Below are 70,345 nucleotides of genomic sequence, written 5' to 3' on the forward strand. Positions count from 1 at the left end.
TTTTAATGTAAGGAATATTCTTCTGGGTTCAGTTCTAAGTGGGAAAAAGACCTTGGATTCATAGAAGTTGTTTGGAAAGAAGGAGCACATGGCATGAAGATGGATTACATGCTTCCAGATGTTGGGTGAAGAGAAAAGGGCAATTGCTGAGAGTCCGAGTTTTTATAACAAAGATGGGTGTGGGACAGTGATGGGCTACCAATTTTTTTTAACTACCACTCTGGGGTAGAGTTCCAAAATTTGCTACCAGAACTGCGTTCCTGACCGTACCCGTAGGAGCCCATCACTGGTGTGGGAGATGAGTGAGCTGAACCATTCCTTGATGGCACATTGACAAAGGTGGGGGCTACTAAGGAGAGTCTTTTTTCTGCCTAAAAGCATGTTTCTGGGGATGTTCTATATAATATTCTGCCTTCTAAATATTTCCTAGGATATTTCATTTTTTCTAGGAGAGGGGCGGGTGCTAACTTCCTACAACAGTAAGAGAGCAGCTTTCTCTGAAAAAACTTTGTGCTTACTAACTTCTACTTTTCTAAGCAAGAAGAAATAGACAGTAATGCTTCAAACTTTGGCTATAACTTTGCTTGCTTTTAGATGTTCACAGATCTGTAGATCATCTTTCCCAGGATGTTCCCAAGTACTGACATCATAGTGATTGGTCTGTAGTTTCCTAGATCTGTCTCCCCCCCCCCTTTTTTTTTTTGTGGAAAATGGTAGCCACATAACTATTCACCAACCTTTTGTTTGGCTCTTCTTGTATTCCAGCGCCCAAATACAAAAACTGTGGGGTTTAAAAGGAAAGGGGGATGGTGCCTTTGTAATCAGGCGATTGGCTGGCTGCAGAGGACGGCGTGGGAAGGGATTATTTAATCTGACGTCACAAGCCTACAAGTAGGGGAACGGGTTATTTACAGAGGCGGAGAGCAGCTGCGCAGACGCCCGGTGAGCCTGGGGGCAGGTTCCGAAGGTCGGAGTGGGTAACGCCGGCAGTCAAAACCGAGTCTTGATTTAACAAATTCATAGCTTCCGGGTGTTGCTTTAGCATCCTGCCTGACTCTGCGGGACCGCCTTGCTTTCGCGTTCAAAAATCCCGCGTCTACTCGGCCAATGGCGAGACAGCGCAGCCAAACCCTCTTTTCCGTCGGCTGCTGATCACGTTTTGCTTTCTATTCCCGCTTTAGGGCGTCTACTGGTCGTCGGATGTTAGGTTCAGATTTGAGTAGGCTTCAAGTCGCCGCCCATCTCGAAGTGTAGCTTTGTAGAGCTGCTATTCCCAATACCTCCCCCTCGCGTCCTGGGTAATTTCTGAGTACATTTTATCCGAATTATAAAAAAGAGTCTGCTTAGTTTCCTACATGCGCTTCTGCCTTTTGAGCGCAGCGTACCTGAAAGTCTAAAATGTGTATGTATGATTTCGTGGATCCGTTCGTGTCTTCGGTTGTATGTTTTATTTTATTGATTGGTTGATTTTGTCCAATAGACAATGAGGGTTTTAGTGGGTATACACATAGTAAAATACATGATGAACGTTATAGAGGATATACTCATAGTAAAATATATCTAAGAAAGAATAGAAGAGAAATTATAGGAATAGAACATATCAATGAAAGAATGGAAGAAGAGATATAGGAATATAAGAAAGGTATAGGACAGTGTTTCCCAACCTTGGCAACTTGGAGATATTTGGACTTCAACTCCCAGCTGGGGAATTTTGGGAGTTGAAGTCCAAATATCTTAAAGTTGCCAAGGTTGGGAAACACTGGTATAGGAGATATAGGAGAGCAATAGGATGGGACGGACGGCACGGTAGTTGGCCTAAATGGGCTAAAAAGAGAGAAAAAAAAGTCTAAATGCAGCTTTGATGAAAGATCCTGTATGTGTTTGTTTTTTGACTGAGGACAAAAGCTGAGTGTCGGGAGCAAGATTAAAAACGTGGCGGGCATTGTCCTTGCAGCTGCGGGGATGGTTGTTTTCCCCGTCTGGGAGGTTGCATGCAATGGGAACGGCGACAATTGCAGGAATGGGGATATGCTCCATAATGTGAAGGCGATTATAGTTTAATTACAGGAAGCTTCCTTTCGAATACATTCAGTGGCACCTTCTTTCCCAAGTAAAATCCATTTAAGATTTATGCTGTAAGGTGGAGTGGTGCTTAAAGATGGAAGGGGAGAGAAGAAACAATTGGAAGGCAGGGGCACTACGGGAGTTTATGTACCAGTGTCTCTTTTCTGTTCCATTTTCATCCACGATGCAGCTTAGTATTTGTTGGTCCTTCTGAATTTGGGGTCCGTCTCTTCAGGTTCTTAGGAGCAGTAGAAGCAGTGATGGGCTCCTACGGGAACGGGGTCAGGAATGCAGTTCCGGTAGCAAAATTTGGAGCTCCACCCCAGAGCACCCAATTTGCACTGAAAGATGTTGAAACAAAATGCATAAGCCATGCCCACAAATTTTGGTAGCTCATCACTGAGTAGAAGCATGTTTTTTGAGGTGATCATGATATCCTAATCACATAATTAAGAAGAGCCTGATCAGTCACTGATGTTGGCAGTGATGTTGAACCTTCCTCAGGGATGGCTGGTTCTATTTCTACCTCTATTTCCTCATCATCTTGAGGCTGGGCCTCTTCGCTACATGCATACAACTCTTGCCACTTGCTCTTTGGTCAAACACTTCTCTTGCTTGTTTTTAATGAGGCCTGTAACAGCAATAAATGGTGTTTGCATCTTTTTGACTTGCATAAATGCATTCCTGAGATTGATCCTTCACGTACAGGTGGTCCTCAGCACGATCACAATTGAACCCACAATTTGCGTTGCCTAGTGAGAAATTAGTTAAGTGAGTTTTGCCCCATTTTACAACTTTTCTCACCACATTTTTAAGTGAATTACTGCAATTCTTAAATTAGTAACACAGTTGTTAAGTGACTCTGGTTTCCCCATTGATTTTATTTATTTATTGGATTTCTATGCAGCCTCTCTCCGAGGACTCGGGGAAGCTCATAACATCTAAATATACAATACACAATATCTTAATCTTTTGCTTGTCAGAAGGTCATGAAAGGGGATCGCATAATTCTGGAACACTACAAAACTGTTGTAAATATGAGTCAATCGTCAAGTTCCAAATGTAAACCATATGATCATGGAGATTTTGCAGTGAGTGGTCATAAGTGTTAAAAGTGCTAATAAGTCGCTTTTTTCAATACCGTTGTAACTTTGAATGGTCACTAAATGAACTGTTATAAGTTGAGGACTACCTATAGCAGTGTTTCCCAACCTTGGCCACTTGAAGGTATCTGGACTTCAACTCCCAGATTTCCCCAGCCAGCATTTGCTGACTGGGGAATTCTGGGAGTTGAAGTCAAAATATCTTCAAGTGGCCAAGGTTGGGAAACACTGACCTATAGCCCAATAAATTTCATTCTCCGTCCTTCCTGCCTTCTGGAAAGCTGCATTCAGTCTTGCTTCTTTCCGTTTGCCAAGGTGTCTTGGCTGTTTTTCTTTGCTCAGCTATTTTGCTGGTCTCATCTGCAAGTCACTCGCACTTTTCCTCTGGCTTCTTGTATGGTACATGTTCTGCAATTCCAATAATGGTTGATTGAATTTCTTGCCATCAGGTGTCCTCTCAGCAGTGTCAAATAGTTCAAACCTGTTTTTCACCCCAATTGTACATGTGAGGTGAAAGCAGAAATAGGGTCTGGCTAAGTTCGCTGCCATTTTCTAAGAACGCAGCGTGTACTTCTACAGCTGCGTGGCTTTCTGTGTTTGGAGAGGTGAAGTGATACTTTAAACCGATTCCAGTGTCCTGGACCAGGATTTGGGTTGTCATATGTATTTGGGATGGACATTGGAAAAGCAAGGGCAAATAGGACGACCAGAGAGGGGGAGTTATGAAATTTCTGCTCCATTCAATGTGGCAATGTTTTTGTTTTGTCCCTAGCAACATAAAGCGAAATTGAAATCGCAATCATTTCTAAAAAGATGTCAAATGCTGACTGCGTTGAGAATTATGTTGAGACTTATGTCATAAAAGTGCGGGGATTACCCTGGTCTTGCTCTGCAGATGAAGTACAAAGATTTTTCTGTGGTAAGTTTTCTGTCTTGTCCTTCTGGCTAAACAGTACAATAAAGCTTTCCTCTTATATGGACTTTTCCGTTTTAGATGTTATAAAGTGTGAAGTATTCCCTTTTCCATTTTTAAATTGCATTATGTTGGATGTCTTGTAGAGTAGACATTCTTAGTCATCTAGGTCATGGTGGCCCCAAAGGTGCTTTTTCAGGCACTACTGAAAGGGCCACTTCAGCACTATCCGGTGACCCTGTGGACACAAAAAAACCTCCAAGTGTTCCAATAACGCTCTAAAAGGATGCAAATTACCAGCAAGGAATACAAACCATTCAATTCCCCACTATCCTGTCAGATCTGAAGAAGATTTTTGGATGAGAAATGAAACATTTTCAAAAGAAAAAACAAAGTCCATTTGCCTCCTGAAAAAGCACCTTTGGGATATGTTGGGCAACATTATTTTAGTGAAGTAATAAAGTGTGGTGGTTCTGAGTATACCTCCCGTCTTGAGAAGGGTATTTGTGTTTTGAGAACTTAATCTTACTGATAGCAATGTACTTTGTGATTAATGGATTATGCCTAATACCTTGTTAACTAGAATCTCCTTCCCTGTCTTAGATTCTTAGTTAATTTCTGTTCTGTATGTAGTCTGTAATATATACTGTAAGTGGTATCTTTGCTTCTTCCTATTCCAGAATTACTTGCAATTATTAATTTTTTCCTTGTTTTCTATCTTTATGGTTTGGATAATAGCCTTAAGCACGGTTGTATACATTTGACTTTTGCTAGAAGTCGTCTTGGGTGTTCATCATCTCACTTTTTCTTAGAGTGCAAAATATTAAATGGACATTCAGGGATCCATTTTATCTACACAAAACGAGGAAGACCAAGTGGAGAAGCATTTGTTGAATTGGAAACCGAAGAAGATCTGAAATTGGCATTGAAGAAAGACAGAGAAATAATGGGACACAGATATGTTGAAGGTTTGAATTAAGTTGGCATAGTAACTGATCAGTTTATTTTGGGTGGATTTTAGATGCATGTATTTTTTATGTGTTTATAAATGTGATCCTGATGTCCATATGATAGTTGTGCATTAACATTTTTGTGAAAGATTCCATAATTCATTAATTCTAAATGTCTCTTGCAGTATACAGGTCAAACAACGTTGAAATGGATTGGAATCTGAAGCAAACCAGTCCTAACAGCCCTAATACTGCCAATGATGAGTTTGGTCATTGTAGAGGGCTTCCGTTTAGTTGTAGCAAGGAAGAAATTGTTCAGTTTTCCTCAGGTATGTGGAGTATTAAGTTCTAGTATGGGTAAAGATTAGAATTCTACTTGCTCTGAAATAATGCTAAGTAATATTTACTAATAAAATCAGCCATGGCCATGCTTAAAATTGTAATATTAAACTGTTTCTCCTATTAAATGTTCCAAAAGGTTAAATGTTGTACTAGGACTGGTTTCATGTTTTGAAATGTCCATATAATTGTTCTATAAAATAGACTTAAAATAGAATGCAGTTCATACATTCAATATGTTGCAAAAATTAGAGTTAAAAAATATAAAATTATGCTTTACAGTTTTGAGTGTACACAGTAGTCCAAAGAATCTTAAATGTATTTCTGAACTATAGATCAACTTGCATTAACTTGATTTTATTGAAAAATGTCTATCCCAATGTCTTGCCAGAAACCTTAAAAAGTGTTTACATAGTTAGTTGAAATAATGATATAAATCATTGCCATTTTAAAAATATGAGATATTTCAGAGATACCTTTGAAATATGTATTTTGATTTATAGAATTATTCTTGCTGTGTTTTTTAACTGAAAAATTACATTTGTTTATATAAAATGGATTATATATTGCTTTTCTTAGGATATCCTGTGTTGAGAGTATTGTTATTAGAGCTGCAGAAATGTGGCTATTATATTTGCTGCATTTATATTGACATATTTCTGTTACAGAGTTAATACAATGATATACTGATTCTAAATATATTGATTGGGCTCTTGATTTTAATATTACCCCCTACCGGGGCTAATTTGTCCTCAGGTTGAAGGGTTGGAAATCATGCCAAATGAGATAACATTGCTGGTGGACGTCCAGGAGAGGAGTACAGGGGAGACCTTCTTGCAGTTTGTTTCACAAGAAATAGTTGAAAAGGCTCTAAAGCAGTGGTTCCCAACCTTTTTTTTGGCCATGCTCCACTTAAGCATCTCTAAATCCCTGCCCCATGACATATAATTTTTATTATTCAAAAAGTGAACTATTCACATGGAGGAAGCCTAAAAGGCCATTAACTAGGTTTAAACAAGGTTCCAATTGGCCCCATTAAAAATGAAATTGCCCCCCTGTAGGGCGTAAGCGCCATGTTGGGAATCGTGGCTCTAAAGAAAACATGGAAAGAATAGGGCATGGGTGGGGAATGATGGTTGGTTAAATATGTCGCTCTTCTTGCGATAAACGTTAAATCCATATTCTCTCTCATTTAAGTGCTCGCTTTACAATACAGTATATACTTTCATACTCTGTTTTCATAAAAATTATCTTCTTTTAATTCATGTGCAGACTGATTGAAGTGCTCCAGATGCTCTTTCCTATTTCACATTACCTTGCTAATTCAGATTTAGTTTAAAGTTATTTACAGAAGTTGAGAGATTATGGCTTTACATTTTTAATAGCATCAACCATGCCTCTAATTCTAAATGCACATAGCCTTTTGTTACCATAAAAATGTGATTACTAAACTTGTTCTATACAAAATTATTCTGTAATTTTTCACATAAAAGGATTAACTTTCAAAACTATCACAATATGGTCATCCGTTTGCTAGGCTGAACAAAGCAAAATTTGTCTTCCGTAACGATGAATGGTAAAATGAGAGTATTCCTCAACAGATGTCTTTATTCCATTTATTTCCTTCTCCAGAGAAGCAATCCCAAAACAAGGACCTGAAGAAAGCAAACAAAGCCTTAATGGAAGAGAATGATTACTTGAAGCTACAGCTTGAGCTGTTTATGGACATGGTGGCGGAGAATAAAGCACGACTACACTTAGTAGAAAAAGCCCTGGATACCACTGCTTTGCATTCAAATGTGAAAGAGTCAAATAATAAGGTGCTCATGCTTTGATAAACAACTTAGATATAAAACCTGATTGTGTTTCTGAAGTACTGACATTTAGACATTTAATACAACCTAGCAATGTAATGTCTTTTACTGTGCTTAGTGTGTTTTGACTCCCTGAGGTATTGGGCAGTGAGGAAACCTTCCCTTTAAATGTTCAGTTCTGCTGATGGCTGTATTCACAATCAGCAATTGCTTCTTGGACAGTCTTTGCTTCTGATGTGAGCACCTGTCCCAGAAACAACTCCCCACAGTCTGCACTGCAGCTTGCTAGTTACCTGCTTGTGCATAGATAACTTGATCAGACCAAATTACAGTCTCCATTTGTTCGTGGAAACTGGCATTGTACACCCTAATGGCCACTGGTTTCCCAGGTTCTTTGGCAGAAAAACTATCTTGTTTATTAACTGTGACCTCATTTCTTTTAATTCAGAGTGGTAGTGATTAAACCTGAGGCACAACATCAATATCATGCATTGATAATGTACTGTAATTAAGCATACTGATATATATACAGTGGTATCTCTACCTAATTTTTTTTGCCTCTTCTTAAGAACCATTTTTTACTTAAGAACCTGAGCCCAGAAAAATTTCCCAGGAAATTTGAGAGCAGCACGAAGGCCCGGACAGCGGCACGAAGGCCCGGACAGTTTCCTACCATTCTCCCGCCCCCGCAGAGGGGTGGCATACAAATCTAATAAACTAAACTAAATCTAATAAACTAATCCCGGCCATCTCGGGTTTTTCTGGGCTGCAGAGGAGCCTTTGGTGGCGCTTAAGGAGGCTTTGCAAGTCCAGAGCAAACAAAGCATTTTCCTTTCTCTGGACGCTTGGAGAGTGAATAAACCTCTGCCAGTGCCCAGGGAAAAGAAACACTCCCTTCGCTCTGGGCAGCCCAGAGCGAACAGAGCGTTTTCCTTTCTCTGGGTACTTGAAGAGGGAATAAACCATTTCTCTGTGGTGACTCCCTCGCGCTGCCTCCCATACACCCGGCGCAAGGTTGCCTCCCAGAGCATCTGGACATGGAAAGGCAAAAGGGGGCGCTTCTCCCTGGCCGGATCAACTCAGCTTCAGCCAAACTGAGGAGTCACCAAAGTGAAGGAAAGGCACCGGCTACAAAGCAAGTGAGCGAGAGGGGAGCCCTTCAGCATGGGAAGGAAGAGGAAGCAGGTACTTTCGGTCAAAGGAGGGGGAGGTTCCCCCCTCTTGCCTGCCTGCGTTTCTTTCTGTGGCGCAGTGTATGGGAGGCAGCCTTGCGCCGGGTGTATGGGAGGCGCATACTCCTCACCGCCTCAGAGTCCCTCTTTTTTTAAAACCTTTTTAAAAAAAAAATGTTTTTATTGATTTTTAACAATTTTTATCACACAACATAAAACAGTGCATAGTGAATTGTGCCCACCACCCCGACACACACACATTCCCCACCACCAAATTGGGGGTGTTTCTTGTATAGTCCACTTAACCCAAGAGCAATATATCTGTTTACATATTATAGAGTGATTCCAATTTATTTCTTGTAGCTTGGTCTCGGATTCTGCTCGTCATATATCGTCTTACCTTATCCCACCGTCCCATCAGCTGTCCCAACTCAGTTTCATTATCCGAATTTATCCTTTTTTCCATAATTTCAAATTGAATATGGTCCACCATGTACCTATACCAATTTTGCATTGTCCATTTTGTCGCATCCTTCCAACCCAAAACTATTACTGCCTGAGCGCTTTCTATTGCTGCTTTTTTTATTTCTCTAAATTCTCCCATCGCATTGCTTTTTACTAGTACTGCCATTTCCTTCGTGATTGACCATTGTATATTTAGCATTCTATTGATATCCTCTTTCACTTTTTGCCAAAATTCCTGCACTATCGGGCATTCCCAAAACATATGCATAAACACTCCTTTGTCTTGACACCCATGCCAACAATTCCCCTTGACATTCTGCTGAAAGTGTGCAAATTGAACGGGAGTAAAATACCACTTACGTAATATTTTCCTTCTCATTTCCCTGATTCTTGTATTTTTAATTTTCCTTATATTTTCTACTATATTTTCCATCTCTTGTACCTCTACTTGTATCTCATTTTGCCACCATTTAGTCAATCCATCAATCGTATCCCCTTCTGACTGCACTAGCAATTTATATATATTGGTTGCTTGCGCCTTTATCCCCTCACGTTTTTCTCTTATTATTTTCTCTAACCCTGTCTCCTCCCTCCATAGTAATTCTTTATTCTCCCTTTCATTTAGATATTTACATATTGCATTTATTTGTAGCCACCTTCCCTTACCTAACCACCATTCTATACGATTTCTACTTGGCCTGCCATCTTTCTCATATAACTGTTCTATCTTAGTTATCCCTCTTCCCTTCAACTCTCCTATAACCCTATTTAAGTTCGTTTCATTTTCTCTATTTATTACATAAAGTGATGACAGTTTAGATTTATATAATCCTATTTTCCCCTGCCATTTTTTCCAAATTTCCATAGTCCCTTTCATTGGGCCTATTAATTTACCTAAGTCGCTCCTGTTCCACTTTCTAAAGATTAATTCTCTATTCTTCATCCCGTTTATCTGTTTTTCCAATTTCACCCATTTATTTTCACATAATTGCAACTCCATTAACCTTTCCATTTGAAAAGCTTCCCTACACAGCTCCAAACATGGAACTCCCCATCCCCCCTCTTTTTCATTCGCAATTAACCACTTTTTCCTTATTCTTGGTCTCTTATCTTTTTCAATCCAATAATTTAGTTTTTTGTCCCACTCTTTAACCTTACATGCCGATAGCCCCCCCCCCCCCCCACCGACAGCACCTGAAATAGGTACATCATTTTGGGAGCTATCATCATTTTTAAAGCTCTTATTTTAGAGAGTCTCCTTAGCTTTTTCTCTTTCCAGCTCCTCATCTGTTTCAACATTTTCCTCCATATTAATCTATAATTCATCTCTTCAATTTTCACTGGGTTTTTCAATAACCAATTTCCCAAATATTTTATTTTTTAAGCCCTAATTTCAACCCTGATTCTTTCCTGATTTCTATCTGTTCTCTCAGATCTGTATTTAAACACATAATCTCTGATTTTTCCATATTAACCGACAGTCCCGATTCCTGTTTAAACTCTTGTAAAATGTTTATTATACCTTTAATCATCTCCATTGGGGTCTGGGTCAATATAATTGCATCGTCTGCTGTTGTAATCATAGGTTTATAAGCACTGGAATTAGGAAATAAAATATTACTGGAGAGTGATATTCTAGGTCCAAATTATGTGCTGAATAAGACCTTTATTCTTCCTCTATGGAAAGGCAGGCACCAAAGTCCAGGCTGAGCAAGCATCCTGCAGAATCATGATAAAGAAATATATGCCTTGCACATTCCTTTGTTAATTACCGGTAAAAACACATTCCAGGAAAGGAGAAAAGTTTGTAGCTTCCGTTAATTATCTATAGGAAAGCCACAAGAGAAGTTTGCTTTATATGTATGTGACGTTCGCAAATTGGTTATTCTGTACCACATGTCAGAACTGTGAAAATACTATAAAAAGGAGAAGTCTTGATGCATTAAAGGTCGTCCTCCCAAAAACTTTCTCTCTGTCGCTTCATTCTGATGTGACCATTATGGCATGCTGTGCCTTCCCCGAGGGCGACCCACCAGGGGAGGGCGGAAGGCTTTCAGTCTGCAAATAAATTTATTTTCATTTCTAATTCCCCTATTCTATATCCTGCCTAAGTGTTATCTTGTCTTATCTTATTAGCTAAGATCTCTATTGCTATTACAAATAATTTTGGAGATAAAGGGCATTCCTGCTTGGTACCGTTTAATATTTTAATACTCTGCGTTCTTTGTCCATTCACTCTTATATACGCTTCATTTCCTTTATAAATCTTTTATAGTTTCACAAAATTTCCCCCCCATATTTAGTTCATTACTTCTTTTTTTTAAACCTTAAAGTTTTGGATTTTTTTTATTTCCCTCACCGCATCTTCTTTCGGCAGCATCTGTCCTCCTCCTCTTCTTCCTCCTCAGCCTCCCACCCAAATTCTGAGGTTTTATTTCTTTCCTAGTGGGATTACACACATTGTTTGCTTTTACATTGATTCCTATGGGAAAAATTGCTTCTACTTACAAACTTTTCTACTTAAGAACCTGGTCACGGAACGAATTAAGTTCTTAAGTAGAGGTACCAGTGTACAAATGAAGATATTTCTTCAGCTGAACTCCATGCGTGTGTGTTTGTGTATGTATACACACACTATATACTGTATAATCTTGTTTTCTGCATTAACAAGATTTGTATTATATATACAGTGATCCCCCGAGTTTCGCGATCCCGATCATTGTGAAAGGCTATATCGCGATTTTTCCACCCGATGACGTCACTCCCTTCCTTTCTCATCTTTCTTTCTCTCTCTCTTTCTCTATCTTGCTTCTTCCTCTCTCACACTCTCTTCCTCCCTCTCTCATCTCTTTCTTTCCTTCTCTCTCTTTCTCTATCTCTCCCCCTCTTGCTCTCGAGCGGCAAGCGAGCAGCCGGGCGGGCGGGCGAACGGGGAAGCGAGCAGGCGGGCGGGCGAACGGGCAAGCGGCAAGCGAGCGGCCGGGCGAGCGGCTGACGGGCAAGTGGCAAGCGATCTTGGGGTTTCCCCTTTGCCTGGGCGGCGGGAAGACCCAGGGAAGGTTCCTTTGGCCGCCCAACAGCTGATCTGCTCCGCAGCGCGGCAGCAGCGAGGAGCCGAAGATGGGGTTTCCCCGTTGCCTGGTCAACGGGGAAACCCCATCTTCGGCTCCTCGCTGCTGCCGCGCTGCGGAGCAGATCAGCTGTTGGGCGGCCGAAGGAACCTTCCCCGGTCTTCCCCGCCGCTCACACGCAAACTCCACCATCTGCGCATGTGCGGCCATGGAAAAAGGGGCGCGCATGCGCAGATGGTGTTTTTCCTTCTGCACCACTACATCCCGAAATATCGATTATTGCGAGGGGTCTTGGAACGGAACCCTCGCGATAATCGGGGGATCACTGTATATTTATATTTATTAGATTTGTATGCCACCCTTTTCTGAAGATTGCTCTAACATATGCAAGGATTTAATGCTATACCCAGTTTGCTATAAACTTGATTCTAGCAGTTATGTGGTGTTATATGCACAGGAAGATTCAAAGGTAGAAATCTTTAGGAAGCTTCTGCAATTAATCCTAGACTTGCAGCCACTTGTTTAGTGACTGAAGTTACAATGGCACTGGAAAAAGTGACGTTTGACTGTTGCAACATCCCCATGGACCTGTGATCAAAATTCGAATACTTGGCAACAAGTTTATATTTATGACGGTTGCATTATCATTGGCTCATGGGGGTCAACTCTTGTGACTTTCTGACAAGCAAAGTCAATGAGAACACCAGATGCACTTAACAATTGTGTTACTCATTTAAAAACTGCAGTGGTTCAAATAACTGTGGCAAAAAGGTCATAAAATGTGGTCAAACTCTTTAACAAATGTCTCACTTAGTAACAAATGTTGGACTTAATCATGGTCATAAGTTGAGCACTACCTGCATGGGGAAAGGGTAAGGGAGAGTAATGTTTATACAGAATGCACAAAAATTAACTAAATTCCCAACCACACCTTCCTGACTTTAGTGGAAAGGTATTACTATAAGATGCACCAGTGTATCTTGCACTCTGCAAGCCTCCAAACCCTCTGCATGCCCCATTTTTGCAAAAATGGGGCAATTTTTCATCTGTTTTGTGAATAATGGAGTGCCCAGAAGATTTGGGAGGCGGCAGAGTGCTGCTGGGGGGAGACAAAAACACTGGGTTGCCTTCCCCCAGCTCCCAGAAGCACTCTGCAGACTTCCTAAAACCTCTGCACACCCTGGGCCCATTTCTTTTTTGTAAAAATGAGATGTAGGGGTGGGGCTTGGGGAGGCCAAAAATGGTTGCATTTGGTATATAAGATGCACCAACATTACACCCTCTTTTAGGGGGGAAAGGTATGTCTTTTACTCCAAAAAAGATAGTAAGTCACTTAAGGCTGTTGCTTGGCTTGAATCAATTTGCATGAAAATTCATGGCTGCTTTATTTGTCCTTCCAGGATTTAAGTATGGCCAAGTTGACAAAGATGACTGATGAGTTGGCTCTGGAGAAGGAAAAGAAGGATCTTAACTTTCCACTTATGTCCTAAATAAAAAGGAAATAATTTTAATAATAAAATGTACTGTATATAAAGTGAATTGAAGTCTAAGCTAATAAAACACATTTAGTTCTTTACTCTAATGCAGTGAGTTTCCTCTTGCTTTCTTCTTTGTGATCATTCTGCTTTTTTTTTGTTATTTCATCTTAGAGTCTATGTAGTATTTTGTTGAAAATGTTTTTGCTGATAAGAAAAGTATGTTGATATGCTAAGCTTATCTTTTGCTGACCGTTATATGGGTTCTATTCCTTTCCCAATTAGATAAGCAGCAGCGCTCACTGAATCATCTGCATGTTTTCTTCAACTTTCCTCTAGAGACCATGACAAAACAGAAATATTAGAGTGGGTGTAAAGTCTGAATATGGAGCTCAAAAAGCACCATCTGAATTCTTTTACACTTTCACCTAATTTGAAAAGAGGTGCCAGAATGACACCGTGAGATATTTTTGGATCTGCAAAACCTGCCGCTAAAGTTTGTAATATTTCAATATTGAAGAAGCATACATCAATAGAAATATTAGGAATCTGGTGGAATATTTTCAAATTGTAAGTATTTGTGAACTGCTGCTTAACTTCGTTAAGTGGACAACATGGTATAAGTGAGCTAGCAGCACACAAAAGCTTCTGTTTTTTGGCTACCATAACCTAACAGGGCTCTTCCGCTAGTATAGTTTTATGCCTTGTTTTTATACTTTACGGTTTTGGGTTTTTAATTGGCTGGCCAACATAAATGAATTAAGAATGACTGGAAAATAATGGAAGTTGAAGTCCACACACCACAAAGGTGTCAAGGTTGGGAGAGACTGTGCTAGATAGATAGATTTATTTATTTGACTTGTATACTGCCCCTCTCTGTGGATGGGGCGGCTCACAACATATATAAAAAAAACAATATACAATAACACATCTGAAATCCAATTAATATAAGATTAATATAAATAATTAATCTAAAACCATTCTAGAAAGGCTAAATCATTAAAAATCATTCAGATTCAAACCACAAACATACCACATACTCGTTGGCCAGAGGCTAGGGTCTAGTGACTCCAAGCCTGGCGGCATAAATAGGTTTTCAGATTCTTGCAGAAGGCGAGGAGAGTGGGGGCAGTACAAATCTCCGGGGGGAGCTGATTCCAGAGGGCCGGTTCCCCACAGAGAAGGCTCTTCCCCATGGCTATGCCAAGCAACATTGGAGAAGGCCGACTCTGTGGGACCTAACCGGACAATGGGATTTGGTTAGATCCCACAGATGTAGAGAGAGGAAAATCAAGGGGACAGAATGCAAAGAGAAGGGAACAAAAAGAGGAAGAAAATGAATGGCAGAAGATAAATTCAAATACAGGGAGAATAAAGACAAAGAAAATAATATATATACTGCACATACATCAGGGTGTCCAGGGGGAAAGCATTTTGAAATTCCTTGATATTTCCCTGTAACTTGCGGTCATAGATGATGTTATGCCAAACGGCTAAGCCGTGGAGAAATATTGGTAGCTGAGGAAGCAAGTTGTTGCCAGAGTTATGTTTATTTTTGCTTGACACTGCTAGGCAGTGCAATCCATTTTTTAAAAACATGATTTTTCCCTGACGTTTAAACATTTTAGTAAAGTTTGTTATTTTTTCCCTGATTTATTCTGTTTTGTTCACATATTCCCTGGTAATTCTGATATTTCCCAAACCCCAATTTCCCTGATAATTCCCTATTTTCCAGGTTTGCTGGAGACTCTGTACATACATTAACAAGGCATTAGCAGGAAGCTGTTTTGTGAAAGGCGGGAGGCAGCTCCCTCCCTTTGTGTTATATAGAGCCATTACTTCATTCCTTCCTACACATGAAAAAAATGACACTATGTAGCCACTGATACTGCTTTAGGAATTTCAGCATTCAACATGTACTCACACAATATTCTGGTCGACTATATTATCAACTTATGTTCTTAGAATCCACTTTTCTAACATATACACATCTATTGACACTTCAAAGCTACAAATATACTATGTATCACATAGGCAGGGATTCTAAACACACATGGAATATTTCTGTGAGAAGCTGAACAAAATTGTAAAACCAGATTAATGTAAAGAACCCATATTTTTGTCCCAGTTCTACAACTGATACTCCTCTGGTAAGGAAAGCAAGTTAAAAATAATGTCTGCTAATGTTGAAAAGAGCTCACTTGTCATGCCTGCCACAAACCTTTTGAAAAATGCAATATTCTCCTTTTCCAATTGCTTTTGCATGTCTAGAATTTGCAACTGATAGTCAGCAATGGAAGAAAATCTAATACCATTTTCATGGTGCAACATGCTTAATTCCTGGTTCAGTAAATTGCGAGGAGTTAGGCGATTGAGTTAATTTAATGGCTCAAGTAAACATTAGTGTATTCCACAAAAAACCAATCTTGAGAGTTATCTTCAAATTAATGTAGCAATAAAAAGTCTTGGAAAACCATTGGAACTATGTCTTCTAGTTACCGGTAAAGTAATTCAAACAGATCATCTTTATTTTGTTGTGAAAGGCTGAATATGAATACATTCTGGTATCAGATACTTTCTCCTATACAGTAACAGTTGAAAGAGACCCATGTTCAAGTCTGTCAGGATCCTTCTGTATCTTACTAATAGGTCCCATGAAAGGGACTATGGAAATTTGGAAAAAATGGCAGGGGGAAAATAGGATTATATAAATCAAAACTGTCATCGATTTATGTAATAAATAAATATAATGAAATAAATTTAAATAGGGGTATAGGAGAGTTGAAGGCAAGAGGGATAACTAAGATAGAACAATTATATGAGAAGGATGGGAGGCCAAGTAGAAATCGTATAGAATGGTGGCTGGGTAAGGGAAGATGGCTACAAATAAATGCAATATGTAAATATCTGAATGAAAGGGAGAATAAAGAAGCACTATTTAGGGAGAAGATAGAGCTAGAGAAAATAATAAGAAAAAACTGAGGGTACAAAGGCGCAAGCAAGCAATATATATAAGATGCTAGTGAAGTCAGATGGGGATGTGATCCAAGAATTGACTCAATGGTGGCAAAATGAGATACAAGTAGAGGTGCAAGAGATGGAAAATATAGTAGAGAATATAAGGAAAATCAAGAGTACAAGAGTTAGGGAAATGAGAAGGAAAATATTACATAAGTGGTATTACACATCCGTTCAACTTGCACACTTTCAGCAGAACGTTAAAGGTATCTGTTGGCATGGGTGCCAAGATAAAGGAGTGTTTATGCATATGCTCTGGGAATGCCCAGTGGTGCAGAACTTTTGGCAAAAAGTGCAAGAGGATATTAATAGGATATTAAATATAAGATGGACGATTGCTAAGGAAATGACAGTATTAGTTAAAAGTAGTGAGATGGGAGAATACAGAGAAAACAGGCAGTGATAGAAACCGCTCAGGCGGTAATAGTCTTGGGGTGGAAAGACGCGACAAAATGGACAATGAAAAATTGTTATAGGTATATGGTGGACAACATCGAGATTATGGATAAAAGGATGAATTCGATTAATGAAACTGATTTGCAACAGCTAATGGGGCGATGGGACAAGGTAAGGCAATATATGGCAAGTAGGATCCGAGACCAAGCTATAAGAAACAAGTTGGAATCACTTTATAATATGTAAAGGAATATTTCACTCTTGGGTTTAAAATGATTTATACAAGAAATACCCGGAACTGGTGGTAGGGTATGATTGATTGTCTGGTGGTGGGCACAAGCACTGAGCACATGTCATACGTTCTGTGTGTGTTTTATATTATAAAAATCAATAAAAATATTAATTTAAAAAAATGATCCTTCTGTATCTTAAGTGTATTTTATATTTACATATTAGTTTTGTTTCTGTGGTTTATGTGCTCAGTGTTGTGCTCTTGTACAATTTTAAAGTTTTCCAGTATTTTGTTGATCATTACATCTTTAATTGAAAAAAAATAATAAACCTGACTGATTTAAATTATATCAACATATGTATTGAAGGTAACACATCACTCTGCAAAGTAAACCTTACTTTAGATTAGCATTTTTAAAAAACAACAACCTGGTGGTCCATTTATTCTGTTGATTTTGTGACCCATTAAATTTTGCTAATTGAGTACACCAGAGTTAAATCAAGTATAAAAAGGACCCAGGGGAAGAGCCTTCTCTGTGGCGGCCCCAACCCTCTGGAACCAACTCCCCCCAGAGATCAGAATTGCCCCCACCCTCCTTGCCTTTCGTAAGCTCCTTAAAACCCACCTCTGTCATCAGGCATGGGGGAATTGAGATATTCTCTTCCTCCTAGGCCTATACAATTTATGCATGGTATGTTTGTGTGTATGTTTGGTTTTTAAATTAGGGTCTTTTAAACTATTTTAAATATTAGATTTATTATATGTTGTTTCACTATTGTTGTTAGCCGCCCCGAGTCTATGGAGAGGGGTGGCATACAAATCAAATCAAATCAAATCAATAAATAAATAAATAAAAAGATCACACACACCTTACTCCAGAAAAAACTTTTTATTAGACTTTTCTTTTTTCAGTTGTAGATGAATGATTGGCAAAATGGAAAAACATTTGTATCTTGCAAATGTAGTTATCTGAACTAATCTTGTTATGTTCTAGATCTATGCTTCTGATACAACGCTAGGTGTACCCAAATATTAGCATTAGCAAACGTGGAATGGAGGAGATGAGAAACCTGCACAATACATTTCAAGAGACCTATTAGTTCAAGTGAACAATTTATTCAGTTTAGCATTTTATTTATACAATGGCAGAGTAAGCACAAGTATGAACAATAGGATAGGAGCTCTTTCATTAAAGGCTTAACCCATGCCATGAATCTAAGCAAATCTCCATTCAGCTGCAGTTAAGGAATAAGATGGCCATATTTTCAGTTCTTACTCCACCCCGTCCCATCTTAAATTATGGAAGCTAAATTCCAATGATTTTTTTTTTAAAATGAAGGCAAAATGTTAACAAAATAAGTTATTCCTAGTCAATAGGTTTGATGTATTACTTTGTTGGAACAAAACTACTACAAAGGCTTTAGAATCTTAAAAAGAAATGGATTATAGTCTTGTATGGCATACCTACTAGAATTTTGCCAAAACCCAAGTATGGAATACTGGATTCATTCTGGCCTCCATCCATTTGCCTTTAGATTGAGTGATGTCGTACACTGGAGCAGGAGGTAAGAAACCAGTTTCTCCTGTAAAATTTGAATTTTCTAACTTGTATTATTTCAAGCAAGAAGCAATGCTTCATCTGCAAACTTCTCAGGTGGCAAACTATTTCTCCTAATAATTTTAGTCCTCCATATCCATAGTATGAACTGTTTTATCCTAATACTCCCTATTCTGATGAACCCTCTTCTCTCAATTCATACACAACACACTTTATAATGGTTATTTGAAAATAGAGGTTATGTGGGGAAGGAAGACCTTCTCTTGGAACTATTTTGTCTGTAGCAGTGTTTCCCAACCTTGGCAACTTGAAGATATCTAGACTTCCACTCCCAGAATTCCCCAGCCAGCATTCTCTGGCTGGGGAATTCTGGGAGTTGAAGTCCAGATATCTTCAAGTTGCCAAGGTTGGGAAACACTGGTCCATAGCATTAGGCCTATAGCATGGCCCCTTTGGTAGGCTCATCTTTAGGTTCTTATAAAATAGTAGTACTGCAACCTTCATGGCAATTACTGTACTTTTATAGACCTTCACAAGGACGATACAGTCTTGCATCTATTGCCTTGGCAGCAAATCAACTGCAAGTGCCTTATGAGCATGTTTGAAATAGTATATTGGAAAATGCAAGAACAACATAGCAATGGGGGATCCAGATGTTAAGTACTCTGGACCCCTTAAAGCAGTGGTACTCAACCTTTCTAATGGTGCGACCCCTTAATACAGTTCCTCATGTTGTGGTGACCCCCAACCACAAGTCAAGCCCCAATCCTCCCAGCAGAGCTTTAAGCTGATTGGCAGGAAGGTCAGGGGGACACCCCCATTGTAAACGCCTGATTGGATTGTAAAAATATGTTCCAAGGAGCCAGAAGAGAAGCTTTAGTTCCTAACACCATGGAAAATTTGTCTTTTCCCCATGGTCTTAGGCGACCCCTGTGAAAAGGTCATTTGACCCCCAAAGGGGTCCTGACCCCCAGGTTGAGAACCACTGCCTTAAAGCCTGAGCGAAGGAAGTCTTTACAAGCCAACCTGAAGAATCACATTAAAGATGTGCACCGGAGAAGATAGGACAGCACTGGCAATATTTATTTTGAATATATTTTTTCCAGGATAATAGGAAAGGAGACAAAGCTCGTAGTTTCATCCTCAAGACGTTTTTTTTTTTTTTTGCATGGCAGCCTTTTGGAATTTAGTCAGAATTCCTTCCCTCTCCGGAGAACTTCCTCAGAGTGGTTGTCTGCCTGCCTGTCGCGGCCTTGTGAAGCCGAACTATCAGCCCCCCTTCCCGGCTCCCCTTGTTGTTTTGCAGCGCCCAAATACAAAGACCCTGGGACTTTAAAGGGAAGGAAGAGGGGGGTGAAAATGGTGCCTTCGTAACCAGGCGATTGGTTGGCTGCAGAGGACGGGCGTGGGGAGGGGTTATTTAATCTGATGTCACAAGCCTACAAGTGGGGGAACGAGTTATTTATAGAGGCGGAGAGCAGCTGCGCGGACGCTCGGTGAGTGATGGGGCGAAGGGTGCTCGGGAGGAGGGGGGGCCTTCGGAGATCCCTGTGTGTGTGTGTGTGTGTGTGTAGAGGGCGGGGGTGGGGTAACTTCGGCGGTGGAAGCCGAGCCTTTCCCAGCAAGCCGCGGTAACGACGTCGTTGATTTAACCGCTTCGTACCTTCCGGGTATTGTTTTAGCATCCCACTTGATTGATCTCTCCGTCGCCCTTCGCATCCTCCTTGATCGTCTCCGGTCGCAAAGCAGAAGAGAGACCGACGAGATAAAGCGATGGATCCGTGTCACACCGAGGAGACTGGCCCCGAGATCCCCGGCCTTGGTGAGAGGGCGCCGCCGAGCAGCGGAGGGAGGGAGGAATCTGCGGCCTAGCGACGGTTGAGGCCGTTGCTGCGGGTTTTCGTGCGTTGGCGCAGATCGGGGAGGAGGAGGAGGGGCCTCGCTTTGCACACTTCGGCCCCGAGCACGCGGCCGGCCAGAGGGCTTCCCTTCTCGCGTCGGCGGACGGTCCCGCGTGGCTTGTTAAAGCAAGCACGGGAGGGGGGGGGGGTTGAGGGAGACTTCCCTCCCAACAATTCCTTCCCTCCCCGCCGCCCTTTCTTCTGACCACGTCCTGCCTCCGCCATTGTCGTGGGTGGTTCCTCGAGGCGCCCCCCGCGTCTCCCCTGGCCGGCTGCAGTGAGGAAGTGGCAGATGGGGTCGATTCGGATTGTAGTAAAAAGAGGGAGGAGGTAAAGGATCTCTGGGCGGAGGGAACCTCTGCAATGGTGGCTAGGTTGGAAACCCCCGAAATGGAAGGAAGGCAAGGGGACACGTGACCGGCGGCAATAACAAAACCGGGCGAAGGCATCTCGCCCTGGTTCACCCTCGCCCTGCTGCGCAATAGGACACCTTTTGGGGGGAGCTCGGGTTTCAGCGGCCTTCTCGTGTATCGCGTCGTCCATAGAAAGGGAAGCTTGGCTCTTCCCTCGGACTGCCCTGTTGGTCATTAGGCCCTGCAATGGTACTAATTAGATGGAATCCTGGGACCTCCCTCCTAAGCTGGACCGGTGAGCCGTCTATCCCGGTGGGCTGCTTTCACCGGCCCAGCCAGCTGCATAAAGAGGCCTTCGAGTCCAGTGTTTCCCAACCTTGGCAACTTGGAGATATTTGGACTTCAACTCCCAGAAGCCCCCAGCCAGCAAATGCTGGCTGGGGGCTTCTGGGAGTTGAAGTCCAAATATCTTCAAGTTGCCAAGGTTGGGAAACACTGCTCTAGTCTCCCAGCAGATGGTCTTGAGAGCAGCCACATTGCTCTTAAGGCCAATACAGTAGTTGGTTGTGGAAAACAAAATTCTTGTGTTAAACATACAAATCAATGTTAAGAAAGGGATCCTTTATTTTGAAGCTCTTCATAGAGCAGGGAGGGGGAATTATGGCCCTTTTATGACTTGTGCACTTCAAGTCCCAGAATTCCTGAGCCAGCCATGGAGGCCACAAGTCATAAAAGGGCCATAGTTCCCCATCTCTGAAATAGCTTGATTCTATTTCTATTACATTAATCAACATTTATCAAATTCCAAATGAGAATTACAGTACTTCAGCTACTAATTTTAGTCTACTATTTTAAGTCTGTAAAGTACTACAAAGTGCGATTTGGGGGTAATTTAAGAAGTTTTCTAAATACATCTTATAAGATTCCATTGTCTTGAGCAGTGTTTCCCAACCTTGGCCACTTGAAGATATTTGGACTTCAACTCCCAGAATTCCCCAGCCAGCGAATGCTGGCTTTGGAATTCTGGGAGTTGAAGTCCAGATACCTTCAAGTGGCCAAGGTTGGGAAACACTGGTCTTGAGGATTAAGAATGCTATAATGGAGGCTAAAGGTGTATTATATCCTTCAGATATCTGAAGATGAGCTGTGCTCTTACAATTTAATTAGTGCAGTGACTTGCATTAATCAGTTATAAGAAAATCTGACAAGTTAGGATTTTAACTCTGATTGTTTATATAAACCACAGCAGCCTGGTTTGGCCATTAACATTAAAGCCTTAATGGACAAGTGCATATGTTGTAAATCAACAATAAACCATAACTGTTATTGATGAACTAATCTGTGAATTAAGATTAAATACCCTTTAATGGTATACTGAATTAGTAACAGTTTTTCCTTCTGAGAAATTGTGTTCCTCAACTTCCCCATTAATATACAAACTGAATATAGAATTAATATGACTGATAGCATACTTTTGATATTATTTCAAAATAATTTTGTCAGATTGGCCCTAATGAAAAAGGTAATAATTGGATTTGTTGGCTGAAAATATTGTGCATGTTGAAATCTATTATCAGCGTGGTAGTTTGTGCTCATTATATAAATAATAGTTTTCTTAGTGTGTTCTCCGAACAATATCTTCATTTGCTAAGCAGTCAAAAAAGCCTTGACCTATGAAAAGAAAAGTACTCAAACCAAGATATTTGAAGCTTATTAATGGGAATATTGAGGGTAGAATTGTGATTATGTACTCAGTAGCCAGTTGAAAATTGGTTTGACTTTGTCAGATAAAGAAATCTATTCAAAAGAGTGTTCTGGGCCTTCATTAGTTGGTTAACTGGTCTCATATTTTAATGTGTGCTTTTGTTTTATTTTTGTACTATACCCACAAAGAGACATAGAAACACTTGTTCTTACGTTTCAATAATATACTTCAATATTGTGAGTTTGCAATAAAAATTAAATTTGTTAATATATCTATGTAAAAGACAACTGTTATAGATGGTTTCCTCTCCTTTGGACCCATATGTTTGCCAACATTGCAAGCTGCATTAAATTCCTAAGAATTGTCCTCTAAAGCAGAGGTCCCCAACCTTTTTTGCACCAGGGACCGGCTTTAAGCTAGACCAGTTTTCCATGACCCGGTGGGGGGGGGGGAGCTAGCTGTCAGCGGCGCCGTAAAAGGGGCGATCAAGAGAGGAATGGGTGAATGAATGGACGGAGGGTGGGAAGGAAGGAAGGAAAGAGGGAAGGGACAGGAACAAAAGCAGGGTGCAAAGGAAGCAAGGAAAGGTGTGAAAGGGGGAGAGTAAGAGAGGAAGGAGTGAAAGAAGGGAATGAGGGAGGAAAGAAGGGAGGAAGGAAAAGGAAAGCAAGAAATGGAGGGAGGAAAGGAAAGAAAGAAAGAAAGAAAGGGGGAAGGGACAGGAACAGAGGAAGGAAGCAAGGAAACTTATGAAAGGGGAGAGTAAGGGAAGAAGGTAGGAAGGAGAAAGAAAAGAAGAAATAGAGGAAGGGAAGGTAAAAGAGAGAAAGAAAAAGAGCAAGAAAGAAAGCAAGAAAGAGAAAGAAAGAAAGGCAACTTCAAAGAAAGGCTCACTGAGCATCTCTCACTCTCTCTCTTTCTATCCCTCTTTCTTTCTCTTCCTTTCTCTCTCTCCTCTTCCTTTATCTCCTCTCTCTCTCCCTCTCTCTTTCTCTCCCCCTCTCTCCCCCTTTCCCTCTCTCCCTCTCTTGCTATCTCTCCCCCCTCTCCCTCTCTCTTTCTCCCTCTCCCTCTCTTTCTCTCTCTCCCCCCCTCTCTCTTTCTCTCTCTCTCCCCCTCTTTCTCTCTCTTCTTCTCACTTTCTCTCTCTTGTTTTCTTTCTGTCTCTTTTGCTTTCTCTCTCTTTCTTGTTTTCTTTCTCACGCTCTTTCTCTCTCTTGTTCTCTCTCTTGCTCTCTTTCTCTCCCCCCCTTTCTCACTCTCTCTTTCTCACTTTCTCTCTATCTTGCTGTCTGTTGCTCTCACTCACTCTCGTTCTCTCTCCGTTCTTCTCAGCGATGACGCGCGCACGCCCTGCCCGCCTCACCTTTGCGAGAGCACTTTCGCCCCGGGCTCTCAGCAAGGGGGTTTGCAGGAGAGGCGGGGCCGGCGAAGGTGATATTGAATGTCGGGGGAGAACGGGCGGTTGCGCGCGCTCCCTATCCCCCTGCTAGCCCACTCGGAATATTCAAAATAAGTAAAGCCTTCGCCGGCAAAGGTTTTTCTTATTTTGAATATTCCGAGTGGGCTAGCAGGGAGATAGGGAGCGCGTGCAACCGCCCGTTCTCCCCGACATTCAATATCACCTTCGCCGGCCTCCGCTGAGGAAAGCCTTTGCCGGCATTTCCTCTTGGCGTCAAGGAGGCGCAGCGGCGGGCGGAGAGAGGGAAGGGGGGCAGCGGCGTCCCTCCTGGCCTTGGCGGGCCGCCCAACCCTCCCCACCTCCTGCAAACGCGGCGGGCGGCGGGGGGAGAGCGAGGAGCCGGTTCCGGCGGGCGCGGGGCTTGGCTGGCTGGCGGGGGGAGCGCCGCTGGTGGTGCAGAAAGGCCGAGGGGGCCCTGGCGCCGCGGACCGGCTGAAAAGCCCCAACGGCCCGGTCCCGGTCCGCGGACCGGCGGTTGGGGACCTCTGCTCTAAAGCATCTGCTTACTGTTGGGTCCTAGATATACTTTTATAAATACATCTCTACTTAAATGGAGATAGTGGGCAAGGTACCCATATGAAAATTTGGAATATAATGAAAATATAGTACAGATTATAAACAGAAGAATTTGCTAATAATATAAAATGAAAAGGATGGAGTGCCTTGAGATATTTGAAGTTTCTTTGGCTACAAAATATAAAGTGATTTATTATGATTATTCATGTATCATTCTGTTCCAAAATCAGATGAATTTTAACATGGTATGATAAACAAATCTACTCTAATATGTACACACTACAAAGTTATGAACTGTACCCCTGGTAATGAATTTAAAAATGACTGTAAATTAAGGAGAAATAATGCTTATTCTAATTGATATTCTTGTTTTATTACATTATTTCTGAAATATTCATTCACATCTAAAACCAAAATGGATATACATTTCAGATTGTCAGAATCCATTCTGCAAAAGAAAATTAGATTTTGTATTTCAGCTGAAGTTCAATTAATTGTTTTCAATGAATAATTAGGATTGCACTGTCTCAGATGAATATTTTAATATATTTTCATGTCTTAAAGCAGTGATGGGCCACCTTTTGAGCTTGGTTTGTCAAAATTCGCCAAAAAACCGAGCATAACTCGGGTGGTGTGTCACCTTGAGAAAAAAACCATAATTTTGTGATATTTATAGTTTAAATAACAAATATGTATAATTATTTAACTTACCTGCTTAGTGACTTCTTTGTTAATCTGTCAGTTGGTTTCTTTTGTTGATCTTGCTGCACATACCAGACAAATCCCAGACCCGATATTATTGTAATGTCTCACGTTAAATAAAAAGACCAATTGGGGGGGGGGGTAGGTAGGTAGATTTTCACACACACACACATGCTCTGGATGCATAGCTGCTAAGCGTTAGGTAACTAATACTATGAATGCTAGAATTGAGAATTGGTGTGTGTATGTTAAAAAAAGAAACCTACAGGTGAACATGTTTCTTTTCCTCCTGTCACTCGCTCCTTCATCTTCTTCACCAGGAAACCTTCCTTTCCAAAGAGCATCCCAGCATCCCACTCACACACTGGAGACTCTTCCAAATTTCTTGTAAAGTTGACTTTGGATTATTCCTTCGTTTCCTGTTGGGTTAGCGGCTCCTCCAGCCCATACAGCTTTCCCAAAATGGGAATTTATCCGCACACCCCACCTCCCCAACACGCACACACAACACACTTCCCCCCCCCTTTCTCTCTTTAGCGTGCTTCTCATCCTCAACAGGATTTCCCCCATCCTCCTCACCGGAGATACTGAGTGCAAAGCAGGCTCATCCTCCGCCGCCGCCTCTTGCTGCCCGCCAGTCTATTCCGGCCTCGCATTGGGGTCTACAGCTCGGGCCCTTCCGCAGCCTGGGAGCCGCAGCTGCCTCCGGCCGCCGCCATCTTCCCGTATCGGGCCCAGGCTGTTCCTGGAGAGGGAGGAGGGGGGAAGAGGGTAGCAGCGAGGGGAGGAGGACCAGTACCGCTCTCCGCCTCCTGACTGGGGGAAAGGAATTCTTGCGAGAGCCGCTCGACCTGCCCCGCCTCCACGTTGAAGGCTGCTGTCGCCTCCCATGACTCGCGCGGAGCCAAGGTGGGCAGGTGCTTGACTAACCAGCCGGCGAGCCTCTCAGTCGATGCCTCCTTTTTCCCTATCCTCCCACCCTCACTTCCGGCCGCGGCCCAAGCTCGACGGAATCCACTTCCGTCTCTAGTGCACAGTGAAACCCTTCCCTTGTCAGCTCGTGGGCCCCGCAAGGCCGCCTTCTAATGCGACTTTCCATTGGCGGTGGTGCTGTCATAGCAACGGGGAGTTGCGTGCGAGTGGAGGAGGGGGATGAATAGTGCTGTGGGGACGGGTGTGTGTGTTATCACCATGGTAACTGTCGCAACTACTCTTGCTCACCGGTTCCCGCGTGTCACTGAAAATGGCTACGCGTGTCAGTGCTGACACGCGTGTCATAGGTTCGCCATCACTGTCTTAAAGTATAGTAGTACTTGACTCATGTTCATGATATTGGAACTTTCCCCAAAAGCATTTAATTAAAATGTATTTCTACATATTACTCTTATTCTTTATAAATATTCATGGAATTCTTAGTTTTCAAAAGCTTACATTCAAAAGAATTAGAAAATATTTTTTGTGCCTGTCTTACTTTTTCTCTTGAAACTGTCAGAGTCTTGAAGAGTTTTGCATACACTGAACTCTGAAGCTTGATTAAAGTTCAGCCAGACATTGCTAAGATCTGCTGTTATAAACCACTGAATGCATCTGTTCCTAAATCTTTAAGATTCCCGAGTATATAAGCATTTATGACACTGAAATATATCATTTATTTCCTTACAAAGTGGCATTAAGGAGAGCTAACCTTGAACATGTAATATTCAAATACATGATTACATTCTTCTCTGAAGGATTTTTTTTCTCTAGCATTAAAAAGTGTCTTAAGTAGCAAGAGATACATACCTCATTATCCTTTCAAAGCTAGATTTCATGAGGTATTCCAGATATTCCAGTTGAATTCCTTTTGTTCTCCCCCTTTATGCTATAGTGACTTCATGCATTTCTATATTTAAAAATAGAGAATAGATGTATACTGAATAAATGTTTTGCAAATGCTTTCAAGTGAAACTAATTCTAATTCTTCTCTACATTTTATATCTTTTTACTTATGTAGAGCCTAATATAAAGCATGTATGTCCATTGAGATTTTCAGTCAAGGTTGTCCTAAACAAGAGGCAACTGGTCTTTCTGTTTTTCCTTTGAAGACATTTTGCTTCGCATCCAAGAAGCTTCTTCAGCTCTGACTGGATGGTGGGGAATGGAAGGATTTATATTCCTTGCAGACAACTGGTTATTTGCACTCTTTTTGAGTCCATTTGGAGGTTTATCTGTATCCTCAGGGTTCCCTGAGGTAGTGCTAATGGTTATGGAGCCTTCTTGAAACGGTTGAAAACACTGTGATTGTGGAGTTGTGCTTTCTGAAGGAAATTTTCTGCCAGGTCCCTTCACTGTTGAAAACAAGCGCAGGCTGTTGTGGATGAGTCTGTATTGTCTGCATCTCAAACTAAAGCACAAATGATTCCTGCAGACCACAGGAACAAAGCCATTTTAGAAGTTCCAAGAATGTTCCACACCCATTTGCACTAGTAATCAGGTGATCCTGAGGAAATGGACAAAACTCCACGATTTTATAAAAGAATGCAATTGTCTAACTCTCTGCAAGGAATATAAATCCTTCCATTCCCCACCATCCAGTTAGAACCGAAGAAGCTCCTTGGATGAGAAGTGAAATGTCTTCAAAGAAAAATCAGAAAGTTCAGTTGCCTCTTGAAAAGGCACCTTTGGGATAAAGTATGTACAATAGGACCTAATTGAATTGTGGATGAATTTACTTAAATACAGATTTAGGATTGAAGTTTTAATATTTAATTAATTAGATTTATCAGTGAATAGATTGCAAATATCTTGGCATTTAACATATCTACTACGGATAATATAAGTGTCAAACTAGGCTAAGTATTGAAATTTCCATTTTAATAGCAACATTTTACTTTCAATGTTTTAAATCAACGTCAGAATCTCTTAACCAAGTCTCCTTTGTTGTTTCCTGGCAACAGTGAGTATATGGAATCTTGATATCAGAACCATCAAAAGACTTGAGTCTAGGGTTTAGACTTGCCAGGACTCCAATTGTTGGAAGCAGTAATCAATTTTGTGCATATATACCTAAAATTAAAATATTCTCTAAATGTGAGTAAGTTGAATTAGGAAAATGTGTTACTATAGTAAGATGGTGATTTGGAACTCTGTATGAAGGTAAAGATACAATCTCAAATCTATAAAGGTTATCACCAAATTACAGTTACTACTGTTGAGCAAGGTACCACATATACTGTACCGGTGCATTTTATTTTTCTTGCCTAAATGTAGAACCTTACTTTTTTCACCATTGAATTTCATTTTGTTAAATAGGGCTCAATGTTTCATTTCTGTCAAGATCCTTTTTAATTATTTTTTTTATAAACATACCAGTGTGTGAACAGTGTGGCACATGGGTATCATGCATTCTAATACAAATAAAACTAATAGCATTAATAATAGTTATTACTTTCAATCAATTTATATATTTCTAACAGTAATACTTAATTTATATAAAGTTGCAATCTATCATTATTCAATTGTTTCATGTTTTCTCTTATTGCTTATTTTATTATATAAGTATATACGTATACTAATACTTCTAATTTCTATCTTATTCTAACTTTTAATCATCATCCTTTGTTACAAAAAATGTTTTTATCTCAATTTCTAATCATCACCTACCTAGCAAAAATAAGAGGAAAAGTAAAGTACAGTAAATGAAAAACAATGAAATTAAAATATAATAGATCCATCATCTCTTGCCTGCTTCCATACTTTAATTGCTATGCTTTTTTCTTTTTGATTTGTCTCCCATATTCTCTAAGATATTTACCTCTTTCTACATCTGCTACTTGGCTTTTAAATCTGAGTATTTTTCCTACCCTCCACTGCCTAGTTTCCAGGATTTCTACTCATGCCCCTATTTCCTTTCAAAGGTATCTTTCCGTATATCTCCAAATCTCTTTTTAGCTCTCTTAATAAATCCCCCCCCATTTAATTCACCAGTCACTGTTTTTTTCTTTATTGTCTCTTCCTTCCTTTTTATTTTATGGTTCTTTAGTCTTTTCCTCCATTTCTACTGTTAACTCCTCCCTTTCCTGAGCATCTTGATTTGCTTATCCCTTGTATTGCATTTTAATTTTTTTTATAATAACAGAGTTGGAAGGGACCTTGGAGGTCTTACCGTTTCAGGAAGCCCTACACTACTTCAAACAAACAAATGGTTATCCAACATCTTAAAAACTTGTAATGTTGCAGTATTCACAACTTCTGGAGGCAAGCTGTTCCACTGGTTAATTGTTCTGTCAGGAATTTTTTTCTTAATTCTAAGTTACTATTCTCCTTGTTTAGTTTACACCCATTGTTTTTTGTTCTGGCCTCAGGTGCTTTGGTTGACTCCCTCTTCTTTGTGGCAATCACTGAGATATTGGAACACTGCTATCATGTCCCCCCTGGTCCTTCTTTTCATTAAACTAGATACAGTGATCCCTCGATTTTCGCGGCTCCAAACTTCGCGAAACGCTATACCACGGTTTTTCAAATAATATTAATTAAAAAATACTCCACGTTTTTTTGCTATACCACGGTTTTTCCCACCCGATGACGTCATACGTCATCACCAAGAGTCACTTCTCTGTCTCTTTCTCTTCTGTCATTCTCTGCTTCAATCATTTTCTCATTTCTCTTTTTTTCTCCCCTTTTTTCTATCATTTCTCTCCCTTCCACTCTTCTCTCTCTCTTCCTTCCTCTCTCTCACTCCCTTCCTTTCTCATCTTTCTTTCTCTCTCTCTTTCTCTATCTTGCTTCTTCCTCTCTCACACTCTCTTCCTCCCTCTCTCATCTCTTTCTTTCTCTCTCTTTCTCTATCTCTCCCCCTCTTGCTCTCGAGCGAGCGGCCGGGCAAACGGCGGGTGGCTGGGCGAACGGCGGGTGGCTGGGCGAACGGCGGGCAGGCGGTGAACGGGCGGGGGCTGCTGACATTCAAAGCAATCTTTGTCAGCTTCCGCACTTTCGTCGCTCCCTGCCCTAATTTCAAGCCCGGCTCCTTGTGCTGCCTTGAAAAACGGTGCGTGGGGGTAGTTTTTGGCTGTCCATAGCCAAAAATTGTGTTTTTACTTCCGCGCCGCTATATCGCGGAAAATCGATTTTCGCGGGAGGTCTTGGAACGTAACCCCCGTGAAAATCGAGGGATCACTGTATACTCAGTTCCTGCAACCATTCTTCATATGTTTTAGACTCCAGTCCCCTAATCATCTTTATTGCTCTTCTCTGTACTCTTTCTAGAGTCTCAATGTCTTTTTTGCATCGTGGCGACCAAAACTGAATGCAGTATTCCAAGTGTGGCCTTACCAAGGTCTTATTAACACTTCATGTGATCTTGATTCTATCTCTCTTTTAATGCAGCCTAGAACTGTGTTGGCTTTTTAGCAGCTGCTGCACACTGCTGGCTCATATTTAAATGGTTGTCCACTAGGAATCCAGGATCCCTCTCTCACAGTTACTACTGTTGAGCAAGGTACCACATATACTGTACCGGTGCATTTTTTCTTGCCTAAATGTAGAACCTTACTTTTTTCACCGTTGAATTTCATTTTGTTAAATAGGGCTCAATGTTTCATGTCAAGATCCTTCTGTATTTTGTGCCTATCTTCTGGAGTGTTGGATATTCCTGCCAGTTTGGTGTCATTGCAAATTTGATGAGTTCCTCATCTGTCCCCTCTTCCAAGTCATTGATGAAGATGTTGAAGAGTACTGTGCCTAAAACAGAGTCTTGGGGTATTCCACTGCATATATCCCTCCATGTACATTCACTAAGCATTGAGTGTGGTTGGTTAGCCAGTTTTGAATCCATCTTGTGGTCTGCTTTGTCAAATGCCTTACTAGAGTCCAAGTAAACCACATCAAATTTTGTCACTTTGTCAAAGTATGCAATGAGATTAATCTGGCATGATCTGTTTTTTACAAATCCAGGTTGGCTTTTGGTTATTACTTTGTTAGTGTTCCTTGATTTAACATCACCTCCTTCAATGCTTCACTTATTTCTTCGTTATAAACTTATTTATTTTTTAAATTCCACTTTTGTTCCACAGTCCAAGAGCTTTAGTCCTCCGGTTGCCCTTCAAGGGGTGCACAGTTCTTTAGATCACAAAGGTAAACAGTTCCACTTGAATAGTCCCAGAGGTTATCATAGGTCATTCAGGCGTCTCTTTAATTAAGTAGCTTGCTTGTTTTCATATTTAAATATTCAGTAGTCCTGGGATAGTTGGGAATAATCCAGTAAATATTTTAACAGTCTTCCAGACTTGTAGTTTTTATTTTTGTCATCACATAGCGTTCTCAACTTATATTTCAGTATTACAACTTGGCAATTGTCATTTTAGTTATAAATGAATTATAAAAGAATACGTTTTATAGGTAAATAATTCCAGCATTTTAAAATATTTTCCCGGTACCGTATCTTCCCAATTTAAGAGTTCAATTTTCTATACATTTCAAAATTTGTTATTTTTCTCTTTCGTATCTTCCCCTTTCAGTCTGGTATTTCTCAGAATGCTTAGATGCTGCTTTAACAAATAATTCTGAGCAAATAGTTCTAAAATATTCCTTGGGATAAATTTAAGGCAAAAAGAAATCCTCTCCCCCAGTTCTAGTCACTGTTCATCCAGCACCTGTTGTTCTTATTTTTTGTGGCAGTCATCTTTAGGCTGTCTTTTCTCCTTGCGATAGCTGAGAGGGAAAAAGAACCCTTTGTTAGACAGGAGAACTGCGACTTTCCTTGACCTCATAAGGCATCCCTCTTTGCTTCAGTGCCCCTACAAGGAAGCTTTGGCTCCTCACAGAGCCCACCAACGTGGAAGTCAGCATAGGGAATGTAGAGACCTATTCCTTTTGTTTGATATCACTGCAACGTCAACAGGAAATCACCAAAATATAATTTAATGAGATAGAAAGGGAAAACAAAATACTTGACTAGGGAGTACATATTTTAAAATTACATATGTATCTTGCCCCCACTTTTCAAACAACTTTCTAAATCAGAAGATGATTATGATCTATACACAGGTAGATATAGTAAGTGGCAAAATCAAAACTTGCTATGCATACCCATATATTCAATGATTTTGTTTTGTAGTTGATTCATTTTCAGAAATGGCTTCATCTAGATCAGTGGTTCTCAACCTGGGGGTTGGGACCACTTTGAGGATTGAATGACTGTTTCACAGGGGTCACCTAAGACCATGGGAAAAGACAAACTTCCCATGGTGTTAGGAACTAAAGCTTCTATTCTGGCGCCTTGGAATATATTTTTACAATCTGACCAATCAGGAATTTATAGTGGGATTGTCCCTCTGACCTTCCTGCCAATCAGCTTAAAGCTCTGTTGGGAGAATTGGCACTAGACTTATGGTTGGGGATCACCACAACATGAGGAACTGTATTAAGGGATCGTGCATTTAGAAAAGTTGAGAACCACTGATCTAGATTGAGTGGCTATACGATCCTAACTTTGTGCCTCAATGGGATCTCTGCCAATGTACTGTATATATCCTGGTTAGTATATACTGTACTTTTGAAAGATTTAACTTTAAGAGCTGGCAAGAGGAGGTCTGAAAGTTTCAGGTTTGCTTAAATCTTTCAGTTGTAAGATTGTAGTCTTATTTATCAACATATGTGTGTAATCTGAATTTGATATCAATGACATTTAAAATTATAACCCGTTAGATAATTCCCTCTAATTCTATCAGACTTTCAATAGCCAGGCAAGCCAGGTCTGATAAATAGCCAAGGTGTTTCAGTGATGTGTCCTGATTAAAAGGAGTTGAGAGCAAACACATACCTAAAGTAAAATACAGTGGTACTTCTACTTACGAACTTAATTCGTTCCGTGACCAGGTTCTTAAGTAGAAAAGTTTGTAAGAAGCAATTTTTCTCATAGGAATCAATGTAAAAGCAAATAATGCGTGCGATTGGGAAAACCACAGGGAGGGTGGAGGCCCTGTTTTCTCCCAGGAGATTCCTAAGAGGCCCCACGGAGACTTCTCCCTGCCTTTTCCGGCCCTGTTTCCTCCTAGGAAATTCCTAGAGAGGCCCCATGGAGGCTTCTCCCTGCCTTTTCTGGTTACAGTTTCAGAGGCTGGGGTTTGTAAGTGGAAAATGGTTCTTGAGGAGAGGCAAAAAAAACCCTTGAACACATGGTTCTTATTTAGAAGTAGAAGCATTCTTAGATAGAGGCACTACTGTAGATGTAAGTATATGTTGTAATATTAATTTTAGATTAATATTATAATTTTTAGATTTCTCTTGGTGTCAAGGTTGTGCTAGTGGTTAGGGCTTCAGCTAGAAAATGGGAAGTCGTGAACTCAAATCAAGCTTTAGCTATCAAAGCCAGTTGGGTGACTTTGGGTCAGTCAGTCTCTTTCTCAGTCCAACCATCTCACAGGATGGTTATTGTAGGGAAAATAGGAGGCAAGTTTGATACTTGCTACTTTGAGTTATTTATAAAAATAAAGGTGAGAAATACGAGGGTCGCCCAGAAAGTAATGCACCATATTTTTTCTTCAACAATTATTGATTGAACACAATGAAACTTACACACAAAAAGGAATGATGTTTCTTCTACATTCCCTATTTTTCCACATAATCTCCATCCCATTCTATGGCCTTTCTCCAACGAGACACAAGGGTGTGCATGCTGTCGGTACCATTCCTTGTTCTGGTCATTTCTGCACTGTACGAATCACCTCTAATGGCCTCACCCTTTGTGCCCAGCGACTAACCGTACTTCTGTCGACTGCAGATTCTCCATAAACTGTACACTGTTTGTAAATGTTCCCACAGTGAGAAATTCATCAATGACACGCTGCTTGTAAGGTACATCACTTACAGACGCCATTTCAAAATGGTGTCTGCAGCTACGCTATCTGTCTGAAGAAACGCAAAATTTACACACGTAATCCTGACAATTCAAATAATGTATATCTAAAGTTTCGCATTCATACCATTACTGTAGGCCGAGGGGGAAAAATATGGTGCATTACTTTCTGGGCGAGCCTGGTAAACATGCTGAAGATCATGCTTGCTGAACTAATCCTTCCAGATGGATTGGACTTCATGCTGGTATTTAGCAAAACTATTTATGAAGTAGAGTTAGTTTGCTATACAGTGATCTCTCGGTTAGCGCGGGGGTTACGTTCCAAGACCTCCCGCGCTAACCGATTTCCGCGTTATATTGGATGCGGAAGTAAAACCACCATCTGCGCATGTGCGCCATTTTTTTCATGGCCGCACATGCGCAGATGGAGTTTGCGTGTGGGCGGCGGGGAAGACCAAGGGAAGATTCCTTCAGCCGCCCAACAGCTGATCTGCTCCGCAGCGCGGAAGCAGCGAGGAGCCGAAGATGGGGTAAAGGCAAAGGGGAAACCCCATCTTCGGCTCCTCGCTGCTGCCGCGCTGCGGAGCGGATCAGGTGTTGGGCGGCTGAAGGAACCTTCCCTTGGTCTTCCCGCTTGCCGCTTGCCAGTCCACACACGCCCCCCTGGATGAGCCGGCCACAGGGGCGAGGGGTGGGGATGAAGGGGCAGGACTTCCCGGGCGGAAGGCATGCTCGGCTCTGCCGCTCCAGCCGCTTTCGGCCGAGCCTCCCCGGCCAAGCAGCCAGGGAAGTCGAGCCAGGCGTGGCGCTGGCTGTCAACTTTTCTTTTTAGCACTGGGGAGGCAAGTCAGCTCCTGCCCAGTTTTAAAAAGAAAAGTTGACAGCCAGCGATTGTTCCGCTGCCGCCAGCATGGCCTGGCTGGCAGCGGAAGATGTAACGGAGCCCACGGGGGATTCGCCTTCCTCCCACCCGCAGCCGAGACTGATTGTGGGCTCCTTCGCAACCTCGGAGAGCTTCCGGGGCATGAAAGCTCACGAAAACCAGGAAGCTCTCCGAGGTTGCGAAGGAGCCCACGATCAGTCGGCTGCCGGCGGGAGGAAAGCGAATGCCACGGGGCTGGGCTCGGCTCCCCCCTCGGCTCCCCCCCTTACCAGCCCCGCCGCGGAAGGCTCCATTCTGTTCCCTGCCGGCCCGATTGAGCGGCCGGCGGTCTCCATTCAGGGAACAGAATAAAAAAAAAATTATTTTTTAATATTTTATTTTTTTAAATAATATTTTTTGAAAAACCGCGTTGCAGCGTTTCGCGCTAATCGAGAACGCGCAAGTCGAGGGACCACTGTAGTGGTTAAGGCACCAGGCAAACAGGGAGAACATGATTCTATTTTTTAAAAAATACTTCTATTATAGTTTTCTTTATTTTACATCATTGTTTCAAACTTTGCTATATTGATATACAGTACTGGTATATATTACATCCGTAGCTATTATTTCCCTATTTCTAATATGACTCTAGTTATTATTCTATGTATTTCATTTTACATTTTTATAACATCCTATCATAATATTTTTTTAAAAAATACATTATATAACACTTGTTCCAGATATTTTTTTACATCTTGCTTTTTTATAATGTATTATGTATAATATTCTTCATCTATTATACTTACATTTATTTCTCATTTCAAATTTGTAAATCATCTTTCACTATTAATTTTCTAATCCTTACCTCTACTATCTAACCAATTATACCATGGTCCCAAATTAGATGATAATCTATTTCTTTGTCATTAATTTCCATTATCAGCATGTCTATCTCAGCGCAATCTAATATTTTCTTTATTACCAATTCTTCAGAGGGTAATTTCCATTTTTCAGCATATACAATTCTGGCTGCCATTACTACATTGTGTAGCATTACATTTTGGGAGGGGGGGGTTGTTATATTTTCCATGATTCTAATTCGATTTGGGCCAGTCATTCCCCTCTCAGCTCCAGGAAAGAGCCAATGGAAAAATGATTTTTGAAAAACTTTACCAAGAAAATTGCAGAGACTTGCAAACATACATATAGCACAATTAGCATATGAAAAAATATGTGGAATGTTAAGGTGCTACATAAATGATTATATTTACAGACTTGTGTGATTCATATGTTCAGTGCTAATCCTTTTGGTTTGAATTTTAGGAACAGATTTTTTAGTCTCATTCTATCATTTCAGTCAAAACTTTCTTTATATTCAACTTCAGGTAGTTTGAATGTTCACCACTTAGCAACTGGTTCAGGAATTTCCAATTCATGATATTTTAGTTACTGGACAACTGTAACTCCAAATTTGCTTTTTCTTCTTGGGTGAGGAGCAAAGTGTCTTCAAGGGAAAACAAAGTCCAATTGCCTTCAGGATAATTATGACCTGGGTGATTGAGAATCTTCATAGTCATTTAATTATGGACAACTGCAGCTGTGTAAAAGTTTGCCATTGATATTTAGCAAATGTAATATAGATGGTAATAGGATTTTCTGCTACATGACTGTCTACTAAAAATCTGAGTCTTGAAAATTATTAAGATTGAACTTAAAATTGGCAATGAGAATTGGCAGTTTTCAAGAGGTTAATACCGCAATTGCAGTACAGCTTGTGTGGACGTTGGGGTGGAAGACATGACAGGAATTCAAGATTTTTCTGATCCAAAATATATTATGCCTATCCTTGTCGGTGGTAAAAGAAAATATGGGCAATTTTTTGGAAATGCACAAACTTTTCATTGATTTTTTTTAAACTAAGTAAATTTGTGACCTGTTAATTAGAAATACTTTTTAAAAGTCAATCCAAACCAAACTAGCTATTTGGTGCTGGCATGTATTATTTTGGTCCTGGTAAGGCGGCAAATAATTGTGATGCTCAATCTTAATGGAACAATTAATCTGGCTCAAGAAGAAATATTTCTTGGACCCATGTTGCAGGATTTCACTTTTTTCCACTAATTATTATAAGGCGCGAAGCTACTTACCTATATTTCATGAAGTTGAGGGTTTCCCCCCCCAAATATTTTTGAAAGCAGTAGTTCAGTGAGCTCAGGCAGTGTTTGGCGGGAAAATAAATCAAGGCCTTTGTCCGCTGAGCGAAACCGCGATGAGTTTCTCTCATGCTTTCTTCACCCCTTCAAGAATGCCGCTCCTACAGGGCCAATATGTAACGGCGAGGCCAACCCCTCCTCTTGTTTTGGCTGGACAACTTTTTGCCTTCGGTTCCCGCTTCCCATCATCTCATCCGTCACCGGATCTTAAAATCGCCGCCCATTTCTCGAAGTGTCGTTTTATAGAGCCGCCATTTTTTTCTCCGTTTGTATGTACTTATTGCAATTTTTATCTCGAGGATCAAAAGTCTACTTAAATCTATATACACAGTATATAGGCTACGTTTTGAGCTCAGTGTTAGAGGTACTTGAAAGCCTAAAATTTGTTGCGCGTGCTTAGCAGATGGATTTTTAAAAAAACTTGTGTGTGAATGTAGTTGCGAAGTCTCGCGATTGACATTTTTCTATTCTGGGAAGTTAGCGATCGGCTCAAATGTGTTAAAACTCGCTTTTAGCTGAGGTTAAAAGAAAAAGCCAAACGCAGCTTTGATGAAAGGCTCTGGTTGCGTTTGTTAACTGAGCAGCGGGAAGTCCAAAATTTGAGTTTCGTTGATGGGATAAAAACGTGGCGGCCTTTGTCTTCAGAGCTGCGCGAGTAGTTTTTCCCCTGTCGGTCAGGCTCCCCTCAGTGGGAACGAGGATAATTGCAGGAACGAATGTATGCTTCAAATAAGGTGAAGGCGACTCTAGTTTAATTCAGGGGAAGTTTTATTTCGAATTATATTCAGTAGGGGCCGCCTTTCTCTCAAGTAAAACCGACTTCGGATTTGTGCTGTAGAGGGTGGGGTGGCGCTTAAAGAGGGAGGTGGGGGAAGGGAAGAAACAATCTCCAGGACGCATGCGCACTCTGGGAGGTAATGTACGCGCGTGCGTTTTGGGCTCCATTTTCAGCCACGCCGCGGCCGACTTAGAAGAAGGTGAGCTTACTTTTTAGTTGAGTAATTTGTTGGTTGCAGACTAGTTCGAAGGACTTCCGAATTTGGGATCCATCTCTTCAGCCGGTTGTTCTCTTCAGGTTACTAGCAGCAGTCGGAAGGGCGTTTTTTGAGGTGAAAGCGGCGCTAGGGCCTGGCCGAGCGGAAACGCATTACTCGTTCGCCGCCATTTCCTAAGAACGCAGCGCTTACCGCTACAGCCGCCCGGCTTTCTGTGTTTGGAGAGGCGAAGTGACCCTTCAAACCGTCTCCTGTGTCCTGGACGAGGATATCGGTCGCCATGTGTACGTGGGGTAGGCATTGGAAAAGCGGAGATGGGCAAACGCAAAAGGTCTGGGGGAGGGGCGCTCTATGGGCCGGGTGGCGAAATTCCTACCCCACTCAGTGTGGCGACGTTTTTGTCTGCCCCTAGCAACAGAAGGCGAAACTGAGACCACCCTCGCATCTAGCATGATGTTGAATACGGAAGGCGGCGAGGGTTATGTCGTAAAAGTGCGAGGACTGCCCTGGTCATGCTCTGCAGATGAAGTGCAAAGATTTTTTTCTGGTAAGTTTTCTGGCTGAAATGCACAATAAAGTTTTTCTTTTCCGGGACCAGCTTGGTATTTCCGGGGTCGAATTTTTGCGGGGAGTTTTCTTTTTCAGATTCTGTAAAGTATGAAATACTCTGGTTGTATAATATTGCATTGTGCTGGATAGTGACATCATTTTAAGGGGGACTAAGAGAATTGTGGTTCTGAGTATACTTCCCGGTGGTGAGAAGAAAATTCCTGTTTGGAGAATATGATAATAATGTACTTTGTGATTAATGGGTTGTGCCTATTAACCTTGTTAATGATGATCTCCTTTCCTCACTTGTTTAAATTGTTAATTGACTTATTATTATTATTGTTATTACTACTACTACTATTTAGATTTGTATGCCTCTATGTTCTGTATGTAGCTGTAATATATACTGTGTAAGTGGTATTTTTTCCTCTTCCTATTTCAGAATTAATTGTTTGACAATTCTTGTTGCTTAATTTTGTTTCGAGTTTTATGGTTTGGATAATAGCCTTAAGCACTGTTGTATACCTTTGAATTTTGCTAAATCTTCTTGTGTGTGTAACTCATTCCACTTTTTCTTAGAGTGCAAAATATTAAATGGATCTTCAGGGGTCCGTTTTATCTACACAAGAGAAGGAAGACCAAGTGGAGAAGCATTTGTTGAATTAGAAACAGAAGAAGATGTGAAATTGGCATTGAAAAAAGACAGAGAAACAATGGGACACAGATATGTTGAAGGTTTGGATTAAATTGCCATAGTAACTGATCAGTTATTTTGGGTGGATTTTAGATGCATGAGTATTTTGTGTATATAAATGTGATCCTGTTCTCCAAATGATTGTTGTGCATTAGCCTGTTTATGCCAGATTCCAGAATTCATTAATTCTAAGTGCCTCTTGCAGTCTTCAAGTCAAACAACGTTGAAATGGATTGGGTTCTGAAGCATACTGGTCCTAACAGCCCTGATACTGCTAATGATGGTTTTGTACGTCTTAGAGGACTTCCATTTGGTTGTAGCAAGGAAGAAATTGTTCAGTTTTTCTCAGGTATGTGGGGTACAAGTCCTAGCTGTAAGTATGGGTAAAGATTAGAATTTAGTGGCTCAGAAATAATGCCAAATATTAATTTAGTAATAAAGTAAACCATGATGACCATGCTTATTAAACTTTAAACATTGAATGTTCAAAAAGACAAATACTTGAACTATAATTAGAAATATTTACCAAAACTTAGTTCTTTTTTGATGTTGATAGACTGGAGGGAAATTATTTTAATTTTTCCACTCCGTAGCTTGTTAAAATTGACTGGAGTATAGTTAATTAAACTAAACAAACAGTCAATTTTAAATTGGCTGAAAAAGTGGAAAAAGTTTTAGTGTCTAACTTTGGATGTTGTTAATATCAATCAAAATATCAAGGAATATCAAAGATTTTTCAGAAGTGTTTACTATGTGGGAGGAGGGGAAATGGGTGAGAAAGTGAGAATAATATGTAGTGTAAACATTTGTATTAAATTATTTTTTGATTTGATATAATCTCTGCTTTGTGCGAAAGATACATTACTTTGCAGAGCTGAATATTTTGAAATATTTTTTTGGCATAGATTTTGTTTATATTTATCTACTCTAAAAGAAATAGAACATTTTCTGACATGAAGTATCAATACATAAAATTATTTTTTCTGTTTATTAAAAGGACTGGTTTCATGTTTTGCAATGTTTTTATAGTTGTATAAAATTGACTTAAAATACATGCATTTATATAGCAAAAGTTTAAGAGCAAAATAAATATTAAAATTAGCTTTACATTTAAATGTTCTGAATGCACGCAGTAATCCAAAGAATCTTAAATGTATTTCTGAAATATGAGATCAATTTGCATTAGCTTCAGATTTTATTGAAAAATGTCTAAGGGTCTTGCTACAAACCTTAAAATGTTTACATTTTTAGTTACTTGAAGTACTGTAATATACAAATCATTGTCATTTAAAAACTGAAATATTTTACATAGCTATTTGAATTATGTATTCTGATTTGTAGAATTCTTGCTGTGCTTAATTGTAATTGAAAGTTTTAACTTGTTTATATTAAAAATGGATTATGGCTTTTCTTATCATATCCTGCATTAATTTGAGAGTATTGTTATTAAAGCTGCAGAAATGTGGCTATTTGCAAGCAGGATAAGTTAAGAATGTTATTTGCTGCATTTTTATTGACATGTTTCTGTTACAGAGTTAATACTACGGTATACTGATTCTAAATATAAAGTATAACTTCTGGTATATTTTTAAAGCTATAAGAAAATCTTGATTGGGCTCTTGATGTTAATATTACCCCCTACTGGGGTTATTTGTCCTTGGGTTGAAGGGTTGGAAATCGTGCCAAATGGGATAACATTGCCGGTGGACTTCCAGGGGAGGAGTACGGGGGAGGCCTTCGTGCAGTTTGCTTCACAGGAAATAGCTGAAAAGGCTCTAAAGAAACACAAGGAAAGAATAGGGCACAGGTGGGGATGGATGGTTGGTTGGATATGTCGCTCTTCTTATGGTAAACTGTTGTTAAATCCATATTCTCTCTTCTTAAGTGCTCACTTTACAATATATACTTTCATATTCTAACACCTCCTTTGTTTTCATAAATATTACTTTCTTTTAATTCATGTGCAGACTGGCTGATGTGCTTGTTTTGCTCTTCCCTATTTCACATTATCTTGTTAATTCTAATTTAGTTTAAAGTTATTTACAGAAGTTGAGAGATTATGGCTTTACATTTCTTTGATAGCACCAATTATGCCTCTAGTTCTAAATGCACATAGCCTTTTATTACCATAAGAAAATGTGATTACTAAACTTGTTCTATACAATGATGTAACATTTTCTTGTGTAATTTTCACATAAAAGAATTAACTTTCAAAAATGTCACAAAGGGTTATTCTAAATTTTGTGACTAATTAATCAAAGCATGCATCTTTTGCCTATGCTAATTTGCTATGCAGACGCATAGGTCTTGTGAGCACATAAAGCTTATTGTAATGTATTGATGGGTTAAAGTTCTGGCGGAGGCTAGCTTTTTAACCCTCCTCTCAATTGCCATATGAGCAAAACATGGGTCCTGTTGAGTGGATATGTTTCCCTCCAGAGCATATTTTGACTGTTTGCTATCATTAACCCTTAAGGTTGGGATAGCTTAATTAGCACATACTTGAAACTATTTTTTAAAAAATTAGCCTTGGATAATTCTTACTAAAAACTGGCCTATAATTGTCAGTTCCAAGGCTGCAAGGTTTTAAATGTATCTCTTGTAATTTAGTGTGTGTGTTTATATAAAAAAACTGAACTATTTTTATGTATGTAAACCTAGGTACATTGAAATCTTCAAGAGTAGCAGAGCAGAAGTACGCACTCATTATGACCCTCCTCGCAAATTAATGGCCATGCAGCGGCCTGGTCCTTATGACCGGCCAGGTGTGGGAAGAGGCTATAACAGCCTTGGTAGAGGCAGTGGTTTTGACAGAATGAGACGTGGTGCTTATGGTGGAGGTAAGTAAGCTTTTTTTTACTCTACAAATTGCATACAATGAGTGCAGTGTTAGGTTTATTTCAATAAATGTTGAATTATGGTTTGTAGGTTATGGCGGCTATGATGACTACAATGGATATAATGATGGCTATGGCTTTGGATCTGACAGGTTTGGAAGAGGTAAGTATTCTTTATACGGGTAGTGAAGAAACGAGGTATACATACAAAAGATTTAGAGTGGACTCTTCTTTCTGCAGGAATATCAGATCATAGATATGGTGATGGATCCTCTACTTTCCAAAGTACAACTGGTCATTGTGTACATATGAGAGGATTACCTTACAGAGCTACTGAGAATGATATTTATAATGTAAGTACATTTGTTGATTGTGTTGTATTAATTCAATCTTAAGTAAGCTGATTCTTAATGTGTAAGAATTTTTCATGGACTGATAGCTTCTTTATGATGTTTATTATTTAGTTCTTTTCACCTCTTAATCCGGTAAGAGTACACATTGAAATTGGACCTGATGGCAGAGTCACCGGAGAGGCGGATGTTGAGTTTGCTACTCATGAAGATGCTGTCGCTGCAATGTCGAAAGATAAAGCAAATATGCGTAAGTTGCATGCTTGATCTACAGCAGGCTGGATACAGCCTGCACAGGCCTCAACCAGACAGGTTCAGGTCATGCCCATCCTGGCTCTGCAAAGGCAAAAAATACCCCGATTCATCGCGATACTTTATACAATACAGCCTGCATTGTGATTGGGTTTGACACCCCTGATCTACACTATTTCTATCAATATTTGACAACGGAATATTGTGTTATTTCTTCATATTGAACAATATATTTGCAATGAAATATCTAGTTATCTAGTGAAATATCTAGTTAACAAGCAGGAAGAGGGAGATTATGATCCCGCTATATAGAATGCTGGTGAGACCACATTTGGAATACTGTGTTCAGTTCTGGAGACCTCACCTACAAAAAGATATTGACAAAATTGAACGGGTCCAAAGACGGGCTACAAGAATGGTGGAAGGTCTTAAGCATAAAACGTATCAGGAAAGACTTAATGAACTCAATCTGTATAGTCTGGAGGACAGAAGGAAAAGGGGGGACATGATCGAAACATTTAAATATATTAAAGGGTTAAATAAGGTTCAGGAGGGAAGTGTTTTTAATAGGAAAGTGAACACAAGAACAAGGGGACACAATCTGAAGTTTGTTGGGGGAAAGATCAAAAGCAACATGAGAAAATATTATTTTACTGAAAGAGTAGTAGATCCTTGGAACAAACTTCCAGCAAACGTGGTAGATAAATCCACAGTAACTGAATTTAAACATGCCTGGGATAAACATATATCCATCCTAAGATAAAATACAGAAAATAGTATAAGGGCAGACTAGATGGATCATCAGGTCTTTTTCTGCCGTCAGACTTCTATGTTTCTATGTTTCTATGTTAGTTACTTAGGTTTTCATTGTGTGATCTCAGTGCATTGTTGTCTTTATTTCTACAGAACACCGATATGTAGAACTCTTTTTGAATTCTACAGCTGGAGGAAGTGGTGGTGCATATGGAAGTCAAATGATGGGAGCAATGGGTAGGTGTAAACAATTTAGTTTCATATTAGTGATGCTGATCTTTTAACAAAACTGACTGGTTTTATGTACTTCCTGTTCTAAATTACCTGAAACTGAAATTCAACTTTGTTTTAATCACAGTCAAAGAAACCGAAGGGGTGGTTCAGGATTGGAACACTAACACATTGGCAGGTATACAACTTTTAGATATACATTCCAACAATTAAGTTAAATATTGTATGTGTATGAATGGAGCAAAGAATGGCTCTATATTGGGGAATGGTAGTAATAGTGGGGAATTTGGATATTTATCAAATTTATATTGCCACACATCACAAAAGAAGTAATGTTGCTACTTCCTTTTTGAATGAAGAATTTATCATAATTTGAATGAAGAATTTAGGATGATAGGTAGAATTGGCAGCTATTACTTAACAGCAGATATTCATTTTAGTAATGTCCTATTAAATTCCACATCTGTTTGATTTTCAGCATACACTTTTCAGTATTGCCTAGAAGCAATATCACATGCTGAGTTTGCTTATGGAAATTTTAGTCATTTAATCTAAGGGAATGTGTGCTGTTTTTATAGCACTTTGCAGAATGGGTTTTTTTGCCAAAGAAGTTTAAAAAAACTAAAATTAATAAAGAACAATTAAATCAGTTTCCTTACAAATTGATCAGCTGGCAATACTGAATTTTAGAAGCCACATTTTCAACTGCAAAAATGTTTGGCAGAGAAATGAAAAAAGTTAGCTTTTAATTAGATTTATTTGCTATTTTAATGTAGATTGCATTAGAAGCAATAGAAGCAGAGGAATTAGTGGTGATATAAGCAAATGTCAATTTTTATTTTCCTTGTTTTATGTGCTAAATATAGTACCATTTGAGTTTTAGCAATGCAAGCCCTAGAACATGTCAATCTCTTATTTCCAGACACCACTTAATATTTAGCCAATTCAATTGAAACAAAGTAACGTTTTGAAAAGCAATGTCCTATGTAATAACAAAAACAAGAAAATATTTTTCCTTACAAATTGACCAGCTGGCAATATTGAATTTAGAAGCCACAATAGTAAATCATTTGAATGTTGGTCTAGAGAGGTTTTCCCTGATAGTTAAGAAACATAAAGTATTTATTTAATTAACAGATCTTATATGGATATACAACTTCACTCTCAATGACTCTGGACAGCTTATAAAGAATTGCTAACAAGAAGACAGATTTGTGTTTCATGTAGACCTCTGGGCAAATGAATGACATTTTGTTTAGTTGGACTACATGCTCTTTATAAAATATAATGATACCAATTTGCATACATATTCTTAACTTTAAAGGAAGCCAATCCAGTTATGGTGGTCCAGCTAACCAGCCATTAAGTGGGGGTTATGGAGGAGGATACGGTGGTCAAAGCAGCATGAGTGGATATGGTAAGATGTTTTTTTATTAATCTTTAAAATCTGTTTAGAATTGTATTTGAGTTATTAGGCATTTATATGAGCGTCATCATACTTCAGCAAACAAGTGCAGATATTTTGAGTTTGTGCAAGTATTTAGTTTTAGCTTTAGAACATCAAAATCTAGAGGAGCAAGATCAATGGAGAGCCACTGATTGAGCATAGATTTTTTTTTAAATCTGAAAATAGTTTGGCAAATGCCGAGTGATCAAGATTTGGATCCAATCCACATGAAACTAGTTCTGGCATCTCATGGTATGTAATGTGGTCATGTGTATTATTTTGTGCAGTAGAGGGAGGGCATGAAGCTATTCTAGGATTTGATTCTATTCTGTGCTTTGCAAAAATCTGGGAAACTGGTTTGCAGTTGGCTTTATAGACATCTTAAAACATACAATGACGTAGAAGGAAGTTTGTCTTTTTAATAGTACAGGATTATGCAAGGCGATATAAGAGGGGAAATTTGGGAGGAGCATGTTGCCTTGGAGATAGCACTGCACTTTTGTACTAAATTGTATAATATATTATCTGCTCTAGGTAACCAGAGTGCAATGAACAGCAGCTACTACAGCAGTGGTAATCGTGCATCCATGGGGGTGAATGGCATGGCTGGAATGTCTAACATGTCCAACATGAGTGGTGGCTGGGGAATGTAACTTGTCACCTGATTTTTTTTTGTCAACTTTTTTAAGAAAACAAAAAACTAAGTTTAACAGTTTTGCAATACAAGCTTGTGATTTATGCTTTACTCGTAAGTGAAATCAGGATCATTTTAAAACATTCAGGTTCAGTATTTTTGAATATGCTGAAACATTCATCTAGGGTGTAAGTCCAGTAAAGAAGTTCCTGTTAAACAACTCAGCTTTTTCCAGTTTTTGTTGTAGGAATGTATTTGAGCAGTAAGTGTATTTAGGTTAAAGCTGTTTCAATTATGTTAAATGTTGCTCTTATACCACATAACACCAAACACTGTTTTCAGTGCATGTTCAGGAACATGCTTTTTGTACAAACAAGTTATAGGAGCTGTGTTGAAAATTCAAGTGAACCTTTGGCATGTTAGTTCTAGTTTTTTCTTTTAATATCTTGTAATGCACATTTACGCTTTTTAAGTTAATAGGGAAATGTGAGGTGCAATACAGCTTACCTTTAGGATATTGGTCTTAATGTTCAGATGACATCTGAGACCTGGTTCAAATTTTCATTGTGTTGTGATTTATTTTTAGGTGTATTGCGCTAAATGAAATTTGTTCAAATAAAACTTCCTTTTAAAAACTGGGAACATCTCTTGATTTAAGTGAGCATTATATTTTCTGTTCAAAAAAAAAATTAGTTCAAAAAAAAAAAATTAGTGCATAAAGGACATGGAACTTTAACAATTTAACAATTTTTTGAAATAAAGATATTTCGTAGGGTGTCCCCACAGGTTTGAAATACATATATGGATACTCATTTAACATTTGCTCATTCATCAACTCTTCAGAGTTATGGTGGTGGTGAATGATGAATACTTAAGACAGGTCCTTGTTCTTACATCCATTGTATAAAGTACAGTTATGTGATCACTATTGTGATCTTCATAGCTGGCTTCTGAGAGGTAATCAATGGGGAATAAATGACCATGGGAAACTGGGAATTTTGGGATTAGCCTGACAATGGCAACTGGGACTCAGAATAAACAAATTGGCAGGGCTATGTGATAGCGTACCTTACAGTTGCATCATTTGATGTTGAGTTATTGGTCCCAAGTATAGTCAGTAAGCAAGGACATTCAGTACAGTGTGTTAAATGTGGGGGTGGGGAAAGGAATGGCTATCTGTTAAAACAATGTCTGGTAAATCTGAATAGTTTTTTTGGGATTTTTTACTTTTATCAATTTCTCTTCAGCAATATTTATATTAATTAGTTAGATTTGTATGCCACCCAATCCTGAAGGACTAGGTGGTATACAAAGAACTGCCATAAACAATTGGTAGTTGTAATACTCAATTTATACAAGAGTTGTGGGTGGATGCATTGAGGACCTTTGCCAAATGCAGAATTGAGCAAGGGAATATTATTTGGGCATTCAGTTTTTACACACAGCAGAGTTTAGACTTACTTATTGCATCTGAAGCTTATTTAAAAAAGGTCTTCTAAATCAAAGATTTGTTTGACTGCTACATAAAATACCAAAGCCTGAATTGGTGTACTTGAAAAAGCCTTATAATTGCTTGAAGGCCATTAATCACTGATACTTTATCTCCAGTATGTTACATGTATATTGTATCTGAGAAAGGAATTCCAGTTTGCCTTTTAGTAATGAAATTTTATCTTTCCTGTTCATGTTGTGGTTCTTTCTATACAATCAGTTAACTTTTTAATTCTGTGCCTTCCTTGTCCAACCTTTCCTATGAACCATGTTATTTCTTCAACCATTTAAAACACCATATTTTTTGGAGTAGAAGACACACACACCTTTTCCCTCCCTAAGAGATTGAAAATTCAAGTGCGTCTTATACTCTAGCTTTTTCAAAACCTTTCCCCCCAGCCTTACTTAACTAGGTGCTAACAATCTTCCCAACTCTTACCTTGCAGGCTTTCATTGTTACTCTTTGTGAAGAATGGTTTCCCAGCCCTAAATCTTTGTAGTATTTTTTTTCATTGCTCTACTTGCTCAGAATGTTTCTTTCCAGCCCCAACCAGGTGCTAATGATTTTCCCAGTTCTTACTGGCTTGCAAGCTCTTTCATTATTACTCTCTTTGAATAAGGTTTTATTAAAATCCCTAATCATGGAATAAAATAATGTACTGAAGCTGACCAGACTAAGGATGTTAGCCAGATGAATATCTGGTAAGCAGATTATTTTGCCTATTTTCCTCCCCCAAAGCTAAGGTGTGCCTTATTCTCCGGTGCGTCTTATACTCCAAAAAATACAGTACGTATATATATTGGCATTACTGAATTTCAAACATGCCTATATATTTTATCCTCAAATTGTTTTATTTAAATTTCAACCTGTAGCAAAATGGCATTTTCTGTTGGTTTTAATTTTTCCAACTTGATTTAGGAATTAATACATAGTTACCTATCTGGCATCATTGTGATTGTTAATCTTTAATTATTCCAAAATGACAGTTTCTTTACACTGATTCCTAGCCATACACAGTGGTACCTCTAGCTAAGAACGCCTCTACGTACGAACTTTTCTAGAGAAGAACCGGGTGTTCAAGATTTTTTTTGCCTCTTCTCAACCATTTTTCACTTACAAATCTGAGCCTCCAAAACTAACCAGAAAAGGCAGGGAGAAGCCTCCGTGGGGCCCCTCTAGGAATCTCCTGGGAAGAAGCCGGGCCTCCACCCTCCCTGTGGTTTTCCCAATTGCACACATTATTTGCTTTAACATTTGATTATTATCGGGAAAATTGCTTAGAAACTTTTCTACTTAAGAACCTGGTCGTGGCACAAATTAAGTTCGTAAGTAGAGGTACCACTGTACTATTAAGACTAGTAGAGGGGTGTCAAATTTGTGGCCCGTGGACCAGATGTGTCACACTGGCCACAACCACACCTGGTTTAGCCATGGGAAAAAGTTGTGATACGTTACATGACACTGACATGTTTAATACTCCTGCACTTAGTACAACATATAGGCAACCATGTTTTTAATGATGCTTCTTAACTTTACAACTTCTACCATGATTTCTGTCCAATGGATCCAAATAGCTTTTTGCAGCTTTTGTGCAGTTTTTAATGCTTTGCAGAGTTACTTTGTAAAGTTATGTAAAGGTTTCCTTTGCACATATGTGCTAGTCTTTCCCGGCTCTAGGGGGCGGTGCTCATCTCTGTTTCAAAGCTGAAGAGTCCAACAGATGTCTCCGTGGTCATGGGGCTGGCATGATTAAACGCTGAAGGCACACAGAATGCTGTTAACTTCCCACCAAAGGTGGTCCCTAATTTTCTACTTGCACTTTTACATGCTTTTGAACTGCTAGGTTGGCAGAAGCTGGAATAAGTAATGGGAGCTTGCTCCGTTATGCGGCGCTAGGGATTTGAACTGCCAACCTTTCTGATCAACTAGCTCAGTATTTTGGCCGCTGAGCCACTGCATCCCTGTATATGTGTAAGCTATATAAATTCCTGCCTAATTTTAAAGAAAAAATGAAGTTATAATAATACTGAGAAAGTGATGTGATTGTTGCAGCAGTTGTGCAATCATGTAATCCAAATTTGGGTGCTGGGCAGCAAACATGCATTTACAATGATTGCAGCATCATGGGGGTGTCACATGATCACCATTTGCAACCTTCCCAAACAAGCAGCGTCAGTAGAAAAAGCTGAAATCACTTAATCACTTGGCCACAGTGATTACAGACTGGCAATTGAGTGCAACTCACAACTGTTTCATCTACCAACAGGTATCCCATCCCAATTTCGGTCATTTAAAAACATATTTCTACAGAAAGCCTGCAGGGACAGATCCATTAGTTTCTGCAGCATACATAACCTTCGAAGTTCACAGATAATACACCTTAAAAGTGTGCAGTACTTTGTTAATTTAACAACAAAAAAAGGAAATTTAGTGAAACGTGTCCCAAATGTGGATCAACTTTATTGCGTAATCACAGATAACAAATGTGTTATTCTGTTCACTTTTGAAAGATTTAGAAGGCACATCCAAACATACATTCTTTAAAAATGTTTCCATAGATTTAACTTTTAATATAACATTTTCATTTTTTACTATACACAGATCAACATAAATTTTAGTGGACTATTACAGAAGATAAATCAATGAAGGTGAAAATTTGTTTTACAGCAAATCTATAAACCTGAAGTATAAAGTTATTGAAACAATAGATTATTTTGAGCTTAAAAATAACAAGTGTGTGCATCTGAAATAGTGTATTTTTGAATATGACATTTTGCTGGCAATCTATAAAAAATAGTTTCCATGATTTTAGTATCCCATTTTTATAAATTAAATCTTTTTCAATTTGAATATAATATACAGTGCCACATGTTAATAGAATTTAGAATATTAAAAAACTATTACATGTTAGGTTCATTCCTGGTCTTAACATTGTGGAAATAAAATTTTAGGAAGAAGTAGTTGAACACCTCTGGAGCAGTAATGTATGGCAGGTATCACAAACTCGTACAGGCTTTGGATATGATGGAAGTGCAAGTTCATTGCTTGAACAGGTGTTACAAAAGATGTGGCCACAGTTTCGACAATGGTGCTGCAAATACAGAAAATGTTATTTCAGAGGGCAGGTACTGCTATAGAGAAAGTATTCTAGGGTCCTGGAGCCTAGAATGAAACAACCTTGCTGGGTTGAATTGTCTGGATAGACCCTACTGAAGACAGCAGGTCCCTTAAGGCCACTGGATAAGAACCAACACTACCAAATTGACAACCAGTGTAGTTCAAAAAGCAGAGTTACATGGGGCATATCTAAGTCTGCCCATCACCACCTGAACTACTGTATTTTGGATCGTGAAGTTACTAGGAGAGAGACCTCATGAAAAGCACATTGCATTATTCAAACTGTGAAGTGACCAAGATACGATTGAAGTGCTTCATTTCCCCAAATCTAAGGAAGGATTTAACGGGTGCCACAAATGAAGCCGTTGAAAAGCCTTCCTTGTCATTCCTTCTATCTGTTTGTTTATCAATTTTTTATTATTTATATGTATATGCCGCCCACTCCCAATAGGACTCAGGGTGGGTAACAGCAATCACAATACAGTAGTCCCTCGATTATCGCGAGGGTTCCGTTCCAGGACCCCTTGCGATAATCGAAATTTCGCGATATAGCGGTGCGGAAGTAAAAACACCATCTGCGCATGCGTGCCACTTTTCCATGGTGTTTTTACTTCCGCACCGCCAGCCCGCTGCCCGCCACTTGTCCGCTGCCCGCCCGCTCACCTCGCCAGCAAGAGGGGAAGACCCATGAAAGATTCCTTGGGCCGCCTAGCAGCTGATCTGCTCGGCAGCGCAGCAGCAGCCTGCGCTGCCGAGCAGATCAGCTGCTAGGCGGCCCAAGGAACCTTCCATGGGTCTTCCCCCTCTTGCTTGTGAGGGCGCTTCAACGTTTCCGGACGGCAAGCTCGGACTCTTTCTTTTTCCCTCAGAGGACGCTTATGACAGGCGGCTGAGGCTTCGAGTGTGTCCCCTTCCACCGCCAAGGTCTCCCAGGAGTCCACACCCCCTTTTAAGGCGCCCGCAGATCAAGCGCTCTAGCCAGGCCCGGGCGCACGCCCCCTCTTCCCGCTTCGGTGGGCCTGCCCGGCGCGGGGGTCTCTTCCCCCTCATGGACACTCTTCGTGCCTGGCTTCCTTCTCTCTCCTCCCTTCCCCCCGCTTTCCTCCGGGCGTGTTGGAGAAGAGGGTCTTCTTCCGCTCTTATTGTCTTGGGTGGGCGGGAGGCAGGAGCTGCAGAAAGGGAAACTTTTTTGTTTTCCTTCGCTCCGCCACCCAAGAGAGCGGAGAGGCAGCGGGGGCGCAAGGAAGAAGAAGCGGTGGTGGCGGCGGCTTCCTTCGGGGGCAACGCCAGCAAGAGGGAAGATGACGCGCGGGCGGCACAGGGGGGGGGAGGCAAAGCTCTGCGGCTCCAGCCACTTTCAGCCAAGCCTCCCCGGCCACGCAGCCAGGGAAGCCGAGCCGGGCGTGGAACATCGGCGCAGGAGGCAGGACACGATCGGGCGACCGGAGCAGCAGCGCCGCCGCCGTCACGCCCGGCTCGGCTTCCCTGGCTGCGTGGCCGGGGAGGCTTGGCTGAAAGTGGCTGGAGCCGCAGAGCTTTGCCTCCCCCCCCCTGTGCCGCCCGCGCGTCATCTTCCCTCTTGCTGGCGTTGCCCCCGAAGGAAGCCGCCGCCACCACCGCTTCTTCTTCCTTGCGCCCCCGCTGCCTCTCCGCTCTCTTGGGTGGCGGAGCGAAGGAAAACAAAAAGTTTCCCTTTCTGCAGCTCCTGCCTCCCGCCCACCCAAGACAATAAGAGCGGAAGAAGACCCTCTTCTCCAACACGCCCGGAGGAAAGCGGGGGGAAGGGAGGAGAGGTCTTCCCCCTCTTGCTGGCGTGCGTGGGCGGTGGGGAAGACCCATGGGAGATTCCTTGGGCCGCCTAGCAGCTGAGGGTCTTCCCCACCGCCCACGCACGCCAGCAAGAGGGACACTCTTCGTGCCTGGCTTCCTTCTCTCTCCTCCCTTCCCCCCGCTTTCCTCGGGGCGTGTTGGAGAAGAGGGTCTTCTTCCGCTCTTATTGTCTTGGGTGGGCGGGAGGCAGGAGCTGCAGAAAGGGAAACTTTTTGTTTTCCTTCGCTCCGCCACCCAAGAGAGCGGAGAGGCAGCGGGGGCGCAAGGAAGAAGAAGCGGTGGTGGCGGCGGCTTCCTTCGGGGGCAACGCCAGCAAGAGGGAAGATGACGCGCGGGCGGCACAGGGGGGGGGGGAGGCAAAGCTCTGCGGCTCCAGCCACTTTCAGCCAAGCCTCCCCGGCCACGGAGCCAGGGAAGCCGAGCCGGGCGTGGAACATCGGCGCAGGAGGCAGGACACGATCGGGCGACCGGAGCAGCAGCGCCGCCGCCGTCACGCCCGGCTCGGCTTCCCTGGCTGCGTGGCCGGGGAGGCTTGGCTGAAAGTGGCTGGAGCCGCAGAGCTTTGCCTCCCCCCCCCTGTGCCGCCCGCGCGTCATCTTCCCTCTTGCTGGCGTTGCCCCCGAAGGAAGCCGCCGCCACCACCGCTTCTTCTTCCTTGCGCCCCCGCTGCCTCTCCGCTCTCTTGGGTGGCGGAGCGAAGGAAAACAAAAAGTTTCCCTTTCTGCAGCTCCTGCCTCCCGCCCACCCAAGACAATAAGAGCGGAAGAAGACCCTCTTCTCCAACACGCCCGGAGGAAAGCGGGGGGAAGGGAGGAGAGGTCTTCCCCCTCTTGCTGGCGTGCGTGGGCGGTGGGGAAGACCCATGGGAGATTCCTTGGGCCGCCTAGCAGCTGAGGGTCTTCCCCACCGCCCACGCACGCCAGCAAGAGGGACACTCTTCGTGCCTGGCTTCCTTCTCTCTCCTCCCTTCCCCCCGCTTTCCTCGGGGCGTGTTGGAGAAGAGGGTCTTCTTCCGCTCTTATTGTCTTGGGTGGGCGGGAGGCAGGAGCTGCAGAAAGGGAAACTTTTTGTTTTCCTTCGCTCCGCCACCCAAGAGAGCAGGAGGCAGCGGGGGCGCAAGGAAGAAGAAGCGGTGGTGGCGGCGGCTTCCTTCGGGGGCAACGCCAGCAAGAGGGAAGATGACGCGCGGGCGGCACAGGGGGGGGGGAGGCAAAGCTCTGCGGCTCCAGCCACTTTCAGCCAAGCCTCCCCGGCCACGGAGCCAGGGAAGCCGAGCCGGGCGTGGAACATCGGCGCAGGAGGCAGGACACGATCGGGCGACCGGAGCAGCAGCGCCGCCGCCGTCACGCCCGGCTCGGCTTCCCTGGCTGCGTGGCCGGGGAGGCTTGGCTGAAAGTGGCTGGAGCCGCAGAGCTTTGCCTCCCCCCCCCCTGTGCCGCCCGCGCGTCATCTTCCCTCTTGCTGGCGTTGCCCCCGAAGGAAGCCGCCGCCACCACCGCTTCTTCTTCCTTGCGCCCCCGCTGCCTCTCCGCTCTCTTGGGTGGCGGAGCGAAGGAAAACAAAAAGTTTCCCTTTCTGCAGCTCCTGCCTCCCGCCCACCCAAGACAATAAGAGCGGAAGAAGACCCTCTTCTCCAACACGCCCGGAGGAAAGCGGGGGGAAGGGAGGAGAGGTCTTCCCCCTCTTGCTGGCGTGCGTGGGCGGTGGGGAAGACCCATGGGAGATTCCTTGGGCCGCCTAGCAGCTGAGGGTCTTCCCCACCGCCCACGCACGCCAGCAAGAGGGACACTCTTCGTGCCTGGCTTCCTTCTCTCTCCTCCCTTCCCCCCGCTTTCCTCGGGGCGTGTTGGAGAAGAGGGTCTTCTTCCGCTCTTATTGTCTTGGGTGGGCGGGAGGCAGGAGCTGCAGAAAGGGAAACTTTTTGTTTTCCTTCGCTCCGCCACCCAAGAGAGCGGAGAGGCAGCGGGGGCGCAAGGAAGAAGAAGCGGTGGTGGCGGCGGCTTCCTTCGGGGGCAACGCCAGCAAGAGGGTCTTCCCCCTCTTGCTGGCGTGCGTGGGCGGTGGGGAAGACCCATGGGAGATTCCTTGGGCCGCCTAGCAGCTGAGGGTCTTCCCCACCGCCCACGCACGCCAGCAAGAGGGCGAAGACCCTCTTGCTGGCGTTGCCCCCGAAGGAAGCCGCCGCCGCCACGCCCGGCTCGGCTTCCCTGGCTCCTTGGCCGGGTGGGCTCGGCCGAAAGGGGCTGGAACTGCAGAGCCGAAGGGTGGCCTTTTTGTCTGGGAGGGAAGATGACGCGCGGGCGGCACAGGGGGGGGGGGAGGCAAAGCTCTGCGGCTCCAGCCACTTTCAGCCAAGCCTCCCCGGCCACGGAGCCAGGGAAGCCGAGCCGGGCGTGGAACATCGGCGCAGGAGGCAGGACACGATCGGGCGACCGGAGCAGCAGCGCCGCCGCCGTCACGCCCGGCTCGGCTTCCCTGGCTGCTTGGCGGGGGGGGGGAGGCTTGGCCGAAAGGGGCTGTACCCGCAGAGCTTTGCCTCCCACCCCTCGCCCCTGTGCTGCCGGCGCGTCATCTTCCCTCCCAGACTCCCCCGGCAAAGTGACGTGGAGGAATGGAAAGCTGAAACCGGGCGGTTTGAGTTTCCCATTCCTTCAAGTCACTTCGCCGCTGCTCTCCTGGCTAAACTGTGTGGCAGGAGACAGGCTTTGAGTTTTTGGCTGGGGGGGAGAAGTAGAACCTTCCTAACTCCCCCCCCCCACCAGCCAGAAGGAGCGGCGAAGTGACGTGGAGGAATGGAAAGCTGAAACTGGGCGGTTTGAGTTTCCCATTCCTCCAAGTCACTTTGCCGCTCCTCTCCTGGCTAAACCGGCGGCAGGAGACAGGGTTGGGGGGGGGGTACTGGGAAGCCCCCCAGGCCGACTGCCACCTTTTCAAACAGCCGCGCCCTTCCCAGCTGAGTCCTGAAGCCAAGCGCCTTTGGAACTTCTGCGCTTGGCTTCAGGACTCAGCTGGGAAGCGGCACGGGTGTTTTAAAAGGTCTCCCCCGGCATGGGGGGCTTCCTAGCACCCCCCCAAACCCGGGTTGGGGGTTCGGGGGGGTGCTAGGAAGCCTCCCATGCCGGCGGGAAGACCCAGGGAAGGTTCCTTTGGCCGCCTAGCAGCTGATCTGCCCGGCGGTAATGCAAACTCCACCATCTACGCATGCGTGCAGATGGTGGTGTTACTTCCGGGTAGAAAACTCGCGATATAGCGTTTCGCGAAGCTCGAGATCGCGAAACTCGAGGGATCACTGTACTATAAGCAATAATAAAATACAACACTGATAAAACAGCGATATAAAAATATGTAAAAGTCTATAAAAAAAACACACACAATCATTCTTAATTCCAGGCCAGCCAGAAAAGCCAGGTCTTAATGGCTTTCTGGAAGACTGGTAAGGTGGAGATAGTACGGATCTCTGGAGACAATTGATTCCAAAAGGTGGGGGCTGCCACAGAGAAGGCTCTTCCCCGAGGTCCTGCCAGCTGATATTGTTTGGCAGACGGAACTAGAAGAAGGCTAACCTACCTTCAAGCGAGGAATCCAGGAAGACTCCTAGATTATACACTACTCTCGATTGGGGAAGTATAACTTCATTCAAGGCCATCATTGGAGATGTTTGGCCGAACAGAACATCAGAACACCCACCACTACTTAGTCTTGGTAGGAATGAGTTGGAGATGGCTTTTCTATCCAATCCTATACAGACTCCAGCTGTTAGGGCAGAACTATTTGGCTGACCCAGAGTCAAAAGATATAACTTGCTTTCATCGAGTATTAAGACAGCTCCTGGAAAGTAGCAACAAAGCATTTGTACCTCTTACTCATTCTATTGATTTAATCAGGCAGGTCATGGTTGCCCCAAAGGTACTTTCCAAAAGCAACTTTGGGTTTTTGTTGTTGAAAAAATTTCATTTCTCATCTTCCCCCCCCTGCCCCCCCCCAAAAAGTCCAGTTGCCTTTGGAAAGCATCTTTAGGACTCTTACTCATTCTATTTTATCAATGGAGGGGGGGGGGACTCTGATTAAAAAGAACTGTCAATATAGTACTAATGGAACATAGTACTACCTTTCTTCTTGAAATGGAGAACGCTTGCTCACACTGCTTACAGTTGGTTGCTTCATCATCTTTTAGCCATGCATGACCCTAATATTTAAAAATAATGGTATTAGCTTAATTGAATTCATATAGACTTACAACAAAATAAAAAGATATAGGCAAACTTTTGAAAGTTTCTGTAAATTAATTACATATCTAACTCCCCAAATAGACTTATATCAATTAGGTAAACGTTCCTCTCGCATGTACTATATATGCTAATCATTCCTGACTCTAGGACATGCGTACGTGCTATCGCGCATGTGTGAGTGCCTACGCCCATAATTCAATGCCTGAGGAGGGCGAAAAAACAGCTTCCCCCACCCTCTGGAGGCCGGAAACAGACTGTTTCCCAACTTCTGGTGGACCCAGTAGGCTTGTGTTTCACCTTCTTCAGGCTCCAAAAGCTTCCCTGGAGCCGGGGGAGGCTAAAAATGCCCTCCCCCATCCTGGAGGTTCTCTGGAAGCAAAAAATGCCCTTCCAGAGCCTCTGCAAGTCAAAAATTAACTGGCCGGTACACACATACACTTTGGAGCTGAGCTAGGGCAACGGTTCACATGCCAGCCGATATGGCTCCGCGTGCCACCTGTGGCACCTGTGCCATTGGTTCCCCATCACTGTTCTAGGGGGTGGTGCTCATCTCGGTTTCCAACCTGAAAACACTGCACTATCTGAAGACACCTCCATGGTCATGTGGCTGGCAGGACTAAATGCCGAAGGCACACAAAACACTTACCTTCCCACCAAAGGTGGTCCCTATTTTTTTACTTGCACTTTTACCTGTTTTTGAACTGCTAGGTTGGCAGAAGCTGGAAAAAGTAATGGGAGCTCACTCCGTTATGCGGCGTTAGGAATTTGAATTGCTGACCTTTCTGATTGACAAGCTCAGCATCTTAGCCACTGAGCCAGCCCATCCCTAAGCTATACATTAAATAAACAAAATAAAGAAACTTCAAAATAAACATGTGCAGGATAGTGTTGCACATTGGGAAAGAATATACTGACAATTACATGTCAGAAATTGGTTGACCAACCCATAAATAAACATTTAAAGACAGAAGATATCAAGATGCTATGTCAATACTTTTCTAGTTTTACTATTTTGTCCCTATGCCACATGCTGATAAAGGGAAAGATGTTAATAAAATGAGTTAGTATTTATTAAATGAACCTAAATACATTACTGAATGAACAGTACCTTTAATGCTTTATTCACTTCTTTAAAATCTTCCATCTTAAGTTTTGATCTGAAAAAAATAAATAAATCTAGTGATATTTTTAGTTGCCTGATACTAACCACTACAACTATTCTTTCCCATTAAAATATTAACCCTGCCTAAAGAAACATCACTGCTACTAATACAGCATGGATAAAATTCAAATAAGGCATTCACAAGTCAGAGCCTTCCTTTTTTTATATTACACTAACTTTTTTGACACAATAAAAGTGTCTACCAGGAACAATTCCAAGTCCAACAGACAAAAGCCCCATAACAATCACTAATCTCCAATCACAGCTGCATACATTAACTTCAAAACATTTGGGCCATTTCATGTTTCAATTACAAGTCAGCACTTCCTTCACAAAATTTTACTGATTCGTTGCAAAAGGTCAACAACTTAGAGTTAACACATCTTCTCTCCTGGTGGTTCTAAGGTTGTCAGATTGCTGGTGATCTTAGTCTCAAGGTACTGCTTGAAATGGTACTCCTTGCAGCAAGGTAAGACTCACCCCGTCTGAGGAGGGTCTCTCTGGCAACAATTCATCACCCAGAAGGGAGGAGGCTGAGTGCTATGGCACTTTCTCTCCCTGGCTTTTCCCTGGAAACAATTACTGTAGGTTCCATTGTGAAAAAAAAAATCTTCCAGAATTTATCATATGCTTTGGCGTATTAATGCAATGTTGCCAGAACTGTTTTTAATTACTTAATTTACCTAATACTGTTTACCAAAGAGTTGCAAGATATGGTGGTACAATTAATTGATGGTACGAATTATTGAAATATACTTACTGGCTTAGATGAAGCCCCATTTCTTGAAGGGCTTGTTCTTGTTCTCCACAGATCTTTTCTAGCTGCTGCTTCTCTTCCTGCAGTTTTCGCAATTCCTATGCACGCACATAGACAAATGAAATGGACTATACTACAATTCTATTAACTGATTTATCCACCTTTCCTATTTTATATGAAGTCTTTTATAAAAACCTACTGAAGTTGAAAGATAATATATTCTCTCTCACCTATGAACAGATATATTTTACATATTCTATGCTCCTACAGCAGTGATGGCGAACCTATGGCACGGGTGCCACAGGTGGCACGCGGAGCCATATCTGCCGGCACGCGAGCCGTTGCCCTAGCTCTGCTCCAATGTGCATGTGTGTGCTGGCCAGCTGATTTTTGGCTCACACAGAGGCTCTGGGAGGGTGTTTTTGGCTTCCAGAGAGCCTCCGGGGGGATGGGGGAAGGCGTTTTTACCCTCTCCCAGCTCCAGAGAAGCCTTTGCAGCCTTGGGAGGGCAAAATACGAGCCTACTGTGCCCCCCAGAAGTTGGGAAACAATCCAGAGGGCCTCCGGGGAGCAGGGGAAGCGGGTTTTGCCTTCCCCAGGCATTGAATTATGGGTGTGGGTACTCATGCATGCGCAATCGTGCGTGCACAAGCTCTTTCAGCACCTGAGGGGAAAAAAGGTTCGCCATCACTGTCCTACAGCATTAATGAAAGACTACAGTGATTTATATCATTATAAAAATACCAATAGGCATGAAAACCTGTAATTAGAAAGGCCTATTGTATTATTTATTTATTAGATTTATTTATTTATTAGCCACAAAAGGTCACAAATGCAACGCACCTTTTTAAAACATGAAGCTATCATCATCTAGGGTAGTATTTATTAAACTTGGCAACTTTTTTTAATATTCTGGGAGCAGATGTCCACACATCTTAAAGTTGTAGTTCAGAAACACTGGCTCAGAGTGATTGGTCCTTCCCCAAATTACATTGCAATTATCAAATGTGCTATAAAACTTTAAAAGTGAGAGGATGGACTGAAAAGAATGGAATGGTGTAATCTGTTGACCTTCAATATAATCCTGCTATATGTGTCTTAGAACAATCCCTCCCCCCCCCTGCTTTTTTCACTCTAGGGCAGAACATTTTCTCCCTTCATGAAATATCTTACTGGCTTAACCATACCCACCATCTTCAGAACATTGTGCTTTCTCATTCCAGTTCTTCCATCTTTCTTTTAATCTCTCCTGTTCTTTTTTTTTTTAATTGAACATTACTTTATTCTGGGGCTAGAAGGGGGAAGCAGTGATTCTCTTAGGACAGACCTGGGCAAAGTGCGGCCCGGGGGCTGAATGTGGCCCACCCGCTGTCTGTGACCAGCCCGCGGAGGTTGGAAGGAAGGAAGGAAGGAGAAATGAAGGAAGGAAGGAGAAATGGAGGAAGGGAGGAAGGAAGGAAGGAAGGAGAAATGAAGGCAGGAAAGAAGGAAGGAAGGGGTGGGCAATTAATTTATAATTATAATATAATTATAATATATAATTATATATATAATATAATATAATAAATATATAATTATAATTTATAATTACAGTATAATTAACTCAGTTCTACCCAATAATATAGAGTATTGAGTAGAACTGAGTTAATTATATTAATCCGGCCCTCTAAAACCATCCCAATTTCTCATGCGGCCCCATGGCAAAATTAATTGCCCACCCGTCTTAGGAGTAAGCAAACAAAGACCATCATTTCTCATCAGAAAGTAAATCAACTACTATGAAATCCTAAGCCTAACCTACCCTCTTTCTCTTGAAAGAAACCAAATCATGACGTGCCTTACTTTTTTCAAACCTTCTACTTGCTGCAGTTCAGCTTTCAGCAAAGCTGTAGTGTCTTTCTCATGGTGTAACTCTCGCTGTAGACTCTGTCGCTGTTCTTTCTCAGATTTTAATTCTTTTTCAATAACTGTACTGTGCAAATTAAAAGAAAGAAGCACAACAAAGTCAGAAATAAAACCTATTTTCCAAAATAATTTTAGCTTATTAGCATTATGGAATAATTTTGAAAAATGGCAGGAGTTTGTACTTTTCCTGAGTTATAAAATATGACTTTGTTTTGTTTTGTTCTGTGAAAATGGCCAATAGGATCCAGATAGTTAGAGAGATTCTGACTTTCATTTTGGTTCAAAAGTATATCTTCAAAATCCTTTAAAAAATTGTTTCTAGAATTTTAATTTGTCATGCAATTTTGAATTAAATTCCAAAATCTCTTCTTTTTGAATACATGGTGTGGAATCAGGAACTAGAATTGATTTACAAGTTTTACCTAATCGGTTCACCATAGCAATAAAATTGCTAGAAATGATATTTCCCCAAAAAATCATTGCTCATACCTCAGAACAGAGACTTAGCAATGTAACAACAACCACACTATCAAATAAAAGGACTGCTAAGTGAAAGAAAGAGGAAAAATGTTGGAGTGGATTTGCAAAACTGTTGCCCTTTTACAGGTAGTCTTTAACTTATAACAATTTGTTTAATGAGAGTTTGGAATTACGACAGCCAGGAAACAGGTATCTGCAAAGTACTTCTATCAAAAAACACTGAACCATCACCCTGAGATCACCTGACTGTGATCTGAATGTCAGTTGTTAAGCACTCCACAATCATGCGATTGCCATTTGTAATCTCTGCTGATTTCCCCTGAAAGTCAATGGGGAATACGGCTGCTTGCCTGCTGCAGAGCTGAGATTCCCTCCTAGCAATTACAGTGATACCTCATCTTACGAACCCCTCGTCATACAAACTTTTTGAGATACGAACCCAGGGTTTAAGATTTTTTTGCCTCTTCTTCCGAACTATTTTCACCTTACAAACCCGCCGCCACCACTGGGATGCCCCGCCTCCGGACTTCCGTTGCCAACGAAGCGCCCATTTTTGCGCTGCTGGGATTCCCCTGAGGCTGCCCTTCATGGGAAACCCAACCTCCGGACATCCGCGTTTTTGCGATGCTGCAGGGGAATTCCAGCAGTGCAAAAACGGGCACTTTGCTGGCAACGGAAGTCCGAGGTGGGGTTTCCCAGTGAGGGAAGCCTCAGCGAAATCGCAGTCCGGAGGTGGGGTTTCAAGGACTTCGGTGTTTTTGCAATGCTGCGATTTCACTGAGGCTTCCCTCGCTGGGAAACCCCACCTCCGGACTTCCGTTGCCAGCAAAGCGCCCGTTTTTGCAATGCTGGGATTCCCCTGCAGCATCGCAAAAACACGGAAGTCCAGAGGTGGGGTTTCCCATGGAGGGGAGCCTCAGGGGAATCCCAGTAGCGCAAAAACGGGCACTTCGGCTGGCAAAAGGGGTGAATTTTGGGCTTGCACGCATTAATCGCTTTTACATTAATTCCTATGGGAAACATTGTTTCATCTTATGAACTTTTCACCTTACGATCCTTGTCCCGGAACCAATTAAGTTCTCAAGACAAGGTATCACTGTAGCTTTTTAAGAGTGAAAGGGCTGTCTTGACAGAAAGGAACATTAGCCTGGAGGAAATCTTAGCTCTGCATGAAGCAGAGATTCTCCCCTGCCCCGTAAGCAGCCCTTTCACTCTCAAAGTGGTGGACCGTGCAATCAGAGAATAGATCCCTAGGATCTGAGCTCCATTCCTGTAGCTTTTTGGAGGAATTCCACTTTGCACAAGGATGGGAGAGGAACTTCTCTGAAGGGTACGGCAATTGAGTTTAGGGATCTGAGCTTCGGTCCTAACATCTTTCAAAGGATTTCACTTTTGCTCTTGGAAGGGACCTGAATTTGACAGGCAGTTCTATTGCTCTGTCTGCTTAACCTGGGAGACTGCTTAATGATCACAATCTGGACTGCCGGGATTACAGTCACTGAGTGAAGGAAACATGTGGGTGTCTCATTTAATGATTGCTTTACTTAGTGATTCAGGTTTTGGTCCCAATTGTGTAAGCTGAAGACTACTTGTAGCTTCAGTGACAAAGTATTAATTGTACTGCTTCCACTTTAAGTAGGTAAGTATCCACTCTTTTGGGAATACAATTTAAGGAAGTGAAGTCTACCCCAACTCTTGAAACCTCCTTTGGAACTGCCCTATGGTAGGTAGCACATGTATAGTAGCATAAGCTTCTATTAGGTGAGCACTGCTAGAGTAGAGATTCCTTTTTACCAGAAGTATTTAATCCTTTGTGGGTGGAAAAACACTTCTGCTGTCTTGATTTTGTGAACCATTAATTGTAAACCAGAATGCGTTTCCTCTATTCAAAAGAATACAAACATAAGGTTAAGCTAAGGTTATATAAAGTAATAGTACCAGTTGCTATCCAGTTGGAGTAGTTGCTGCTTCAGAGTCTCAATTTTGCTCCCCAATTCTTGTTTCAATTTGGCATTTTTCTCTTCCGCAAGCTTCTTGGCCTTGTCTGCGTGCTGCAGTCTAAAGTACAAAAAAGAGATATACCAACCTGTTATTTTTTGTACTACATCAAAATGACAAGTTTAAAACATCAGGGACTAGATCCTATGTTCAAAGGAAATGCCATTTCATGCCTCCTGATTCATGGAAAAGTGTAATTATTGATAGGAAGAAGTCGTCCCCCCTCAAAAAAGAAACAAATAAATTGACATGAATCAGATAATCTTTATTTGAGATGAACTCTGAGCTCTGCCAGCAGCTTCTAAATAGGACAGCAGTAACTTCAAGGAACTGCTAGGGAGTGCAGAAGAAAAGAACGCACCACAACAGCTCCTATCATAAAATGTTATGATTAATTAATGTAACCCACCGCTTCTTTATAAATGCCTTGGTTGAAATTGAATAAATGTTTATAAGATACGGATCCCAGTGCTGATCACTGATTTATCTTCCTATAACCCCTTTTTCCTTCTCTTTGATATATCGACCTTCATCATATTAAACTCTGGAACCAACTCCCCCCAGGGATTAGAATTGCCCCCACCCTCCTTGCCTTTCGTAAGCTGCTTAAAACCCACCTCTGCCGCCAGGCATGGGGGAATTGAGATATTCTTTCCCCCTAGCCTTTACAATTTTATGCATGGTATGTCTGTATGTATGATTGGTTTTTATAACAATGGGTTTTTAACTGTTTTTAGTATTAGATTATTGTTATGTGCTATTTTATTAATGTTGTTAGCCGCCCCGAGTCTGCGGAGAGGGGCGGCATACAAATCCAATAAATAGATAGATAGATAGACAGACAGACAGACAGACAGACAGACAGACAAACAAACAAAACAAAGATTTTGGCCTCTCCAACTTTGTTCGTGCATTCTGATCTATGAAATTCTGTATCATTACAATAAGGGGGCTAGTCTGCCTAAAAGACTTTTCCATTACCCATTCCATTTGACAGGAAAGCAAGTAGGGCAATAGACATGAGAATCCCTTTCCAGGTTTTCCTATTCTAAAAATTTGCCTTACAGGGCTCTCCAAGAGCCACTTTATGGGGAAAATGGGCAGCACCAAGGGACACAATGAAGAACTGGCATTCATGCTTCAGTAGAAACAACCTGTCCGAATTGTGATATGCAGAACTCTGCAAAACTGCTAAGGGCACACCTTGATCAGATATGTGGAAGAAATCACCTGTCTTCCAATTGTTTCACAGAAGACATCATTTGATCTGCTTTGCCTTCAAAGGATGATATTGCTTCTTTCTTCTGTTGTAAAGAACTCTGTGCAGTCTGGAGCAAAAGCAAATTCAAACAGGTCACTTTAAATTAATCACTTCTTATGGCTTGGAGGGCTGTAACAGTTCAGAAAGATCCCTTTTCACATCTCTTTTCATATTCCAAAGGTTCTCTTAATTCTAAGATAGGAGAGTTAATAAATCTGATGGCAAAAATCAAGAAAGTGCTTTAGTTGCAGTACTTCAAAAGAAAAAAAACCCCTGGGAAATAATCCAATACGCCTACGTTTATATCCAGATTGCAACAGTTAAATAAAAAACTTTATTTTTTGTAGTACAGAAGTGAGCGCTTAATTGGTGGCTGAAGGACATACTTGTCTTTGTTTGCTGGACAGAACGTCTGCAGTGGGTGGAAATTTAATTTGTATCATAGGGCTACCTGACAAATATTAGGAGTCAATATTTTTTTCTCGGTTTCCTTGATGGGAAGTTTAAAAACCTTAAAAAACCCCTCTCCATTTAGCTTTTTAAGACCTACAGTAGGATTTTGTGCTTCCTACTGGCAAATGGCAGAAAGCCACATCACATGTTTGCGATTGTTAGGAGCTTTGGGACTGCATGCTGGTCTGGCTACCTTATTCCAGAGCCTTTGGCCATCTGCTGCCTTTTCAAGTATTCTATTTAAAATAGTACCTGAAAAGAAAATATTGCATAAAAGCTTCTAGTAATGTCTTAGCTAGATGAGTGATGGATGTTGATTAATAGGGCATCCCCACATTAAGCTTCTAAATTATTCCCCAGATCAAGAATAAGGATCTAATTCTTGCAATACTTATCTTTTCCAGTCAAAAAACTAAGTTAGGAATTTGCTCCCTTTTTGGTGGTAAGAATATCACAAGTAAAAAAAACCTGGGGAAGTGAATAATTATTTGCTCTTCAGCTGTGTGTGAAGAATCTCCTTATTTGCCAAAAGAACACATAGAGGTAAGAAATGAATTCCTGGCCTGAATGCTTTTTCTTACCTCTCACATGACCATATATTATCCAAGTCAGAATTCCTTGGTATTTCGTTGAAAAGGAATTCTGGCACAAAATCCAGTGTTATCCTAACTCAGGGGTAGACAAAGTTGGCTCTTCTATGACATGTGGACTTCAACTCCCAGAATTCCTGAGCTAGCATGTTTGGCTCAGGAATTCTGGGAGTTAAAGTCCACAAGTCATAGAAGGGCCAACTTTGCCTACCTCTGTCCTAACTTAACATCTTTCTTAGTAAATTGTTCTTAAGTTGGAGTTCCCTATTTTGAATATAACAATCAGGGTTTCCAAGTTAAAATCAGCAAAGGAACTGAAGATGAGAGGATAAAGAATATGCACATTTTCAGCTTCATAAATAAGAGTGAACATTGCATCAAACTTGATCAAACAGACCAGACACTTCAACTCCTGAATTTTAGGACTATTTGTGGCCATAGCAAAGAGACTCTTGAATACCTGAGATTTATTGAACATCTGCAAATTGATAGCCTTAACTTCCTCCAACTGCTGGCGAAGTGCAACCAAGGTATCTTGTTTTTCATGTGTATCTTTCTCTAGAAGTTTCATGGCAATTTCCATCTCTGTTTTCATTGCAGTCTGAAGCTCCAATTCTTTTTCCAACTCCTTAAAATTACAATACAAGCTGCATAAATAAAACATCTCATGTACATCATGAAAGCTCAATATATATGCCCTCCTGGACTGCTGAATTGGTCTACCTTCTATAGTTCAAGGCAATTGGGGAAGGAAATTTTACACTAAATAAATAAAAGTATTTTTTTATATTTACTAGTTACATAGTATATCCCCTCCTCCTCCCAAATTGTTTTGGCTAAGATCCAAAGAGATTTATATGCACATTTGGACATTTCATACTCTCTAACTCTTCCTAGTACCTCCAGTCATAATTGGTTATGGGCTCTTTGTATTGTGTTCAAACAACAAATATTCCAAAGAAAAGCAAAAATAGTGACCCCTGCTTGGGTTTGGGCATAGCATTTTTGAAATTTTTCTAGTATATTTCTGTAACTAACTGGAATATCTACTCTTACATTCAGTCCTAATAAAAAAGCCAGGTTTATACAAATCAATTTTTTGCATCATTACATCACTCAATATTTGTAAATGATCATTATTTTATATGAACATATATTTATTTTATACGAATAAATTTGAAGGGGAAGTCTAAGGACTATTTAACATTTCAACTGCCACTTGTTCAATTATGAGCACTCACCATTCTAATTCTTTTCTCCTCTTTTAATTGCTTCCAGACATCACTGTACATTTCATCTAGACCTTGTCGTGATTGTTTATAGGTTTCCAGTTCCACTTTGGTGTCCAGTTTAGTTACCTAAATTAAAAAGTGGGTGAATAATCTGCTAATAGACCAAAGATTCAATATTTCTATTAGAAAAATTAGATGTGAAATTATCAATGCAGTCAACTGCAATCTGCAATCAACAAGTTATTTTATACCTGTGAACAATATGAGCAACAAAATGCTAAAGACTAAAAGACACTGATGTTTGTTAATTTATGAAACTGTTGCAGTTAGCTAGGGAAATGAAGCAAAATACTCATTTTCATCCATTCATTTTCTTGGAAAAATATTAAAGAAAGTTGATTTCTGCAAGAGTGAACTGGGAAGCCCATTCTTATAGGAGCTGTTATGCATCTCAGTGTGTACAGAAGAACTATGGATGAGTTAAGTAGCTGGAAAATAAACCCTAGATAGTATTTCAATGTACTACTTAGTGGTATTAGTTTTAGTGAGATGCATTTATTTGTTATTTATATCTTGCCTTTCTTTCCAGAACTAAAGGTAACTTACATGGAGTATGCCCTTTATTTTGTCCCTATAACTACTAATCTGTGAACTAGGTTGGGCTGAAAGAGTGTGGCAAGTGTGACCCAGAGAGATACCATTAGACGAAGATCTCTCCAGTCCTAGTCCAATATTTTAAGCACACCATTATTGGACACAGGGTTGCCCTTTACTGAGCAAAGGATTTTTTCAATTTGCAGAAGGAAATAAGGGGCTAGCTCAATAATTATCTTCACTTCATTCATCCTCTATGGCAGTGTTTCCCAACCTTTTTTGAGCTGCGGCACATTATTCATATTTTCAAAATCCTGGGGAACACTGAACCGGGGGGGGGGGGGGGAGGGCGGGGGGGGCGCTAAAAAAAAGTTTGGACAAAAAAAAATCTCTTCCTCCATTTCACTCTATTTCTCCCTCCCTCTTTCTCTCTCTTCCTTCCTTCCCTTCTTTCTCTCTCTCCATCCCTCTTTCTTTCTTTCTTCCTCTCTTTTTGCTCTCTTTCTCTCCCTCCTTCCCTCCATGTCCTTCTCTCTCCCTTGCTCTCTCTCTGCCTCTCTTGCTATCTCTCTTTCATTCTCTCTCTTTCTCTCTCTCTTGCTATGTCTCTTTCTCTCTCTCTCTCTCTCTGTCTCTCTTGCTATCTCTTTGTCTCTCTCTCTTGCTATCTCTTTCTTTCTTTTTTTCTCTCTCTCTTGCTATGTCTCTCTTTCTCTCTCTCTCTGTCTCCCTCCCTCTTTCCTTTCTATCTTTCTCTCCGTCCCTCAGCGGCGGCAAAGAAGAAGGAAGGCAGGCTGCAGAGGGCACCGAGGATAAGAGCGCTCGCTTGCTCCCTCGCCCTCTGACTTCCCTCCCTCGCTGCTGAAGGGACGAGCGCGGGCACGCTGCAAGAAGGGTTTTTTTTGCTTTTTTCCCCCTTCCCCCGCCTCACGGGAGAGAGTGTGAGAGAGAAAGAGCAGCGCCCTGTCGGTTCCGAGCGCAGCCAGGGAAAGCGGCAAAGGACTCCTTGACAACCAAAAAAGGGTGGGGGTGGCAAAGGCAAAGCCTGGGAGGCGGGGAAGGGAAGAGCGGGAGACCCCAGACAGAACGGCTGAGGGGAAGGAAAGACGGAAGGAGGGAGGGATTGAGAAGCGAAGCCAGGGAGGGCTGAGAGAAAAGGGGAGCGGCGGTGCGCGAGAGAGGAGCGGGCATTCCCGAAATGGATGAAGAAAGCCCTCTCTCGCAGCGAAAGCGCTCCCAGCCAGGGGGCTGCGAGAGAGGGCTGGGAGCGCTTTCGTCCCGAGGAGCTGAAGCTGCAGCCGCCGCCGCGGCGAGAGAAGTCGCGCCCCAAGGCAGGGGGCGGCGGCGGAGGAGAGGGGGCAGATTGGGCGGGGAGCTTCATGGCACACCTGCCTGTGTGCCGCGGCACACCGGTTGGGAAACGCTGCTCTATGGCTCTTGGCTTTCTAATTGCTCAAATAACACGGGACATTCCAATGGGGCTTTTAACGGAAGGGAAAACCAGGAGTGTCAATTCTTTTCAGTCAGATGTGCAGAGCATATCAACGGAAAGCATCATTGCTATTGTCTTTCTTTTCCTATCAAAGGAATAATTGAGCACACATTTGTGCCTAACCAACTACTACTTTATCAAAAGGATGATTATCTTGTTGCAGTCACACATAGAAAAGTATTTTTTGTGCCCTAAGAGATTTTATATACAGTGTTCCCTCGATTTTCGCGGGTTCAAACTTCGCGGAACGTCTATACCACGGGTTTTCAAAAATATTAATTAAAAAATACTTTGCGGTTTCCCCCCCTATACCACGGTTTTTCCTGCCTGATGACGTCATATGTCATTGCCAAACTTTCATCTGCCTTTAAAAAACATTTTTTAAAATAAACTTTAATAAATAAACATGGTGAGTAATAATCTAAATGGTTGCTAAGGGAATGGGAAATTGTAATTTAGGGGTTTAAAGTGTTAAGGGAAGGCTTGGGATACTGTTCATGGCCAAAAATAGTGTATTTACTTCTGCATCTCTACTTTGCGGAAATTTAACTTTTGCGGGCGGTCTCAGAACGCATCCCTCGTGAAAATCGAGGGAACACTGTATATGCATGCTCTGTGCATGTTTTATGTTAGAAAAGAAAAACAGGTAACCAATAAAAACAAATAAGCAAACAATTAAGGCTTCCATGTAGTCTTAGAAGATTTTCATTATCTGACCTCAGCATACTTTTCGCTGCGTTCACGAATTAATTCATTTTCCTGTTTCAGGTCTTGTTGTTCTTCCTGAAGAGCTTTGATTCGATCTGTTGCTGCTGATAGCTGCCCAAAAGATAGTAAAGGGAAAGTGATTAAAAAATGAAAAGAGTTCCTTTTTCAAATGAAACATATATATATATACAGTGGTACCTCGGTACTCGACCACAATTTGTTCCAGAAGTGTGGTTGAGAACCGATTTGGTCGAGTACTGAATTTATTTATCCCATAGGAAATAATGGAAATGGATTTAATTGGTTCCCAGCCCCTGTTAACTCGCTGGGAACCAATTAAATCTATTTTCTTTATTTCCTATGGGATAAATAAATTCGGTACTCCAAGCTGCAAAGGGTGGGGGCGACTGCAATCCCGGCAGCTTTGGGGGACTCCTTTCCTCAATGCTTCGTATTATTACCTGTAAGCAGCTGCAAAAACTTTCTCCTTCCCGCCGGCGGCAACGGCGGGGGCTTCCCTTCGAGGAGCAACAGCGCCGGGAACGTCACGTAATGAAGGGAAGCTGCTGGAGCGGCGGCAACTGCTGAGATGGCTCTGGCAGCTTCCCTTCATCACGTGACGTTCCCGGCGTTGTTGCTACTCGAAGGGAAGCCGCTGCCGGGAAGGAGAAAGTTTTTGCAGCTGCTTACAGGTAATAAGAGGAAGCACTGAGGAAAGGAGCCCCCCGAAGCTGCCGGGACTGCAGCCGCCCCCACTGTTCCTGCAGCTTGGAGCTCTCATAGAGCTCCTCAGCCCCCTGAAGCTGCTGGGATTGCAGCAGCCCCCGGCGGTAACATTTCGGATAATGTACAAAATTTTCTGTGGCTGTTCGGTATCCAAATTTTTGTTCAGATACCGAAGCAAATTTTTGCCGAAAATTTTGTTCGTTATCCGAAATGTACGCGAACTAAAGCGTTCGAGTACCGAGGTACCACTGTATATATATATAGCCTAGAGGATAATTCTCTGCCTTACAAGGCAAAGGTTGCAGGTTCAGGTCCCAGTGGTTATGGCTAGCTGATGAGGCCAAAATAAGGCCGAAATAGATCTATCCTAGTCTCCCTTAATTTTCAAATTCAGCAAAAAAAACATGTGACATATATATATGTCACATGGTTTTTTTTTGCTGAATTGAAAATTATATAT

General features: G+C 41.6%; 3 protein-coding genes and 1 long non-coding RNA gene across 43 annotated transcripts in view; 2 read left to right on the top strand and 2 right to left on the bottom strand.

The window, feature by feature from the left end:
• The first annotated feature begins 843 nt into the window (after positions 1-843).
• On the top strand, positions 844-13,473 carry LOC139160811 (heterogeneous nuclear ribonucleoprotein H-like). Of its 5 annotated transcripts, none has more exons than XM_070739146.1 (6): positions 844-942; positions 3,940-4,086; positions 4,893-5,048; positions 5,216-5,359; positions 7,002-7,189; positions 13,292-13,473. In XM_070739146.1, the coding sequence occupies exons 2-6, from the start codon at positions 3,981-3,983 to the stop codon at positions 13,379-13,381; spliced, it is 684 nt and encodes a 227-aa protein (XP_070595247.1). In that variant the 5' UTR covers positions 844-942; positions 3,940-3,980; the 3' UTR covers positions 13,382-13,473. The 5 variants fall into 5 exon arrangements, with proteins under 5 accessions (XP_070595247.1, XP_070595248.1, XP_070595251.1 ...); XM_070739147.1 differs by having other exon boundaries at positions 899-1,298; XM_070739150.1 differs by having other exon boundaries at positions 924-973.
• A 6,439-nt stretch (positions 13,474-19,912) lies between these two features.
• On the top strand, positions 19,913-46,494 carry HNRNPH1 (heterogeneous nuclear ribonucleoprotein H1). Of its 30 annotated transcripts, none has more exons than XM_070739119.1 (16): positions 19,975-20,066; positions 20,253-20,392; positions 38,134-38,405; positions 38,525-38,659; positions 39,241-39,396; positions 39,561-39,704; positions 41,024-41,162; positions 42,017-42,195; positions 42,284-42,355; positions 42,412-42,545; positions 42,657-42,792; positions 43,701-43,784; positions 43,906-43,956; positions 45,103-45,195; positions 45,412-45,477; positions 45,760-46,494. In XM_070739119.1, exons 3-16 carry the CDS (start codon positions 38,393-38,395, stop codon positions 45,876-45,878), a joined length of 1,521 nt encoding a protein of 506 aa, XP_070595220.1. In that variant the 5' UTR covers positions 19,975-20,066; positions 20,253-20,392; positions 38,134-38,392; the 3' UTR covers positions 45,879-46,494. The 30 variants fall into 30 exon arrangements, with proteins under 30 accessions (XP_070595232.1, XP_070595233.1, XP_070595220.1 ...); XM_070739123.1 differs by having other exon boundaries at positions 42,433-42,545; XM_070739120.1 differs by having other exon boundaries at positions 38,193-38,405.
• On the bottom strand, positions 31,479-37,944 carry LOC139160812 (uncharacterized). The gene is made up of 2 exons (XR_011558014.1): positions 37,052-37,944; positions 31,479-31,896 (listed from the first exon to the last, which is right to left on the bottom strand). It is a non-coding gene; the product is annotated as an uncharacterized lncRNA (long non-coding RNA).
• Positions 46,495-49,793: 3,299 nt separating the features above from the next.
• The window catches only part of RUFY1 (RUN and FYVE domain containing 1), a 30,169-nt gene continuing 9,617 nt past the window's right edge, over positions 49,794-70,345 (bottom strand). For all 7 annotated transcript variants that reach the window (XM_070739151.1, XM_070739157.1, XM_070739155.1 and 4 more), the window contains exons 9-18: positions 69,169-69,270; positions 66,375-66,491; positions 65,594-65,761; positions 64,060-64,157; positions 62,770-62,889; positions 60,289-60,418; positions 58,450-58,544; positions 57,636-57,684; positions 56,407-56,484; positions 49,794-50,442 (exon numbers count right to left, since the gene is read on the bottom strand). In XM_070739151.1, coding sequence (XP_070595252.1) covers positions 50,299-50,442; positions 56,407-56,484; positions 57,636-57,684; positions 58,450-58,544; positions 60,289-60,418; positions 62,770-62,889; positions 64,060-64,157; positions 65,594-65,761; positions 66,375-66,491; positions 69,169-69,270 — 1,101 coding nt within the window. In that variant the 3' untranslated portion in view covers positions 49,794-50,298. The remainder of the gene's footprint in view (positions 50,443-56,406; positions 56,485-57,635; positions 57,685-58,449; positions 58,545-60,288; positions 60,419-62,769; positions 62,890-64,059; positions 64,158-65,593; positions 65,762-66,374; positions 66,492-69,168; positions 69,271-70,345) is intronic.

Source organism: Erythrolamprus reginae, chromosome 2 (assembly GCF_031021105.1).
Source record: "Erythrolamprus reginae isolate rEryReg1 chromosome 2, rEryReg1.hap1, whole genome shotgun sequence".
In the NCBI taxonomy this organism is placed as follows: domain Eukaryota; kingdom Metazoa; phylum Chordata; class Lepidosauria; order Squamata; family Dipsadidae; genus Erythrolamprus; species Erythrolamprus reginae.

Coding starts and splice junctions, on each gene's coding strand:
- LOC139160811 (XM_070739146.1), top strand. CDS start 3,981: ATGTCAAATGCTGACTGCGTTGAGAATTATGTTGAGACTTATGTCATA. Junction 4,087..4,892: donor AGTACAAAGATTTTTCTGTG/GTAAGTTTTCTG, acceptor ACTTTTTCTTAG/AGTGCAAAATATTAAATGGA. Junction 5,049..5,215: donor GGGACACAGATATGTTGAAG/GTTTGAATTAAG, acceptor TGTCTCTTGCAG/TATACAGGTCAAACAACGTT.
- HNRNPH1 (XM_070739115.1), top strand. CDS start 20,344: ATGGATCCGTGTCACACCGAGGAGACTGGCCCCGAGATCCCCGGCCTT. Junction 41,163..42,016: donor AAGGAAAGAATAGGGCACAG/GTGGGGATGGAT, acceptor ATGTAAACCTAG/GTACATTGAAATCTTCAAGA. Junction 42,793..43,700: donor GAAAGATAAAGCAAATATGC/GTAAGTTGCATG, acceptor TTATTTCTACAG/AACACCGATATGTAGAACTC.